Source organism: Lolium rigidum, chromosome 2, assembly GCF_022539505.1.
Source record: "Lolium rigidum isolate FL_2022 chromosome 2, APGP_CSIRO_Lrig_0.1, whole genome shotgun sequence".
Taxonomy (NCBI): Eukaryota; Viridiplantae; Streptophyta; class Magnoliopsida; order Poales; family Poaceae; genus Lolium; species Lolium rigidum.
Window position 1 is genome coordinate 214,166,132 of NC_061509.1, and position 72,089 is coordinate 214,238,220.

Genomic DNA, 72,089 nt, shown 5'->3' on the forward strand with positions numbered 1-72,089 from the left:
TGACGAAGAAGTATCACACCTATCCTTAGTCAGATACTCCGCAAAAACCGTAAAATAACCGCCACTTTGCAATATTAGATCCAGAAAAATGTTGATTCCACAAATTGGGCCGCCATGTAAAACTTTTTTCTGGTAACTGTAAAACAAGGCCTCCAAACATAATATCTGCAGCTTGGAGGTCAAGATATACGGTGAACTGCAAACCAGAAAAAAAAAACTATTGGCGGGACGGAACTCTCAGAAAGGCATCGTCGCTAGACTCACCGGAGTCTGGCCAAACTTCCAGCGGGGATGTCCGATTCATGCGGCAAACTCCACTTCTCGGCGAGGAGGTTTAAACCCCCCATGTCGTTTGTCGATCTCGAACGCGGATCGTGGTTGGAGCTCGCATCACATGCAAGAGCCGGAGCTCGTGCTAAGAAGGCGATGGGGCGGCGCAAGACGGCGTCATGAAGCAGCAATTGCATAGCAAGCAGCGCAGCCTTGACACGCAACTGATGACTCCCAAGTGCAAGACATCAATTGTAGTACTTTTCAACAAGAAAAGTTGTCAAACCCACAAGGAGCTGAAGGTATTGGTTAGCAGATTTTATAAGCAAACACTAATAGAGTTTTGGTTTTCTCAGTGTATAATTTGCAATAAAATAAAATGAAGAAACTAAATAGAAATATCTAAATGCTCTTAATGAGAGAAAGTCCAATTCTATATGCAGCAAGAGGATAAGCTTAAGTATGTGTGAGTTTATATGAGACAAGCGTTCCCGAGGGTGGCATGAATTTACTAGCATTAGAGTTCTACACAACATGGTAAATATTTTTTCAAGTTTCATTTCCTTAGGGGTGGAGTCTAAATTAGGTGCAATCATAGATATGGCAAATACACCCCTTATGATGGGTTCTAGAGTTATTTTCATGTGCAAGTATAGGAATCATTAAGACATAAATGTCCCACCATAACAATAAGATCATTGGTCTCCAACATAAACCCCTCTAATGCAACTCAAAGCATTGGAAAACGGTTTCAGTCATTCCGTCTCTTCCAACACTCATTTATTACATTAAAGTGAAGCCCTATGATCACATATATGTGAAGTAATATGGGGTCGACGTTCACATAAAACCATCATAGAACAACATACAAGATAAAAAAAAACTTAACCAAATACTCATTGCACATCATATAGAATCATAGCAAAATCATCATATGCCCTCAAGAACACGGGGAACTAGTCACAAGTGTCAAATATGATATGGACCAGAGGCATATGATTACAACACAATCTGAATATATAATATCTCCACCAAATAATGACAAAGTCAGTAGACTAGAACGTTTGTATGCACTTGTAAATAGCATTAGTTGACAACCTAGCTATGGTGTCATCATTATCCAAAATATAGGTTAAGGGTAAAACACCCTTACAATTAGAAAGATTGAGGTGATTATGATGGGTTCTTTGTACTTCTGAAAGTGTTGATGCGCGTGAGACACACGTCCGTTGGGAACCCCAAGAGGAAGGTGTGATGCGTACAGCAGCAAGTTTTCCCTCAGTAAGAAACCAAGGTTATCGAACCAGTAGGAGTAAAGGAACACGTGAAGGTTGTTGGTGGTGGAGTGTAGTGCAGCGCAACACCAGGGATTCCGGCGCCAACGTGGAACCTGCACAACATAATCAAAGTACTTTGCCTCAACGTAACAGTGAGGTTGTCAATCTCACCGGCTTGCTGTAAACAAAGGATTAGATGTATAGTGTGGATGATGATGTTTGTTTGCGAAGAACAGTAAAGATGTTGCGGTCAGAAACCCACCGGCGGGCAGCGACGGGCAACACCGTAGAGCCGGGAATCTCCCAGGACTGCGGCTGGCCCTGGTCCCTCCGAGCGACGGCCCGTAAAGCCTTCGGCACGCACGTCCGATGCTGATGCAAGGGCGTGCCACCTGACCTATACCTGGTCAGGAAGGTGTTGGATGATGCCTCGCTTAGTTTCCTGCATGGCATACACGTAAACATTAAATACGAGCCTCGATCGGCTCTCAGGTTATCCTGTGAATCGGCTCAAAGAGCCGATCCACCCATGATGCGTACGAGGTGTACGATCAGATGCTGGTCCTGCTTGATCAAAACAAAGCTAAAACGACCTACTACGATTTAGGGTTTTCACCGTATAATTGGAACATCCTACTCGTGATTGAGCCTGGCGGCCACGCACGGTGATCGTAAACCGACCCTAGACAAGGCCTAAAAACCAACACGAAGTTGATCCTCGGAACATCCTGTCTAGGGCTAGCAAACTACACCCTACGCGCCACTTGGATCCTTCAACCCGTTTGTAAGGCCTAACGATGCAGATATTAAACTAATCCTTGAAGAATCAAGGAGCAATCATAACGGATCGGATCTACTAAATAATGATCAAGCGGGGTGTCGCCCTTACACCCAAGATAGGTGTAAGGGCGGCTAGATGCCTAAGGGTTGCACGACAATAGCATATGATACGAAGAACAATGCTAACCCTAAAACATCTATGATAACTACGTTGCTCGCCATCAAAAAGGCTTCAGTACGAGCAACGCATGAACGATGAATAAACGTGTGCTGCCTAGATCGCAAGATGCGATCTAGGCAGCATGGTGCTTACCCGGAAGAAACCCTCGAGACGGGGGAGTTGGCGATGCGCCTAGATTGGTTTGTGGTGAACGTGATTGTTGTTTATTTCATAAACCCTAGATACATATTTATAGCCCGTAGACTTTCTAATGTGGGAATAATCCCAACCGGGCACGAGCCCAAACTCTATCTAACCGACACGTATCCTATTATGGTACAGATACACGGGCAAGCTAGCCCAAACTTTGTATACAAGGCCGATTCATGTATTTCTTCTATGTATATTCTTCAAGCCCATCTTCAATCGCGGCCCTGATGTCTACGTTCCCCCTCCTTTCCTGTAGACAGTGTTGGGCCTCCAAGAGCAGAGGTTTGTAGAACAGCAGCAAGTTTTCCCTTAAGTGGATACCCAAGGTTTATCGAACTCAGGGAGGAAGAGGTCAAAGATATCCCTCTCATGCAACCCCGCAACCACAAAGCAAGAAGTCTCTTGTGTCCCCAACACACCTAATAGGTGCACTAGTTCGGCGAAGAGATAGTGAAATACAGGTGGTATGAATATATATGAGCAGTAGCAACGGTGCCGAGAAAATAGCTTGTCGGCGTGTAGTTGATGGTGGTAGTATTGCAGCAGTAGTAACGCAAGTAAAACAAGTAAACAAGCGATAGTAACTCAGCAGTATTTAGGAACAAGGCCTAGGGATTATACTTTCACTAGTGGACACTCTCAACATTGATCACTTAACAGAATAGATAAATGCATACTCTACACTCTTGTTGGATGATGAACGCATTGCGTAGGATTACACGAACCCTCAATGCCGGAGTTAACAAGCTCCACAATTTGTTCATATTTAAGTAACCTTTAGTGTAAGATAGATCAACAGACTAAACCAAGTACTAGCATAGCATGCACACCGTAACCTTCATGCATATGTAGGAGGAATAGATCACATCAATACCATCATAATGATAATTAACTCCACAATCTACAAGAGATCATGATCATAGCCTACGACAAGAACCACACGGTGCACACACTAGTCACCTTTACACACGTGCGGGAGGAATAGAACTACTTTAATAACATCACTAGAGTAGCACATAGATGAATTGTGATACAAAACTCATATGAATCTCAATCATGTAAAGCAGCTCATGAGATCATTGTATTGAAGTACATGGAAGAGAGATGAACCACATAGCTACCGGTACAGCCCCGAGCCTCGATGGAGAACTACTCCCTCCTCATGGGAGCAGCAGCGGTGATGAAGATGGCGATGGAGATGGCAGCGGTGTCGATGGAGAAGCCTTCCGGGGCACTTCCCCGTCCCGGCAGGGTGCCGGAACGAGTTCTGTCCCCGAATTGGAGTTTCGCGACGGTGGCGGCGCCCCTGGAGTCTTTCTGGAGTTTCGTCGAACGTGTCGGGGTTTTCTGATCCAGGGGCTTTATATAGGCGGAGAGGCGGCGTCAGAGGGTCGAAGGGCTGGCCAAACCCTAGGGGGGCGCGGGCCCCCCCTAGGCCGCGCCGGGTATGGTGTGGTGGGCTCGTGCCCCCCTCTGGTCCCTCTCGTGTGTTCTGGATGCTTCCGGGGATTCTAAGATCTTTGGCGTTGATTTTGTCCGATTCCGAGAATATTTCGTTACTAGGATTTCTGAAACCAAAAACAGCAGAAAACAGGAACTGGCACTTCGGCATCTTGTTAATAGGTTAGTTCCGGAAAATGCACGAATATGACATAAAGTGTGCATAAAACATGTAGATAACATCAATAATGTGGCATGGAACACAAGAAATTATCGATACGTTGGAGACGTATCGGCATCCCCAAGCTTAGTTACGCTCGTCCCGAGCGGGTAAAACGATAACAAAGATAATTTACGGAGTGACATGCCATCATAATCTTGATCATACTATTTGTAAAGCATATGTAGTGAATGCAGCGATCAAAACAATGTGTATGACATGGGTAAACAAGCTGAATCATAAAGCAAAGACTTTTCATGAATAGCACTTCAAGACAAGCATCAATAAGTCTTGCATAAGAGTTAACTCATAAAGTAATAATTCAAAGTAAAGGTATTGAAGCAACACAAAGGAAGATGAAGTTTCAGCGGTTGCTTTCAACTTATAGCATGTATATCTCATGGATAATTGTCAATGCAAAGCAATATAACAAATGCAATATGCAAATATGTAAGAATCAATGCACAGTTCACACAAGTGTTTGCTTCTTGAGGTGGAGAGAAATAGGTGAACTGACTCAACATTGAAAGTAAAAGAATGGTCCTCATAGAGGAAAAGCATCGATTGCTATATTTGTGCTAGAGCTTTGATTTTGAAAACATGAAACAATTTTGTCAACGGTAGTAATAAAGCATATGCATCATGTAAATTATATCTTATAAGTCGCAAGCCTCATGCATAGTGTACTAATAGTGCCCGCACCTTGTCCTAATTAGCTTGGACTACCTGGATTATCACCGCAATACATATGCTTTAACCAAGTTTCACAAAGGGGTACCTCTATGCCGCCTGTACAAAGGTCTAAGGAGAAAGCTCGCATTTGGATTTCTCGCTTTTGATTATTCTCAACTTAGACATCCATACCGGGACAACATAGACAATAGATAATGGACTCCTCTTTTAATGCTTTAAGCATTTGTCAACAATTAATTCTTTTCTCATTAGAGATTTGAGGATATTTGTCCAAAACTGAAACTTCCACCATGAATCATGGCTTTAGTTAGCGGCCCAATGTTCTTCTCTCACAATATGCATGCTCAAACCATTCAACTCAGTGTAGATCGCCCTTACTTCGGACAAGACGAACATGCATAGCAACTCACATGAAATTCAACAATGAGTTGATGGCGTTCCCCAGTAAACATGGTTATCGCACAACAAGCAACTTAATAAGAGATAAAGTGCATAATTACATATTCAATACCACAATAGTTTTTAAGCTATTTGTCCCATGAGCTATATATTGCAAAGGTGAATGATGGAATTTTAAAGGTAGCACTCAAGCAATTTACTTTGGAATGGCGGGAAAATACCATGTAGTATAGGTAGGTATGGTGGACACAAATGGCATAGTGGTTGGCTCAAGTATTTTGGATGCATGAGAAGTATTCCCTCTCGATACAAGGTTTAGGCTAGCAAGGTTATTTGAAACAAACACAAGGATGAACGGTACAGCAAAACTCACATAAAAGACATATTGAAAACATTATAAGACTCTACACCGTCTTCCTTGTTGTTCAAACTCAATACTAGAAATTATCTAGACCTTAGAGAAACCAATTATGCAAACCAAATTTTAGCATGCTCTATGTATTCTTCACTAATAGGTGCAAAGTATATGATGCAAGAGCTTAAACATGAGCACAAAAATTGCCAAGTATCACATTACCCAAGACATTATAGCAATTACTACATGTATCATTTTCCAATTCCAACCATATGACAATTTAACGAAGAGGAAACTTCGCCATGAATATTATGAGCTAAGAACACATGTGTTCATATGAACCAGCGGAGCGTGTCTCTCTCCCACACGAGCATGATGTAATCCAATTTATTCAAACAAAAACAAAAACAAAAACAAAAGCACACAGACGCTCCAAGTAAAGCACATAAGATGTGACCGAATAAAAATATAGTTTCAGGGGAGGAACCTGATAATGTTGTCGATGAAGAAGGGGATGCCTTGGGCATCCCCAAGCTTAGACGCTTGAGTCTTCTTAGAATATGCAGGGGTGAACCACCGGGTGCATCCCCAAGCTTAGACTTTTCACTCTTCTTGATCGTAGTATATCATCCTCCTCTCTTGACCCTTGAAAACTTCCTCCACACCAAACTCGAAACAACTCATTAGAGGGTTAGTGGACAATAAAAATTCACATGTTCAGAGGTGACACAATCATTCTTAACACTTCTGGACATTGCATAAAGCTACTGGACATTAATGGATCAAAGAAATTCATCCAACATAGCAAAAGAGGCAATGCGAAATAAAAGGCAGAATCTGTCAAAACAGAACAGTCCGTAAAGATGGATTTTATTAGGCCACCAGACTTGCTCAAATGAAAATGCTCAAATTGAATGAAAGTTGCGTACATATCTGAGGATCACTCACGTAAATTGGCATAATTTTCTGAGTTACCTACAGAGAATTAGACCCAGATTCGTGACAGCAAAGAAATCTGTTTCTGCGCAGTAATCCAAATCTAGTACTTACTTTACTATCAAAGACTTTACTTGGCACAACAAAACTCAAAACTAAGATAAGGAGAGGTTGCTACAGTAGTAAACAACTTCCAAGACACAAATATAAAACAATGTACTGTAGCAAAATAACACATGGGTTATCTCCCAAGAAGTTCTTTCTTTATAGCCGTTAAGATGGGCTCAGCAGTTTTAATGATGCACTCGCAAGAAATAGTATTTGAAGCAAAAGAGAGCATCAAGTCTAACATGCTTCCTATGCATAGGAATCTTGTAAATAAACAAGTTCATGAAGAGCAAAGTAACAAGCATAGGAAGATAAAATAAGTGTAGCTTAAAAAATTTCAGCACATAGAGAGGCATTTTAGTAACATGAAAATTTCTACAACCATATTTTCCTCTCTCATAATAACTTTCAGTAGCATCATGAGCAAACTCAACAATGTAACTATCACATAAAGCATTCTTATCATGAGTCTCATGCATAAAATTATTACTCTCCACATAGGCATAGTCAATTTTATTTGTAATAGTGGGAGCAAATTCAACGAAGTAGCTATCATTATTATTCTCATCAAGTGTAGGAGGCATAGTATAATCACAACAAAATTTGCTCTCCGCAGTAAGTGGCACCAAAAGACCACTATCATTATCATCATCAGAAATAGGAGGCAAAGTATCATCAAAGAAAATTTTCTCCTCAATGCTTGGGGGACTAAAAATATCATGCAAACCAGACTTCCCCAAGCTTAGAACTTTCTATATTATTATCAACAATGGTGTTCAAAGCGTTCATACTAATATTACTACCAGCATGCAAATAAGATTCCATAGGTTTTTTAATTTTCGCATCAAACAATCCATGTTTTAAATCAGGAAATAGAATAAGAAGCTCATTGTTGTCCATTATGCCAAACTAGTGTAAACAAGAAACAAAAAGATGCAATTGCAGGATCTAAAGGAAATAGCTTCGAGCACACACACAATGGTGACAGAAAAGTACTTTACCTGGAACCGTAGTATGAGTGCCTTTTACCTTTCCTCCCCGGCAACGGCGCCAGAAAATAGCTTGATGTCTACGTTCCCCCTCCTTTCCTGTAGACAGTGTTGGGCCTCCAAGAGCAGAGGTTTGTAGAACAGCAGCAAGTTTTCCCTTAAGTGGATACCCAAGGTTTATCGAACTCGGGGAGGAAGAGGTCAAAGATATCCCTCTCATGCAACCCTGCAACCACAAAGCAAGAAGTCTCTTGTGTCCCCAACACACCTAATAGGTGCACTAGTTCGGCGAAGAGATAGTGAAATACGGGTGGTATGAATATATATGAGCAAGTAACAACGGTGCCGTGAAAATAGCTTGCTGGCGTGTAGTTGATGGTGGTAGTATTGCAGCAGTAGTAACGCAGTAAAAACAGTAAACAAGCAGTAGTAACTCAGCAGTATTTAGGAACAAGGCCTAGGGATTATACTTTCACTAGTGGACACTCTCAACATTGATCACTTAACAGAATAGATAAATGCATACTCTACACTCTTGTTGGATGATGAACGCATTGCGTAGGATTACACGAACCCTCAATGCCGGAGTTAACAAGCTCCACAATTTGTTCATATTTAAGTAACCTTTAGTGTAAGATAGATCAACAGACTAAACCAAGTACTAGCATAGCATGCACACCGTAACCTTCATGCATATGTAGGAGGAATAGATCACATCAATACCATCATAATGATAATTAACTCCACAATCTACAAGAGATCATGATCATAGCCTACGACAAGAACCACACGGTGCACACACTAGTCACCTTTACACACGTGCGGGAGGAATAGAACTACTTTAATAACATCACTAGAGTAGCACATAGATGAATTGTGATACAAAACTCATATGAATCTCAATCATGTAAAGCAGCTCATGAGATCATTGTATTGAAGTACATGGAAGAGAGATGAACCACATAGCTACCGGTACAGCCCCGAGCCTCGATGGAGAACTACTCCCTCCTCATGGGAGCAGCAGCGGTGATGAAGATGGCGATGGAGATGGCAGCGGTGTCGATGGAGAAGCCTTCCGGGGGCACTTCCCCGTCCCGGCAGGGTGCCGGAACAGAGTTCTGTCCCCCGAATTGGAGTTTCGCGACGGTGGCGGCGCCCCTGGAGTCTTTCTGGAGTTTCGTCGAACGTGTCGGGGTTTTCTGATCCAGGGGCTTTATATAGGCGGAGAGGCGGCGTCAGAGGGTCGAAGGGCTGGCCAAACCCTAGGGGGGCGCGGGCCCCCCCTAGGCCGCGCCAGGGTATGGTGTGGTGGGCCTGTGCCCCCCTCCGGTCCCTCTCGTGTGTTCCGGATGCTTCCGGGGATTCTAAGATCTTTGGCGTTGATTTCGTCCGATTCGAGAATATTTCGTTACTAGGATTTCCGAAACCAAAAACAGCAGAAAACGAGAACTGTCACTTCGGCATCTTGTTAATAGGTTAGTTCCGAGAAAATGCACGAATATGACATAAAGTGTGCATAAAACATGTAGATAACATCAATAATGTGGCATGGAACACAAGAAATTATCGATACGTTGGAGACGTATCGAGCCCACCTCCGATCCGGTCAAATTCTGGTGATAACACATGCCCCCTCGGTTTTGGAAATGACATTTCCAAAATCATTATGCTCTTCTTTCGTCGGGTCATGTCGTGGCGAGTAAACTGCCGCAGAATCTTTCATCATTTCGCCTCGCCTCCTTGGCTTCTCTGCACGAATTGATAGTTTCGGCATCACGTCCTCGAGAACCGTTATGGCATTAAATCTCCACTATCCCCTCTTTATTTATCTGTGCCAAACGGTTCGCCACTTCATCCCCTTGCTCTGTTCTATCCATCAGCGCCCAAAAAATCCTCTTTCCCTGTAGCAATGTCTTCCTCTTCTTCTACCTCCTCAGGCCTCTCCCTCCAATCTTCGCCGAAGGGCAAAAGTGAAGACGACCTCCACTCCGGGGCGAACCCCATCTCCTCCGACAAGGAGGAGAAAGAAGAAGAAGTAGAGAAGAAAGAGGCCTCCTCCTCCGCCAGGTACCCGCCGACGAAGCGCTCCCGCATGTGGGCGGACAGCGAGGACGATGATGATGACGAGGAAGGAGAAGAAGAGGAGGAGGATGATTCCTCCTCTTCCGCTGGGTATCCGCCGGCGAAGCGCTTCGCGCTTGGGCGGACAGCGAGGATGATGATGATGACGAGGAAGAAGAAGCTCCGGCCGAAGGCTGGGGCAGCAGCGACGAGGAATTCTCCGGAAGTAGCACCGACGGCAGATCTGATGCCGACGATGATGCTAGCGAGGATTAGTAATGTAGGATTAGTAGTCCTTGAGCAATCAGCTCTTCTTTTGTTCTTCCTTTCTTGAGCAATCGGCTCTTCATTGTAAAAATCCTCCCTTATTAATGAAGAAGACATTTCTCAGCTGATTCTGTCCCTTTTCACACTTTGCCGATTAAAGCGAGTAGACACATTAAGAGCCGATGGCAGAGCATCGGCCCTTGCCATAAAACGCGAGCAAGGCCAACTCTATCATCTTTCAAATGGTGACCTGCGACCTATCTGAAGGAGCAAAACTCAGATCCCCAAATCACCGTTTGAACAAATCCAGCCCACGGCCATATGAACCCCAGGTGTCGATCGTGCAGGTTTGCAACTGCAGCGATCCCAAGGGCAATATCACCTAATGCCCATGCTATGGTCCCTTCCAGCAACTCCGGTGATCTTCTTCTGCAACAGCCCACCACTTCTGCAGAAGCTTATGATGCAGGGTCAGCCGATGATACTCCAATCAGCTTCCCAAGACAGAGTGCCTACCAAATCAGCTGCCCCCCGAGCCTCAGCCAAGGCGAGAACGGCGGCGAGGACATACAGTTCAGACTAATGGACCCGAACTTGAGCAAATCTGAGCAAACTTGCTACCATCGATCACCTTTTCTCCCGTTGAAAGCCGATATCGAAGGCGAAGCATCAATCGGCTTAACCGACAAAGGGTTGGAAGTCCTTGAAGAGAAGGTTCTGGCACCAAATCGGCTTCATCGTCGCTGAGGAAGCTCTCACTGTTCACTCCCTCCAGGAATCAGAAGGTGATCCGCGTCTTGAACACGCAGCGAGTAGATCCTGTGTAATTGCACTAGAGTCGATGGCCGTGCATCGGCTTTGTTCCTTAGCTCTAAAGTCGATGTCCGTGCATCGGCTGCACATCATGAAACATCATGAAATTTTTTTTACGGGCCGATTTTTCTATCGGCCCCCAATGTTTCACTGCACATGTATCGCACATGTTCATCTGATTAGGTGCCCCCCGAGCCAATTCTGCCAGGTATCTGCTGATATCGGCTCTGTGGTTAGCCAAGGCACTATATGCAAACATCGGCTCGGTTAGGAACAGTGTTGACTTCTTCCAGCTCATCAGCCGATGTACACCCATTGCCCATTAGATCGTCGTTAAACCCAGACAGAATGTATGGTGAGGATAATTTTGGCCGATTGCTGGAATCGGCCTCCATGTTGCTTGCTCGATGAAGGTTTTGCAATGTTCCTCCATAGATCCTTGGGGCCGATCACATGGATCGGCATCGCCACGTTTGTCCATAGATGTTGCTCTTGTTACACGGTCAGGCCGGTGGATAAAACCAGCCTAACCCCGTCCTTTGTCACGTCGATGCGCTCGCGAGTCGTCCAAATTGATGCCCGAGAGTGGCTCTTGGCCCGATGTCTCCCAAACGTTCATGCCGGCCGTTGAAATCTCGGCTGAATCATCTCGCGTGGACGACTTCTACCTCATCTCCATCCCATTGTATTAGGCATTGGTGCATCGTGGATGGAATGCAACGATTGACGTGGATCCAATCTCTCCCTAGTAGGACAGACATAGGTGCTCTTGCTTGTCGACAATAAAGAACGTCGTAGGGACAGTTTTCCTTCCTACGGCCGGATCCACGTTCGGAACACCTTGTGCGTCGGATGCTTGGCCGTTGAAATCGCTCGGTGTCACATTGGTCTTGATCGGATCCGAGCTAGAGCGTCCCAACCGACGTAGCATGGAGTATGGCATAATGTTGATCGCCGCTCCGGTGTCCACCGAGCATTTTGCCGACAGGCTGCCCATTGATGTAACCTCGCAAGTACGGGGCCTTCGGATGCCCGTAGCTTCTTTCTCGTGGCTTCTCAAAGATGACCGGCCGTGGGCCGCAGATCAAGTTGTGCCACAGGTGCTTCGTCTAATCCTCGGAGCACTAAACTCCGTTAGAAGGATGAACACCATGTTTGTGCCAGCCGATGTCTCATCATCGGCTTTCTTTTGTCTCGGGGCGCCACTCTTTCCTTTGTGGCCGACCTTCTTCGTCCAGGGTTCGCTGAATTTTAGCGGCCGGATCAGGCCGCGCCTTCCTCAACGTGTGCGGGTATAACCTTTCGGCTTCCTCCAAACCACGTAGTCGCTGAACCCTTCGCTTTTGGGAACGGCTGAGCCCATCAGGGCACCACCTTGGCCGATGATACTTGTCTTCTTTTTCATCATCGTCCTCTAGTTCCTCGAGATCTTCTACCCGAGCGGACTCAGCGTGCTTGTTCCGAGGCGGGAGAGGCCCTAGACGTTTGAACACGGACACGTTAGCTGCATCCTTCCTCTTTTGTCTGCACTCTGGACAATTGCCGATTGTAGGCAATCGGCTCATTCCTGAATCCCAGCAGTGTCTGAAGAAGGGGCAGTCCCAGTGCCAATCCACGTCGTCTTGCTCTCTCGACTTTTCCTTGGCGTGGCGCTCATATCTCTCCTCGTCGCGATCATGCCGACGGTGCCTCCTAGCGTCCCTAGCCAGGCGATCTCTTTCATCATCGTCGTTGTATCGCCGGCGTTGGTCATATTGACCCACATACTTGTTGAGGAGGTGGTCAGAGAGAGGTCGCTGATATCTTACGTTCCTCACTTCTCCCTCTGTGATGTAGCGCTTTCCATTGTGGCGGAGCCGATCGCGTGGAGCGGCTTCCTCTGTGTCCTTGCTGTGAGAGCAGCTGCTCTCGTCTCTGTCCTTACCAGGGTGGTGCCCGAGCCCTATCATGTTGATGTTGAACGAGAATCTTGGCTGGCACCCTCCAGGGTAAGTGCGCTCCACCATGTTAACGGCGGATGCCGGTGAATTCGGCACTTCTGGTGCCGCCAATGCGAATGGCAGCGGTGGACGGGATTGGAGTGGAATCTCTCCTCGGTGAGTCCCCAGAGCTGGTCCTGACGGAGAATATTGATGGCTCATGATTTCCTGGATCACGCGCAGAGCGACACGCTCCAAAGTGTTCACCAGGCTCTCAGAATGGCGGTGCAGCAAATGAGCCACCATGAAGTTAATCTCCTGACGCAGCCGACTCGGTGCGTTCTTCGACGGGGTGGACAGGTCCACTCCATCGAGCGCGCCTCGGGTGAGAACCCTTTCCACCCGATGCCATGTGAGCGGGTTCGTGAAAAGAGCCGATGAGGTCGGCTTCGAGGACCGCTTTGATCTCGTCATGCTTCTTCTTGAGCTCCTCGGTCGGTCCTCGTACTTGATCGGAGTTCCTTCCGCCATCTCGGATGTAGATGGCGATGCGGTTGATGTCGAAGATTGTCCCACCGGCGTGCCGAATGTGTTGCGGTCGGAAACCCACCGGCGGGCAGCGACGGGCAACACCGTAGAGCTGGGAATCTCCCGGGACCGCGGCTGGCCCCGGTCCCTCCGAGCGACGGCCCGCAAAGCCTTCGGCACGCACGTCCGATGCTGATGCAGGGCGTGCCACCCGACCTATACCCGGTCGGGAAGGTGTTGGATGATGCCTCGCTTAGTTTCCTGCATGGCATACACGTAAACATTAAATACGAGCCTCGATCGGCTCTCGAGTTATCCCGTGAATCGGCTCAAGGAGCCGATCCACCCATGATGCGTACGAGGTGTACGATCGGATGGTGGTCCTGCTTTATCAAAACAAAGCTAAAACGACCTACTACGATTTAGGGTTTTCACCGCATAATCGGAACATCCTACTCGTGATTGAGCCCGGCGGCCACGCACGGTGATCGTAAACCGACCCTAGACAAGGCCTAAAAACCAACACGAAGTTGATCCTCGGAACATCCTATCTAGGGCTAGCAAACTACACCCTACGCGCCACTGGATCCTTCAACCCGTTTGTAAGGCCTAACGATGCAGATATTAAACTAATCCTTGAAGAATCAAGGAGCAATCATAACGGATCGGATCTACTAAATAATGATCAAGCGAGGTGCCGCCCTTACACCCAAGATAGGTGTAAGGGCGGCTAGATGCCTAAGGGTTGCACGATGATAGCATATGATACGAAGAACAATGCTAACCCTAAAACATCTATGATAACTACGTTGCTCGCCATCAAAAAGGCTTCGATACGAGCAACGCATAAACGACGAATAACGTAGTGCTGCCTAGATCGCAAGATGCGATCTAGGCAGCATGGTGCTTACCCGGAAGAAACCCTCGAGACGGGGAGTTGGCGATGCGCCTAGATTGGTTTGTGGTGAACGTGATTGTTGTTTATTTCATAAACCCTAGATACATATTTATAGTCCGTAGACTTTCTAATGTGGGAATAATCCCAACCGGGCACGAGCCTAAACTCTATCTAACCGACACGTATCCTATTATGGTACAGATACACGGGCAAGCTAGCCCAAATTTTGTATACAAGGCCGATTCATGTATTTCTTCTATGTATATTCTTCAAGCCCATCTTCAATCGCGGCCCACCTCTGATCCGGTCAAATTCTGGTGATAACAAAAGAACAATTGCAGTAGATTGTATTTCAGATGTAAAGAATAGGACCGGGGTCCACAGTTCACTAGTGGTGTCTCTCCCATAAGATAAATAGCATGTTGGGTGAACAAATTACAGTTGAGCAATTGACAAATAAAGAAGGCATAACAATGCAATATATATCATGATGAGTACTATGAGATTTAATCAGGGCGTTACGACAAAGTACATAGACCGCTATCCAGCATGCATCTATGCCTAAAAAGTCAACTTTCAGGTTATCATCCGAACCCCTTCCGGTATTAAGTTGCAAACAACAGACAATTGTATTAAGTATGGTGCGTAATGTAATCAACACAAATATCCTTAGACAAAGCATTGATGTTTTATCCTTAGTGGCAATAGCACATTGATACGTCCCAAACGTATCTATAATTTCTTATGTTCCATGCTACTTTTATGATGATACTCACATGTTTTATACACATTATATGTCATTATTATGCATTTTCCAGGCACTAACCTATTGACGAGATGCCGAAGAGCCAGTTGTTGTTTTCTGCTATTTTTGGTTTCAGAAATCCTAGTAAGGAAATATTCTCGGAATTGGACGAAATCAACGCCCAGGGGCCTATTTTTCCACGAAGCTTCCAGAAGTCCGAAGGAGAGACGAAGTGGGGCCACGAGGCGCCGCCACAACAGGGCGGCGCGGCCTGGACCCTGGCCGCGCGGCCCTGGCGTGTGGGGCCCTCGTGTGGCCCCCTGACCTGCCCTTCCGCCTACTTAAAGCCTCCGTCGCGAAACCCCCGCATCGAGAGCCACGATACGGAAAACCTTCCGGAGACGCCGCCGCCGCCAATCCCATCTCGGGGGATTCAGGAGATCGCCTCCGGCACCCTGCCGGAGAGGAGAATCATCTCCCGGAGGTCTCTTCATCGCCATGATCGCCTCCGGATCGATGTGTGAGTAGTTCACCCCTGGACTATGGGTCCATAGCAGTAGCTAGATGGTTGTCTTCTCCTAATTGTGCTATCATGTTAGATCTTGTGAGCTGCCTATCATGATCAAGATCATCTATTTGTAATCCTTCATGTTGTGTTTGTTGGGATCCGATGAATATTGAATACTATGTCAAGTTGATTATCAATATATCATATATGTTATTTATGTTCTTGCATGCTCTCCGTTGCTAGTAGAGGCTCTGGCCAAGTTGATACTTGTGACTCCAAGAGGGAGTATTTATGCTCGATAGTGGGTTCATGCCTCCATTAAATCTGGGACAGTGACAGAAAGTTCTAAGGTTGTGGATGTGCTTGTTGCTACTAGGGATAAAACATCGATGCTTTGTCTAAGGATATTTGTGTTGATTACATTACGCACCATACTTAATGAAATTGTCCGTTGTTTACAACTTAATACTCGGAGGGGTTCGGATGATAACCTCAAGGTGGACTTTTTAGGCATAGATGCATGCTCGGATAGCGGTCTATGTACTTTGTCGTAATGCCCTGATTAAATCTCATAGTACTCATCATGATATATGTATGTGCATTGTTATGCCTTCTTTATTTGTCAATTGCCCAACTGTAATTTGTTCACCCAACATCTGTTATCTTATGGGAGAGACACCACTAGTGAACTGTGGACCCCGGTCCTATTTTTTACATCTGAAATACAATCTGCTGCAATTGTTCTTTATTGTTCTTCGCAAACAAACATCATCATCCACACTATATATCTAATCCTTTGTTTACAGCAAGCCGGTGAGATTGACAACCTCGCTGTTACGTTGGGGCAAAGTTCTGTGATTGTGTTGTGTAGGTTCCACGTTGGCGCCGGGATCCCTGGTGTTGCGCCGCACTACACTCCGCCACCATCAACCTTCAACGTGCTTCTTGGCTCCTACTGGTTCGATAAACCTTGGTTTCTTTCTGAGGGAAAACTTACTGCTGTGTGCATCACACCTTCCTCTTGGGGTTCCCAACGGACGTGTCATCTACGCGCATCAAGACTGTTTTCTGGCGCCGTTGCTGGGGAGATCAAGACACGCTGCAAGGGGAGTCTCCCACTTCCAATCTCTTTACTTTGTTTTTGTCTTGCTTTGTTTTACTTTATCTACTACTTTGTTTGCTGCACTTTATCAAAAACACACAAAAAATTAGTTGCTAGTTTTACTTTATTTACTGTCTTGTTCTCTATATCAAAAACACAAAAAAATTAGTTACTTGCATTTACTTTATTTAGTTTGCTTTATTTACTACTACTAAAAATGAGTAATCCGGAAGTTGAAGTTCGTTCATTTAAGCAACAAGGGGGGAGAAAGTTTTAAAGATGCTTGGTATAGAATTAGTGACGCTCATCATAGGTGCATTAAGAAACACTCCACTATTATACTACTTAGGAACTTTTATGTTGGTATCTCTAGCTGGAATAGGTATGTTCTTGACACTCTTGCGGGAGGTAATTTCCTAGGCACTCCGGCTTTAGAAGCTAGTTGCATTATTGAGAGTCTAGTTGGAATACCACCTGTTAATGAAGCTAAAATTGAAATCTCTCTTGAAGATGTCATGAAAAAATTGGAAGTCATAGAAAAAGATCTTCCAAGTATCTATACCTAATAATAAAGGGAGAAATGTTTCCGTGGTTTCGTCCGTTTGGTCCGTCCTCCGTCACGGTGCAAGCGGGATGCACCGCAGGACCCTGCGTATACGCCGCACATGACCGCAATGATTGTGCGGTATTCCGCGATGAGCCGCGCGTGAGCCGCGACTTTTTGCGGCGCCGCGCACGCCGCATGTATCTTGGCCACGCGCGCCGTATTCAGCTAGGAAAATGATTAGAAACCTCCGCGGGATCCCGTGGCTGGCAACCTCCGCCTCGGACACGTGTCGGTGGGACCCACGCATGCTGTTCCTGCCTTATCTCTTCCCAAATTCCTTGCAGGGCCGCTGCTTCTCCCGGCCGCGTGACCCTGCCGCCGTCGCCCAGTCGTGCGCCGCGCTCCGCGCTCCGCCGCTGAGTCCGCCTAGTCGTGTGTTGCCGCCGACGTGCCTGCCGCTGCCGCCGCCAAGTCGCGCATCGCCGCCGCCGACGTTGTTGGAGATGGAGGCCACGACGGGCGCTCGCGCCGCCGCGCCTCCCGCAGCTCCCACAACCGCACTCCCCTACAGCCTCCTGGTCCTCCATCCGCGCGTCCACGGCGGCCTTCTTCCCCTTATCCTCCGCCTGCTCACCTGCTCCCCTTATCCATGGCGGCTGGCGGCGCTCCCATGGCGGAGGCGAAGGAGAAGACCCTTCCTATCGTTAGGCTCGCTGCGATATGCGGTTCCACGTGGCAACTGCGGGCCGGCCCGCATACGCGGCTTATTTTTCTGTTGTTCCGTGGATGCTCGCATATGTACCTAAATGGGCCCAAATTCGCGGAGCCGCGGACGGCCCACTCCCGTTTGCACCCTGAGTCCTCCGTCCGTCGTTTCCGTCGTACGTCACAAACGCGTCGTCCCACATGGTTGTTTCCACGTTGGTCACGGCAACGTGATGTTTCCTATATGAAGTGGAACTCGCTACAGCGTTCCTAGCCCTTAATAATATATACACTATATAAAAGCCAGCTGATTTCTTACTCTGTCCGCTGTTTAGGTACTGTTCATGAGGTAATTTCCATCGTTTTCATTCATTCGTTGTGCGCCACGTACGCTATCCATTTGCCTTGCCGTTCAGTATTTGTACCGTTCGATTTGCTTTCTCCTTAATTTTTGGGTGGGTGGGTGACCGGCAACCGGTAGCTGTGGATTTGATGCGTGTGAGATCCCGGTTTCTAGGTGATTGGGCATTATGTAAACACATTACGTGAGGTGTTTCAGTTTTTATTTACTCCAACAGGCCAACTTGATCGTAGCATGTTGCCACGTTAGACTGCTCATAGTGGGAATAACTTAGCTAGTAACATCACTCAATCCAAGGCATTTTAGTGACATGGCATGACAATAAATGAAGAAAAAGAGTGAGGTGGTAACTAGCTATGTTACTATAACATCACATAGCCCAAGACAAGTTGAGTCTACACCATAGTAAATGACACAATGCATGACACCACATATAAGTTACTACCCACTATGGAGATAGTAACTTAGATTAGTAACATATGTCATGTTACTAGTCTAAGTTACTCCCCACTACGACTAGCCTTAGGTTCTCTGGCAGCTTCGGCCAAGGAGGTGTCGTTTCCGGTTTCTCCACGACTGAACGAAGGAGCAGATCCACTTTGCCCCCAACTCCTCCGTCTTCTCTTTTTTGTTGGCTTCATCTTCATTGGCGCTGCCATCATCCTCCCCTAGGCTGGCGCCCGCCTTTCATCTGGCCACCGTTGCCGCCTATTCCTACCACGCCCGATCTGGTTCACCGCGCCGCTGCAGGTTCGTTGGCGTGTCGCCGGCCGGCCGTCGCAACCACTATTGCGGCTGACGCCCCATGCAAGCTTGGATGCCTCTTCCGCGTGTTTCCAGGCCGAGTGGCCGGATTGAAGTGCTGGTCGTGTGGTCGTGCCTAGCCGCCATAGTTCCTACATACTTCAGGCGTTTTCGAGGAGATCGAGCTCCACCCTGATGTTTGGCTCCAGCGCGCGAGAAGTAGTGGTGGGCAGCCCACCGATCGAGGCAAGGTGGCCTCCAGTTCCTCTTCCGTTGCCCCTCCCGGCCAGTCTATCGTGCCTATCCCAACCGTCGTTGTTGGTCGCCGAATGATTTGGGGCTACGGGCTGCGGAGGTTAGGCTGGCCGTTTCTCTTGCTAGAAGCCCTATAAAAGTTGATTCGAATAATTATTCACCCATTTCTTTTTATGATAAATTAAGCTAATCCAAAACTGATGTAGTGTTTCTTCTTTATGTTGTTGCTCCTGCAGGTTCTAAGAGTTATGTTCATGGATCGAGAGTTTCTAATGTGTGGCTTTTCAGCTCTCAGGTAACTACAAACTACAAAGTATGGTGTGATCTCATTTAAAGAATTTGAAGATGTTGGCTCTGACATTTTTTCCTGCTGTTTAAGATGTAGTACATTCAGCTAAGAAGTATGGTAATGGAGAGAGTTTCAAATGGATTTGGTACAAACACTAATTCTGTAGCTGTTTTCAGTCCAGTCATCTACGTTTTTCTTAAAGTGTCTAAATTCTTATGCTTTCCCGTTCAGATGCCAATATTGTTCTTGCTAGCGCTAGCTTGCGTTTGCTATCGGTGGTGCAGCTGCTGCTTCCTGTTGTGGATGTACTTCCTGGACAAAGTTCCACACATGAATTGCAGCGTCCCGGGACGGCAGCCATGCTACCCTCTGCTGCCTCCTCAGCCACGAGTGCCACTTTCCTGCAACGCCTCTGGTCGAGCCTTTTGCTCCATAGTCTCTAGGTTCGTGCAGCTTGAGAACGGCAACGAGTCAAGCCGCCGGCACAGCACGGCCGCCTACGATTGATGGTACATCTGATTTGTGGGTTTTGTACTTTCAATTTTCTATTCGTACTTATTGTGGCCCTCTGTTCATGTGTTGTGTGAATAGAGCTGTTGCAAAACGTCCGACACATGGATTAATGCGTTAACATCTTCCACCGGTGATAGCAGGCCGTGTCTATTGTGTACAACCTGCTGATTTTGTTTGTTTCATTGTTGTGCGTCTTTCAGGCCAACCAATGCATGTTCAGTTGCCTTTGTTTTTGGAGTTCCTGGAGATAGATGGGGATTCCTGGCTGCGGGGTCGCTGGTCCAATAGCTCACTCTGGAGGACGGGTCAGCATTCAGAAAAATGTGCCTTGAAGTTCCGACGAGGGCCATGATGGATTTGTAGGGCTATGCAGCCTGTTTGTTGAATTTTCTGCTCTTCTTTTAATCTGTGCCGTGTGGCAATGTGAAGATATGAACTTCAGTTATAATCTAGCTTACACGGTAATTACTTCTTTTCCTCGCAGTCAACAGATGTATATATATCCTAATATGCCAATTCGTAATAAAAGGTAGTAATATTATGTTATCTAAAGTTAATTTGCAATGTTTGCCATAAACCTAGCCATTTGTTTTGGGCAAGTGATACACATTTTCAAGCCACTTCATTGTTAGTTGAATATTTCCTCTTCAGATTTCTTTTAATTATTTTCCTGATTATAGGTTAGTACACTTCCATATATGAAAACTTAATAATCTTATATTCTGATGTAAAGTTCATTATTCTCATTACCAACTTCCATTCTAATTAGTATGGAGTCTTACCTCAGTTTATCTTGACAGTTTTCTTACTTGGTACAGCCGTACAGGTGAGTATCGCTGATAGTAAACACTGTATGGGCGCTTGGCTTATATAAAAGAAGTCATACATGATTTAACTACTGTTTTGTTGTCTGCAAGACTGCAAGCAGCTTAGATTCTGTTTCCAGGATAGTTGACATGCTGCTAGATCTAGAATGCTTATTAAGTGTGTTCCTTATCACCACCCTTGCTAAAAGAACATGGTTTCTGTAAGTTTTATTTTTCTCTTTCTTTTTCCAGTTTTAGCCTATTCACATGAACACATGGAATAAAACTGAGTATATCAATAATGCTGAAAATGATGCTGACAAAATCATGGTTACTTTCTTCAGTTCAGAAAAGGGAATTTAGTGCTAATTCATACAATCAGCTGGCACATATAAAGGAAATTTGTATCTACTAGCTGGCATATGTCAAGTTTGTTTCTACTAGCTCAGGGGAGAGGAACATACCAGTTTACAGCAGACCAGCTTTGCGTGCGCTGCTCTTCTTCATCCATGAGCCCATTGACATAACCAGCGACGCCAGAGTGCTGAATACCAACCACAAGCGATTCCTTACCACCATATGCCAGCAAAACCAAGATCTTGCCAACGCTCACCACATCTTCGTCCACGAACTATGGCGACGTCAAGATGTTCAATCTCGACCAGCGGGAGCGCCGTGCATGCTCACAAATCAGGGCTATTGCCCATTTGCCCTTCTACTCTGGACTCTGGAGCTAGCCTACCCTCTGTGCTTCAAGGCATTGGATCTGGATTGGCACAAGATTCCGTCACTGGCTCACCGCGCACCCCGATAGAGCAGAGCTTCTAACCCTTCTTCTCTGCAGTCTACTATCTCCCCTTCACATATCGTTTTTGCCAGGCATAGTCTCAAAAAAAAAAAAAGTGGAGACCTACAGAATTTGCAAGTCATATCATACCAGAGCAGCTAATACGGCCCAACCTACCAACGACTCAGTCAGTCAACTAGATTTTTTTTTAGGGAAGTCAGTGAACTCGATGTTAGAAGGAACCGGTGTGATCATTGTTGAGCCGACTTATGGAATAAAGGCTTCGATTACTCTCTTCCTACCTCCTCTCTTATATGTCCGCCTTATCTTACATATAACTACTGAAGTCGATGCAACATTCAAACTGGCATTACACACAACAAATACATCACCACGGGCGCGGCGTGCCGCCGCGCCTTTGCTTCCTAGTAAATATAACAGGCAAGGCCAGATTCAATCGATAGATCGACCTTCAACCAAAGAGACGAAAGCCTGCGACGACGCTACGATACACGGGTAGTCAATCGAATAGGACAACTGTGAGGAATCGAACTCGGAGGCAGACTTGCTCCAGTGGAAGATGCATGCGGGGAAGCAACGCCGACTAACGACTATCGCCAAGGCTGCTGGCGGCAGCCAGCACCACAAGGCCATGCTATAGCATCCCTAGCGATGATGTCAGCACCGGAACGGAGATACGGTGCCGCTCGCTTGGGTAGAGTCTGACGGTCCCTGCTCATGTGCTGCCGGCCACGGCCAGGTCAGCAAAGGGAGCCATTGCCCTGGTTCTCACGAAGTAGGACGTGGCCGTATAAGACATGTATTTATACGTCACGGTGACCGGCGCCACGACGAACTCCGGCCGCGTGCAGGTCATGATCGCCGGCCCCACCATCCACCAACCGTACGTCCAAACGGCTTGTACCCTACGTTTCAGTGATTTGGGCCACTTCCATGAGGAGATCGACATGGCTTGCAAGCTTTTGCTAGATCGAACTGTAGCAACATGTAAACTGGTAATTGGAAGGCTACCGAAGCGGACTACATGCAGTACCAAAACAAGCAAATAGGAGAGAGGTGTAGCTTGATATATTTATCCAGAAAGCAGTTCCTTTCGGTAAGAAAGATGCAGGACTGTTTCACACGACATGCTTGACTCCAAATCTTGCGGCAGATTTGTTAGGCTACAGGCTGCACACTTATGATCTCAAATTCTCAATCCAAGGATCAATACAATATGGTAACGTTCCTATGTGTAATTTACTTGATGCCCATCAAGCTTTCGCTGCACTGAAAATTACATTATACATTCACCTAAAAGGAAATAAAGAGACAAGAGATAGAATCTCAATAATCAACCGGAAAAAAGAGTTATATGTGTATATGGTTGGATCCTGGGTCTCACAATTATTTTAGAGGAATACATAAATTCATGTAAATATGCGATGTTAGTGACAAATTGATCTATGCATTTTCTTGATATTTAGAAGAAATCTGGAGCTTCGACAAGTATCAAATTATTTACAAAAATAAATCAACTTATCAATTTGAAATTTGCAGCAATGCTTTCTTAGACTATTATTCTCTCGTTAGTTGTAGTTCTTTGCATGATTCAATTATATGTGAAACTAGGTTGGTTATGATTTTTTAAACCTCTTTAAAGGACAACATGTACATGTTTATGGTAGCACTACCTTTGTCCCAGTGAAGAACACTCGTCAACTGTAGCAATCGCTCGAAGGTATTTAAAATTTTCAATTTTTAGAAGAATTGGAGGCGTAGTTTTCATTTCTGGTGCTGCATTTTATGTTACTCTCCCGGTGCAACGCACAGGTATTTTTCCTAGTTGAGACTAAATTGGGAATATTACTTAATAGCACTGATAAACTTGATAAATCTCTAGGTGGAATTAATGAGAGAATTGCTGTTTTAGAAACTTGTGCTACTCATGATAATCGAACCCATAGGATTAGTGAACTTGAAGAAGCTATGAGAACCTTGGGTTCAACTTTTTCTTCTCTTAAGTTTAAGGAGAAAGCTTATGTGGGTAAGGAGCAAAAGTTTATGTATGTCTCTAAAGTGCCTAAGCCAAAAAACTATTATAGGCCTAAAATTGACAAAGCCCTTAGCACCACTACGGATGGGGGAGCATCTAAGATACCTATTGATGTTGATGCTTCATCTCTTGATAATACTTGATACACACTTTCTGCGCCTAGCTGAAAGGCGTTAAAGAAAAGCGCTTATGGGAGACAACCCATTATTTTACTTCTGCACTTTTGTTTTATATTTGTCAATTGCCCAACTGTAATTTGTTCACCCAACATCTGTTATCTTATGGGAGAGACACCACTAGTGAACTGTGGACCCCGGTCCTATTCTTTACATCTGAAATACAATCTACTGCAATTGTTCTTTAATGTTCTTCGCAAACAAACATCATCATCCACACTATACATCTAATCCTTTGTTTACAGCAAGCCGGTGAGATTGACAACCTCGCTGTTACGTTGGGGAAAAGTTCTGTGATTGTGTTGTGCAGGTTCCACGTTGGCGCCGGAATCCCTGGTGTTGCGCCGCACTACACTCCGCCACCATCAACCTTCAACGTGCTTCTTGGCTCCTACTGGTTCGATAAACCTTGTTTTCTTTCTGAGGGAAAACTTACTGCTGTGCGCATCACACCTTCCTCTTGGGGTTCCCAACGGACGTGTCATCTACGCGCATCACACATCCACAACCTTAGAACTTTCTGTCACTGTCCCAGATTCAATGGAGGCATGAACCCACTATCGAGCATAAATACTCCCTCTTGGAGTCACAAGTATCAACTTGGCCAGAGCCTCTACTAGCAACGGAGAGCACGCAAGAACATAAACATCATATATGATAGATTGATAATCAACTTGACATAGTATTCAATATTCATCGGATCCCAACAAACACAACATGTAGCATTACAAATAGGTGATCTTGATCATGATAGGCAGCTCACAAGATCTAACATGATAGCACAATGAGGAGAAGACAACCATCTAGCTACTGCTATGGACCCATAGTCCAGGGGTGGACTACTCACACATCGATCCGGAGGCGATCATGGCGATGAAGAGACCTCCGGGAGATGATTCCCCTCTCCGGCAGGGTGCCGGAGGCGATCTCCTGAATCCCCCGAGATGGGATTGGCGGCGGCGGCATCTCTGGAAGGTTTTCCGTATCGTGGCTCTAGGTACTGGGGTATTCGCGACGATGGCTTTAAGTAGGCGGAAGGGCGGAGTCGGAGGAGTCACGGGGGCCCCACACGCTAGGGCCGCGCGAGCCCCCCTAGGCCGCGCCGCTCTAGTGTGGCGGCGCCCCGTGGCCCCACTTCGTATCTCCCTCGGTCTTCTGGAAGCTTCGTGGAAAAATAAGCCCCTGGACGTTGCTTTCGTCCAATTCCGAGAATATTTCCTTACTAGGATTTCTGAAACCAAAAACAGCAGAAAACAGCAACTGGCTCTTCGGCATCTCGTCAATAGGTTAGTGCCGGAAAATGCATAAATATGACATATAATGTATATAAAACATGTGAGTATCATCATAAAAGTAGCATGGAACATAAGAAATTATAGATACGTTTGAGACGTATCAAGCATCCCCAAGCTTAGTTCCTACTCGCCCTCGAGTAGGTAAACGATAACAAGGATAATTTCTGAAGTGACATGCTATCATAATCTTGATCAATACTATTGTAAAGCATATGAGATGAATGCAGCGATTCGAAGCAATGATGAAGATAATGAGTAAACAAATGAATCATATAGCAAAGACTTTTCATGAATAATACTTTCAAGACAAGCATCAATAAGACTTGCATAAGAGTTACTCATAAATCAATAAATTCTTAGTAGAAAGCTTTGAAGCAACACAAAGAAAGATATAAGTTTCAGCAATTGCTTTCAACTTCAACATGTATATCTCATGGATAATTGTCAACACAAAGTAATATAACAAGTGCAATAAGTAAACATGTAAGAATCAATGCACACAGTTGATACAAGTGTTTGCTTCTGGGATAGAAATAATAGGTAAACTGACTCAACAATAAAGTAGAAGAATGGCCCTTCGCAGAGGGAAGCATGGATTACTATATTTGTGCTAGAGCTTTTCATTTTGAAATAAAGAAACAATTTTGTCAACGGTAGTAATAAAGCATATGTGTTATGTATAAGACATCTTATAAGTTGAAAGCCTCATGCATAGTATACCAATAGTGCTCGCACCTTGTCCTAATTAGCTTGGATTAACATGGATTATCATTGCATAGCATATGTTTCAACCAAGTGTCACAAAGGGGTACCTCTATGCCGCCTGTACAAAGGTCTAAGGAGAAAGCTCGCATTGGATTTCTCGCTTTTGATTATTCTCAACTTAGACATCCATACCGAGACAACATAGACAACAGATAATGGACTCCTCTTTAATGCATAAGCATTCAACAACAGTTAAAATTCTCATAAGAGATTGATGATTAATTGTCCAAACTGAAACTTCCACCATGAATCATGGCTTTAGTTAGCGGTCCAATGTTCTTCTCTAACAATATGCATACTCAAACCATTTGATCATGAAAATCGCCCTTACTTCAGACAAAACGAACATGCATAGCAACTCACATGATATTCAACAAAGGTAAAAGTTGATGGCGTCCCCAGAAACATGGTTACCGCTCAACAAGCAACTTATTAAAAAGTAAAACACATAAGTACATATTCTTCACCACAATAGTTTTTAAGGCTATTTTTCCCATGAGCTATATATTGCAGAGACAAATAATAGAATTTTAAAGGTAGCACTCAAGTAACGTACTTTGGAATGGCAGAGAAATACCATGTGGTAGGTATGGTGGACACAAATGGCATAGTTATTGGCTCAAGGATTTGGATGCACGAGAAGAATTCCTCTCAATACAAGGCTAGGCTAGCAAGGTTGTTTGAACCAAACTCAAGTATAAAAGGTGCAGCAAAGCTCACATATGTTGTAAGTATTATAAGACTTTACATTGTCTCCTTGTTGTTCAAACACCTTAACCAGAAAATATCTAGACTCTAGAGAAACTAATCATGCAAACCAAATTTTAACAAGCTCTATGTAGTTCTTCATTAATGGGTGCAAAGTACATGATGCAAGAGCTTAAACATGATATATATGAGCACAACAATTGCCAAGTATCACATTATTCAAGACATTATACCATTTACCACATGCAGCATTTTCTGTTTCCAACCATATAACAATGAATGAAGTAGTTCAACCTTCGTAATGAACATTAAAGATAAAGCTAAGAACACATGTGTTCATACGAAACAGCGGAGCGTGTCTCTCTCCCACATAAAGAACGCTAGGATCCGATTTTATTCAAACAAAAACAAAAACAAAAACAAACATACGCTCCAAGTAAAGGACATAAGATGTGACAGAATAAAAATATAGTTTCACTAGAGGTGACCTGATAAATTGTCGATGAAGAAGGGATGCCTTGGGCATCCCCAAGCTTAGACGCTTGGGTCTTCTTAAAATATGCAGGGATGAACCACGGGGGCATCCCCAAGCTTAGACTTTTCACTCTTCTTGATCATAATGTATCATCCTCCTCTCTTGACCCTTGAAAACTTCCTCCACACCAAACTCAAAACAATCTCATTAGAGGGTTAGTGTATAATTGAAAATTCATATATTCAGAGGTGACATAATCATTCTTAACACTTCTGGACATTGCACAAAGCTAATGAAAGTTAATGGAACAAAGAAATCCATCAAACATAGCAAAACAAGCAATGCGAAATAAAAGGCAGAATCTGTCAAAACAGAACAATCCGTAAAGACGAATTTTTTTTGAGGCACCAGACTTGCTCAGATGAAAATGCCCAAATTGAATGAAAGTTGCGTACGTATCTGAGGATCACATACGTAAATTGGCAGATTTTTCTAAATTTTCTACAGACGGGACGGCTCAATTTCGTGACAGCAAGAAATCTATTCCTGCGCAGTAATCCAAATCTAGTATTGACTTTACTATCAAAGACTTTACTTGGCACAATAATGCAATAAAATAAAGATTAGGAGAGGTTGCTACAGTAGTAACAAATTCCAAGACTCAAATATAAAACAAAAGTGCAGAAGTAAAATAATGGGTTGTCTCCCATAAGCGCTTTTCTTTAACGCCTTTCAGCTAGGCGCAGAAAGTGTGAATCAAGTATTATCAAGAGGCGAAGCATCAACATCAATAGGTATCTTAGATGTTCCATCATCCGTAGTGGTGCTAAGGGCTTTGTCAATTTTAAGCCTATAATAGTTTTTTGGCTTAGGCACTTTAGAGACATACATGAACTTTTGCTCCTTACCCACATAGGCTTTCTCCTTAAACTTAAGAGAAGAAAAAGTTGAACCCAAGGTTTCCATAGCTTCTTCAAGTTCACTAATCCTATGGGTTCGATTATCATGAGTAGCACAAGTTTCTAAAACAGTAATTCTCTCATTGATTCCACTTAGAGTTTTATCAAGTTTATCAGTGTTATTAAGTAATATTCCCAATTTAGTCTCAACACTTGGAAGATTTTTCTCTATGACCTCCAACTTTTTCATGACATTTTCAAGAGAGACTTCAATTTTAACTTCATTAATAGGTGGTATTGCAACTAGACTCTCAATAATGCAACTAGCTTCTAAAGCAGGAGTGCCTAGGAAATTACCTCCTGCCAGAGTATCAAGAACATACCTATTCCAACTAGAGATACCAACATAAAAGTTCCTAAGTAGTATAATAGTGGAGTCAGCGGCGGAGCGCGGAGCGCGGCGCACGACTGGGCGACGGCGGCAGGGTCACGCGGCCGGGAGAAGCAGCGGCCCTGCAAGGAATTTGGGAAGAGATAAGGCAGGAACAGCATGCGTGGGTCCCACCGACACGTGTCCGAGGCGGAGGTTGCCAGCCACGGGATCCCGCGGAGGTTTCTAATCATTTTCCTAGCTGAATACGGCGCGCGTGGCCAAGATACATGCGGCGTGCGCGGCGCCGCAAAAAGTCGCGGCTCACGCGCGGCTCATCGCGGAATACCGCACAATCATTGCGGTCATGTGCGGCGTATACGCAGGGTCCTGCGGTGCATCCCGCTTGCACCGTGACGGAGGACGGACCAAACGGACGAAACCACGGAAACATTTCTCCCTTTATTATTAGGTATAGATACTTGGAAGATCTTTTTCTATGACTTCCAATTTTTTCATGACATCTTCAAGAGAGATTTCAATTTTAGCTTCATTAACAGGTGGTATTCCAACTAGACTCTCAATAATGCAACTAGCTTCTAAAGCCGGAGTGCCTAGGAAATTACCTCCCGCAAGAGTGTCAAGAACATACCTATTCCAACTAGAGATACCAACATAAAAGTTCCTAAGTAGTATAATAGTGGAGTGTTTCTTAATGCACCTTGATGAGCATCGCTAATTCTATACCAAGCATCTTTAAAACTTTCTCCCCCTTGTTGCTTAAAGGAACGAACTTCAACTTCCGGATTACTCATTTTTAGCAGTAGTAAATAAAGCAAACTAAATAAAGTAAATGCAAGTAACTAACTTTTTTGTGTTTTTGATATGAGAACAAGACAGTAAATAAAGTAAAACAAGCAACTAATTTTTTTGTATTTTTGATATAGAGAGCAAACAAAGCAGTAAATAAAGTAAAGTAAAGCAAGACAAAAACAAAGTAAAGAGATTGGATGTGGGAGACTCCCCTTGCAGCGTGTCTTGATCTCCCCGGCAACGGCGCCAGAAAATATGCTTGATGCGCGTGAGACACACGTCCGTTGGGAACCCCAAGAGGAAGGTGTGATGCGTACAGCAGCAAATTTTCCCTCAGTAAGAAACCAAGGTTATCGAACCAGTAGGAGTCAAGGAACACGTGAAGGTTGTTGGTGGCGGAGTGTAGTGCGGTGCAACACCAGGGATTCCGGCGCCAACGTGGAACCTGCACAACACAATCAAAGTACTTTGACCCAACGTAACAGTGAGGTTGTCAATCTCACCGGCTTGCTGTAAACAAAGGATTAGATGTATAGTGTGTATGATGATGTTTGTTTGCGAAGAACAGTAAAGAACAATTGCAGTGTATTTCAGATGTAAAGAATGGACCGGGGTCCACAGTTCACTAGTGGTGTCTCTCCGATAAGATAAATAGCATGTTGGGTGAACAAATTACAGTTGGGCAATTGACAAATAAAGAAGGCATAACAATGCACATACATATATCATGATGAGTACTATCAGATTTAATCAGGGCATTACGACAAAGTACATAGACCGCTATCCAGCATGCATCTATGCCTAAAAAGTCAACTTTCAGGTTATCATCCGAACCCCTTCCGGTATTAAGTTGCAAACAACAGACAATTGCATTAAGTATGGTGCGTAATGTAATCAACACAAATATCCTTAGACAAAGCATTGATGTTTTATCCCTAGTGGCAACATCACATCCACAACCTTAGAACTTTACGTCACTCGTCCCGGATTCAATGGAGGCATGAACCCACTATCGAGCATAAATACTCCCTCTTGGAGTCACAAGTATCAACTTGGCCAGAGCCTCTACTAGCAACGGAGAGCATGCAAAAACATAAACAACATATATGATAGATTGATAATCAACTTGACATAGTATTCAATATTCATCGGATCCCAACAAACACAACATGTAGCATTACAAATAGATGATCTTGATCATGATAGGCAGCTCACAAGATCTAACATGATAGCACAATGAGGAGAAGGCAACCATCTAGCTACTGCTATGGACCCATAATCCAGGGGTGGACTACTCACACATCGATCCGGAGGCGATCATGGCGATGAAGAGACCTCCGGGAGATGATTCCCCTCTCCGGCAGGGTGCCGGAGGCGATCTCCTGAATCCCCCGAGATGGGATTGGCGGCGGCGTCTCTGGAAGGTTTTCCGTATCGTGGCTCTCGATACTGGGGTATTCGCGACGAAGGCTTTAAGTAGGCGGAAGGGCGGAGTCGGAGGAGTCACGGGGGCCCCACACGCTAGGGCCCCGCGGGCCCCCCTAGGCCGCGCCGCCCTAGTGTGGCGGCGCCCCGTGGCCCCACTTCGTATCTCCCTCGGTCTTCTGGAAGCTTCGTGGAGAAATAAGCCCCTGGGCGTTGATTTCGTCCAATTCCGAGAATATTTCCTTACTAGGATTTCTGAAACCAAAAACAACAGAAAACAACAACTGGCTCTTCGGCATCTCATCAATAGGTTAGTGCCGGAAAATGCATAAATATGACATATAATGTATATAAAACATGTGAGTATCATCATAAAAGTAGCATGAAACATAAGATATTATAGATACGTTTGAGACGTATCATGTAAGCAGTCAAATCACCATAGTAATCCAAATAATGGATTATGAATATGGAGTCAATGAAATCTTGGATATATCAAAAGCTCTATTTTAGAGGTAATTAGAAAATTTGTGTAACTCGTCACATTAATTTTATGTTATTACTGATCGGGAGAAAATTTAAATCAGGCAAAGCTAAATTTATTAGTAGTGCATCTAACTAGAAGAAATTATGTGCGATGCTGTGAAGTGATGTCTACAACATAGGTGTAATCTCTTATTGTTTTGCAAACTTATATGAAAGCTTTGGATTAATACCTCAAGGCCAAATATGGCCCGTAGTAATCCAGCTTCCGCGATATACGACGATTCACTCGCTATCTGAGGCTAAATCCAACTCGAGATCTCTTCCTATTCTTGGTCATAAATTATGTTCTGTGATGAACTAGGTGCTATATAACATCTTGTTTCACCAGACCAAACATTTTTCTTTTGTTTTTGGTTTTATCAATGGATGAAAATAGGCTAGGGCTAACATTTCATCTGCAGATGTGAAAATACGGTTATGATATTATAAACATAATAATAATAAGCACACATGTGTGTGATAAAAAAAATACACAACCTAAAGGGATGGTGTGTCCAAAGGACACCACAGGCTGCGTATAGCACGCACCATGGATCTACTATCCTACCCTTGCCCCGATCATCGATGAACAACAATGATAATTAAGTAAATGTAAAATAGCCTCAAGATGAGTGATGTCATCATTACACTCTAGATAGCAAGTACACATTCAACCATGTGCAACTCTCACCACACTGTCACCGAAGCATGCGAATCACCACCTACCATTACCTTCATACCATTATTACCCCCCAAGACTTAAGTACCCGACAAGCCCGGAGATTGTGATATAAAGACAACCGCTAGTACATGGATCCATATAACATAATAAATAATATCCCAATGATAATATAAAGGTGCACTTGTTGATGAGAGACTAGGCCTCAGCCCCTCACCTCAACCCGTGAGGACTACTCATAAATGATTGGATCAACAATCGTAAACATTGTATTAAAGATCTTGAATAGATAAAATAGTACCGGTCTTTCAATGCCACCAATTGCGATGTAATCAAGATTACAATTTAGAGAGGAGTGGGATGGTGATGGAGATGATCGCGGTGGCGATAGAGGTTCGACATTGATGGAGATCAGACTTGTGGCGTCAGAATAGATTTTCGGTGGTGCTCTATATGTCTCTAATGACCTAGGTGCCTTCACACTGAATACTTGGTTTGATGAGGTGAAGCCACCGATAGGTGGTACAGGCGGGGGTGATAGTACCGCTGATTGTTAAACCTTCTGTGATACGTCTTCATGGCCTTGTTGATTTGGTGAAATTTCTAGCTTGTAATTCTTCTTTAATTGTCACTGATTTCCTTTCTAAAATGCCCATTTATGCATATAAGTAAATATAAACAAGGATTTTCACATCTATGCAATAATTAATGATTAGCATCGGGTCCATAGAGATATTATCATCATTTAAATGAATATTATAAGATTTAGACCGTGATAAAGGTAAGTGTATTACCACTCATAGAAAACTACTAGATGTACATGTCTCTTGAGAACAATTTGAGTGTCATACATCGAAAACGAACTAAGTTATGCTCTTTTTATTGAACACTGCGTAAAAACAATTTCAAATGAAAAAACAAGCACTAGGCCTAGTCTAGTCGGAAACCAACTCTTTCTGTTTGCAATATCTAATTCTCAATTTGGGAAAATCAGACTCTAAGAAATGTCATAAGTGGATTACTGAAGGAGGACTTGAGGGTATTTTTTTGCCAACTTACGGGGTGTAGTCAAAACCAACTCTACATATGAATGTATTATGTTTATGGTTCTAGTTTGTGTTTGTATATTTACTGATCTAAAAATATAATTCTATTAGTTCATTAAATGAATATGGTTAAGGATGTGAGAACATGTTTACTCAACTGGAGATGGCCCATCTGGGCCAGGAAAACCACATCCCTAAGCCCCCCCCCCCGAAGGGCTGCCCCTAGTCAGCCCAAGAAGCGGGTGGATAGGATTCGGTGAGGGCCTTAGCCAACCACTTTGGAGGTGGGAGCTGCACGAGGAGGAGGCTCGCGACGACCAGGGGGAGGTGGCGGCAAACCCTCACCCCTCTGCCAAGATGGTCCCTTTCCCTGGCCTCCTATATAAATCCATCCCTCACCTCTCTCAAAGACACACCAATTGCCCATGCGGCTTCTCCCTCCCTCTTTCATGTGCAAGGTTTCTTCACGACCATACGCCAAAAGGCTGATCCACTCTCACCAACACCGTTGCGCCCTAGATGGCATAGCTCTATTGCTTTGCCAAGTTGTACACCCTGAGCAAGGAGCATATTAAGTCCACGCGCCTAGGAGGATTAATCCTAGGTGTGGAGATCGCCGTGTTCAGAGTCTTCATCGAGCTCTGTGCATTCATTTAGTGAGTTAATTAACCTAGATCCTCTCTTGTAGATTGCATCCTATAGAACAATTTTTGTTTTCCATGCATGAACCCTACTAAAGTCTTCTAGGGCAGAAGTGTTCTTTATGTAGGTCCAATTGATATTGGCTTCAACCTCCGAACAAGAACATGGAGTTCTGATCAACAGGAAGTCTGGACCAAGTTCAACACGATGCCAGTGACTACTGAATTCTGGGCCCCTATCCGGAGTTTCGGGCCAACTTCAGGATCGACTTCAATTCCAAGTGAAGTCGGTAGGCCGACTTCCGAATCATTCTTTGGACATGGTTCTTGGCGAATTTAGTAGCCAACAACTTCGTCCAAAAACTCACACGGATGGGTCAACATTGAAGGCGGATGGGTCAACATTGAAGGCGTGTGACTTTTTTCTTGGTAAAAAGCGGATTTTTGAGGTTGCTCTCAAATGGAATATCTATTGATAGTCCTAAGGTGGTAGAAAATAATATTTGGTTTCCAAAGCACGTCCTCTCTTAATAGTGCGTCATTTTCCACAGCTCAAATAATATATGACATTTCATGAATTAAAATTTGTTTCCATCTTTCCTCTTTTTCCCTTGAGGGGTCTCCGCCCATCATTTCTTCCATTTCAAAGGGACAAAAACCTATTGATACAATTAATAAACATGGTTGGTCCGTTTGTCGTCAACATCAAAATCCAATTTGAGAGTGAAGATGTCCGTCCAGTACTCACTCTAGGCGTGGAGGAGCTTGGAGCACGGGCGTTCATGGTTTTGCTACATGCATGTGAGTTCATGGCAGCGTCTTCCGGTCATAGCAGTCCTTTAACTATCATGTTGAGAAAGTTCTCATTGTAGACGGTCGTGGTGACGTGGGTGGCAAAATTTGAGCCCTACTTCGACGAATCATATGGTGGCTGGAGCTCTCCAAACTCCATCCAGATCCACAAACATTTTGCAGAGCCTCTGTGGACTAACCAATAGAAGTTGCAGTCACACTCTATCATAATTGAAATCTGGTAGCGGATTATCATATGTATATATCCTCGTGGGTATAAGCCGGTTTTGGACGCGAGCGATTACACATTATGCCACCACAGATAATTATTGAACGCCGCAAGTGATGAATGGTCTAGAGAAATATGATAATTTCTTTTTCCTGTCGGGAAGGACGTGCTGGCGGCGGGACTTCGCGCGGCGGCGGCGTTTTCTGCGGGCGCGGATGCGCGGCGGAGCTCCGGCGCAGGCGTGGCGGCCATCTCCTGCTCGCGTGGCGGAGCTGCGAGTTCAGCGAGGCCTCGGGGGCGCGATGGCTTGTTGGGCGCGGATCTTGGGTCCTCCATGCCCAGATCCCCGCCGGTGCGCCGCGGTCGGCCGGGGCAGCGGCTGCTGGCCATGGAGGAGCGGCGCGTGCAGCGGCTGCTGGCAGCGGTTTGTCGGGGCGGCGGCCCCGGGCGGATCTGCAGGTGGTGGCTAGCGTCTTCGGCCACATGGGTGGCGAGGCTGCTGGCTTGGCCCAGGGAGCCTCATGCGAGATGGATCTTCTCGATCCTCGCGTCTAGCCGGGCTGGCGGTGCGGCGGTGGCGGCATCTCTGGCAGGAGAGGTGGTGGCTTGGGGGGATGTGCTGTCGTCCCGATCTGTCGGGGCTCGGCAGCGGCGAGGTGGTGGTGCGGGTGCTGTCTTGGCGGAGGTAGCTCGGTTGCAGGTCGTTGCCGGTGGACTTGGCGGTTGGAGGCGGAGGATCCTAGGAGAAATCCTTGTCCTGGTGTTGGCCGAGGACTGGCGACGGCGACGCCCGCGGGTGCCGCTAACTTTCTTGGAAGCGTCGCCAAGGGATCCTCTCCTTATCCCCTGGTCTTGCCTCCGGAGGGAAACCTCAGATCCTTGGATCGGACGATGAAGGCGTCTCAACGTCTTTCTCCTCGTTGGGGGCATCGTCTCGGAGTTGGCTTCGACTTGGGCTCGGTGGATGGTTGGTTGATGAGTCGGCTCGCTTGGGGGTGCTGCGGGCAGTTTGGCAACGATGAAGCGTCGAGCGGAGCTTGGGTCGCGGCTCGGGCTCTGTTAGCTGGTCACCGGCGTGTTCGATGGGTTCTCTTGTGCTTCACTGTGTCGCTGTGAAGTCGGAGCTGCGGCGGAGGGTCCCTGCGGCAACGATGACCGGCAACTGGTGGGCTGTGGAGCTCTCAGTCGACGCAAGTCCAGCATAGTTCTCTTGTGAAGCTCCTCGTCTGAGTCGGAGCTGTCTCCCGTTGGCGTGTGTGGCCAACTGTTGGCTTTTGGCCAGGTTGGTCGGTGGTTGTGCCCATTGTCGTCGTGTTCCACGATGACATTGGTGCACTTGTATCGGTTTTTGGTCCGTTACCCGTTAATTAACCGGCCATCTTCTTCTTTATCAATGAAATGGCAAGTCTTGCCTAGTTTCAACAAAAAAACAAATATGAAGATAAGTTGAGAGAGAGAGAGAGAGAGACTATGCATCATCATCAGAAACTATGATCTGAACCAGAACAGGTAATTTCGGCATGAAAGTTAAAAACAAGAGGATAACCTCAGCCTGCAATACAGTTCATGCACCTGAACTACTCCCTCCGATTTCTTTTAATTAACTCGAATTTAGTACAACTTTGTACTGAATTTAAGTTAATTAAAAAAGATCGGAGGGAGTAGCAAATACTCGACCATCAATAATAGTGCAATACTCGGCGCTTTTGTTGGTCATGAGCCTAGATTGTCCGTCACAACCATATCACAATATACAAGCGATAATTTTACATTCTACGGTCAAAAGGAGGAGATTAATATACAATTCTTTGTCGAAGCTAACCTTTCAAGAATCTACACTCAGATGTACCAAAATCTGTGTTTTCCTCAATCACTACAAATCACATTCGGTGTCATAAATTCGTTGTAGCATTAGCTTGTACCTCTGTGACAATACGTGCAGCCACCAAACGATTAAACATCCAGCAAAAGGAATGTTCCTACTCCTTGTTCCTTTCGAGTTGGTTGTGCGGATTAATTTTCCTACGGAGAATAATGTGCACCCCAGTTGGTCCTGCTGATTAGTTTTTCTAGTCTACGTACATTAATGTGCACGCTTTCATGCTGAATAGCGACCAAGAAACGTACATGCTCTGTTTCATACTGAATGACAACTAAGAAACGTAGTCTTTTAGACGATGAAGCAACCCTGTATGGCCAATAACGAAGTTAATCTGAAACATATCTTTATTGGACCTTCTTTCTGCAAGAGCTGGTTAGAGAGCGACATAATGCAGGAAATTTAGCTTTCTGAAGTGAAAGATGCTTAGCTATGTTTGGGTTTATTTTCGAGAAAGATGCTAAGCTATTCAATAGCTTCCAGGAAATTAATGTATAGCACGAGTATTCCAAATTTTGAAGAACCGCTGCTCTTTGACACAACACAGAAATACAGGTTGAAAACCAAGAGATAAATAGTTCAGGAATATCTGATTTGAGGACAACAAAAAAAACAGCGGCACTGCTTAAGCTGCAGAACACTGAGGCGCAGACAAGGGATAGCAAGCTCAATAATGTGGATGGACAAATAGATCACAGTTACGAGTAACAAGCATATAAGATTCAGTTACACAAGAACGAGTACCAAGCAGATTCACACCTTGAACACTAGTACCAACTGTTATCACCAGAATTTGACCGGATCAGAGGTGGGCCGCGATTGAAGATGGGCTTGAAGAATATATATAGAAGGAATACATGAATCGGCCTTGTATACAAAGTTTGGGCTAGCTTGCCCGTGTATCTGTACCATAGTAGGATACATGTCGGTTAGTTAGAGTTTGGGCTCGTGCCCGGTTATTCCCACGTTAGAAAGTCTACGGACTATAAATATGTATCTAGGGTTTATGAAATAAACAACAATCACGTTCACCACAAACCAATCTAGGCGCATCGCCAACTCCCCCGTCTCGAGGGTTTCTTCCGGGTAAGCATCATGCTGCCTAGATCGCATCTTGCGATCTAGGCAGCACACGTTTATTCGTCGCTCATGCGTTGCTCGTGCTGAAGCCTTTTTGATGGCGAGCAACGTAGTTATCATAGATGTTTTAGGGTTAGCATTGTTCATCGTATCATATGCTATCGTCGTGCGACCCTTAGGCATCTAGCCGCCCTTATACCTATCTTGGGTGTAAGGGCGGCACCCCGCTTGATCGTTATTTAGTAGATCCGATCCGTTATGATTGCTCCTTGTTCTTCAAAGATTAGTTTAATATCTGCATTGTTAGGCCTTACAAACGGGTTGAAGGATCCAGTGGCGCGTAGGGTGTAGTTTGCTAGCCCTAGACAGGATGTTCCGAGGATCAACTTCGTGTTGGTTTTTAGGCCTTGTCTAAGGTCGGTTTACGATCACCGTGCGTGGCCGCCAGGCTCAATCACGAGTAGGATGTTCCGATTATGCGGTGAAAACCCCAAATCGTAGTAGGTCGTTTTAGGTTTATCTTGATCAAGCAGGACCACCATCTGATCGTACACCTCGTACGCATCATGGGTGGATCGGCTCTTTGAGCCGTTCACAGGACAACCTGAGAGCCGATCGAGGCTCGTATTTAACGTTTACGTGTATGCCATGCAGGAAACTAAGCGAGGCATCATCCAACACCTTCCTGACCAGGTATAGGTCGGGTGGCACGCCCTTGCATCAGCATCGGACGTGCGTGCCGAAGGCTTTGCGGGCCGTCGCTCGGAGGGACCAGGGCCAGCCGCAGTCCTGGGAGATTCCCGGCTCTACGGTGTTGCCCGTCGCTGCCCGCCGGTGGGTTTCTGACCTCAACACATTCTGGCACGCCCGGTAGGACAATCTTCGACACCAACCGCATCGCCATCTACATCTGAGATGGCGGAAGGCACTCCAGTCAAGTACGAGGACCTGACCGAGGAGCTGAAGAAGAAGCATGACGAGATCAAAGCAGTCCTCGAAGCCGACCTCATCGGCTCTTTTCACAGAACCCGCTCACATGGCATCAGGTGGAAAGGGTTCTCATCTGAAGGCGCGCTCGATGGAGTGGACCTGTCCACCCCGTCAGAAGAACGCACCAGGTCTCTGCGTCAGGAGATTAACTTCATGGTGGCTCATTCGCTGCACCGACATTCTGAGAGCCTGGTGAACACTTTGGAGCGTGTCGCTCTGCGCGTGATCCAGGAAATCATGAGCCATCAATACTCTCCGTCAGGACCAGCTCTGGGGACTCACCAAGGAGAGATGCCACTCCAGTCCCGTCCACCGCTGTCGTTCGTGTTGGCAGCACCAGAAGTGCCGAGTTCATCGGCATACGTCGTCTACAAGATCGGTGGTGACCCTAGTGACTACCAATTCTTGCATGAGGCGCCTAAGGAGATCCCGCACGGATACACGTGCGCATACGTGCCGGACTGCAGTAACTGGGCGCTCTCGAACCAGGCTGCAACAGCAGGGACTTCTGGAACAGCAGGAGGAACGTCGGGAACAGATCTTGAGAAGCAGACGTGGCTAGCTAAGTATGCCACTCCGACAAACCTCCAGAGCTCAGCTCCTGCAGTTGGCTCAGAGCTGGAAAAGCAAGCATGGCTGGCAAAGTATGCCACCCCGGCGAATCTTCAGAGTTCGACGCCTGCAGCCATCACCGCGGATCAGATCTGTACGATCTCGACAGACCGGTTCGGCATGATGCCGAAAAGGAGGACAATCGGCTATTCCAAGCCGTACCCCAACGAGTACGAGTTGATCCCGCTACCACCCAAATATCGGCTCCCCGATTTCACCAAGTTTAATGGATCAGATGGTTCCAGCTCCATCGAGCATGTGAGCCGATATTTGGCGCAGCTGGGCACGATCTCAGCATCAGACGAGCTGCGCGTGAGGTTCTTCGCACAGTCCCTCACAGGATCGGCTTTTGGGTGGTATACATCGCTGCCACCAAACTCAATCCGGACTTGGAAGCAGTTGGAAGAGCAGTTCCACGTTCAGTATCACTCAGAGGCTTCTAAGGCTGGCATCGCCGATCTAGCACAAGTACGTCAGAAGCGCGGGGAAACAGTGTCAGAATACGTCCAGCGCTTCAGGACCGTTAGGAACCGATGCTATTCGGTTCATGTGAGTGAAAAAGAAGCAGTCGAGTTGGCGGTGGTGGGTCTCTCATCATCGATCAAGGACGTGGCCTCCCAAGCGGACTACCCTTCACCGGCGCACATGGTGCGAAGGCTGTCGGCATATGAACATCGCCACCCGGATGTTTACCGGGATAAATTCAAGCGTGCGGTGGTCCTGGTTGAGGCAGATGAAGATGAAGGTGCTGCGGGAGATCAAGAGGTAGCAGTGGCTGAATGGACTCGGGGGGCAAGCCCTGTGTCCTGTAAATGGGTTAAGCCACAAGGTCCTCCAAAAGGGTTTGACTTCGATGTGACCAAAGCTGAGCAGATTTTCGACCTCTTACTCAAGGAGAAGCAGCTAAAGTTACCCGAAGGCCACAAGATCCCCACGGTGCAGGAGCTGAACGGAAGCCATACTGCAAGTGGCATAACACGTTCACCCACGCCACCAACGACTGCAGGGTGTGGCGTCAGCAGGTCCAAATGGCGATAGAACAAGGGTGGCTAATTTTCAGCCAGTACGCCATGAAGGTCGACACGCACCCCTTCCCCGCCGTTAACATGGTGGAGTGCACTTACCATGGAGGGTGCCAGCCAGGATTCTCGTGCGATATCAACATGGTAGGACCTGGGCACCACTCTGGTAAGGACGGAGATGAGGGCAGCTGTTCTCATAGCAAGGACACAGAGGAAGCCGCTCCACGCGATCGGCTCCGTCACGATGGCAAGCGCTACATCACAGAGGGAGAAGTGAGGAACGTAAGATATCAGCGACCTCTCTCTGATCACCTCCTCAACAAGTATGTAGGTCAATATGACCAACGCCGGCGATACAACGACGATGATGGAAGAGATCGTCTGGCTAGGGACGCCAGGAGGCACCGTCGGCATGATCGCGACGAGGAGAGATATGAGCGCCACGCCAAGGAAAAGTCGAGAGAGCAAGACGACGTGGATAGGCACTGGGACTGCCCCTTCTTCGGACACTGCTGGGATTCATGAATGAGCCGATTGCCTACAATCGGCAACTGCCCAGAATCTAGACAAAAGAAGAAGGATGCAGCTAACGTGTCCGTGTTCGAACGTCTAGGGCCTCTCCCGCCTCGGAATAAGCACGCTGAGTCCGCTCGGGTAGAAGATCTCGAGGAACTAGATGACGATGATGAAGAAGAAGACAAGTATCATCGGCCAAGGTGGTGCCCTGATGGGCTCAGCCGTTCCCAAAAGCGAAGGGTTCAGCGACTACGTGGTTTGGAGGAAGCTGAAAGGTTATATCTGCACACGTTGAGGAAGGCGCGGCCTGATCTGGCCGCTAAAATTCAGCGAACCCTGGACGAAGAAGGTCGGCCACAAAGGAAAGAGTGGCGCCCCGGACAAAAGAAAGCCGATGATGAGACATCGGCTGGCACAAACATGGTGTTCATCCTTCCAACGGAGTTTAGTGCTCCGAGGATCGGACGAAGCACCCGTGGCACAACTTGATCTGCGGCCCACGGCCGGTCATCTTTGAGAAGCCACGAGAAAGAAGCTACGGGCATCCGAAGGCCCCGTACTTGCGAGGTTACATCAATGGGCAGCCTGTCAACAAGATGCTTGGTGGACACCGGAGCGGCGATCAACATTATGCCATACTCCATGCTACGTCGGTTGGGACGCTCTAGCTCGGATCTGATCAAGACCAATGTGACACTGAGCGATTTCAACGGCCAAGCATCTGACGCACAAGGTGTTCTGAACGTGGATCTGACCGTAGGAAGGAAAACCGTCCCTACGACGTTCTTTATTGTCGACAGCAAGAGCACTTATGTTGTCCTGCTAGGGAGAGATTGGATCCACGCCAACTGTTGCATTCCATCCACGATGCACCAATGCCTAATACAGTGGGATGGAGATGAAGTAGAAGTCGTCCACACAGATGATTCAGCCGAGATTTCAACGGCCGGCATGAACGTTTGGGAGACATCAGGCCAAGAGCCACTCTCGGGCATCAATTTGGACGACTCGCGAGCGCATCGACGTGACAAAGGACGGGGTTAGGCTGGTTTTATCCACCGGCCTGACCGTGTAACAAGAGCAACATCTATGGACAAACGTGGCGATGCCGATCCAAGTGATCGGCCCCAAGGATCTATGGAGGAACATTGCAAAACCTTCATTGAGCAATTCAACATGGAGGCCGATTCCAGCAATCGGCCAAAATTATCCTCACCATGCGCTCTGCCCGGGTTCAACATCGATCTAGTGGGCAATGGTTTTACATCGGCTGATGAGTTGTAAGCAGTCAACACTGGTCTCAACCGAGCCGACGTTCACATATAGTGCCTTGGCTAACCACAGAGCCGATTTCAGCAGATACCTGGCAGAATCGGCTCGGGGGGCACCTAATCAGATGAACATGTGCGATACATGTGCAGTGAAACATTGGGGGCCGATAGAAAAATCGGCCCGTAAAAAAAAAATTCATGATGTTTCATGATGTACAGCCGATGCACGGCCATCGACTCTAGCACAATTACACAGGATCTACTCGCTGCGTGTTCAAGACGCGGATCACCTTCTGATTCCTGGAGGGAGTGAACAGTGAGAGCTTCCTCAGCGACAATGAGCCGATTTGGTGCCAGAACCTTCTCTTCAAGGACTTCCAACCCTTTGTCGGTTAAGCCGATTGATGCTTCGCCTTCGATATCGGCTTTCAACGGAAGAAAAGGTGATCGATGGTGGCACGTTTGCTCGGATTCGCTCAAGTTCAGGTTCATTTGTCTGAACTGTATGTCTTCACCGCCGTTCTCGCCTTGACTGAGGCTCGGGGGGCAGCTGATTTGGTAGGCACTCTGTTTTTGAAAGCCGATTGGAGTGTCATCGGCTGACCCTGCATCGTAAACCTCTTCGGAAGTGGTGGGTTGTTGCAGAAGAAGATCACCAGAGTTGCTGGAAGGAGACCATGGCATGGGCATTGGGCGATGTTACCCTTGGGTCCGCTGCAGTTGCAAACCTGCACGATTGACATCTGAGGTTCATATGGCCGTAGGTTGGATCTGTTCAAGCGGCGATTTGGGGATCTGAGTTTTGCTCTTTCGGACCAGTCGCAGATCACCATTTGAAAAGACGATAGAGTTGGCCTTGCTCGCGTTTATGGCAAGGGCCGATGCGCTTCTATCGGCTTCTAATGTGTTGATTCACTTCAAATCGGCAAAGTTGGAAAAGGGGACAGAATCAGCTGAGCAATATCTTCTTCATTAATAAAATAGGATTTTTACAATGAAGAGCCGATTGCTCAAGAAAGGAAGAACAAAAGGAAGAGCCGATTGCTCAGGGACTACAAATCCTACATTGCTAATCCTCGCTAGCCTCGTCGTCGGCATCGGAGTTGTCGCCGCCGCTACTTCCGGAGAAATCCTCGTCGCTGCTGCCCCAGACCTCGGCCGGAGCCTCTTCTTCCTCGTCATCATCATCATCCTCGCTGTCCGCCCAAGCGCGGAAGCGCTTCGCCGGCGGATACCCAGCGGAAGAGGAGGAATCATCCTCCTCCTCTTCCTCTCCTTCCTCGTCGTCGTCATCGTTCTCGCTGTCCACCCACGCGCGGGAGCGCTTCGCCGGCGGATACCCGGCGGAGGAGGAGGAATCACCCTCCTCCTCTTTCTCCTCTACTTCTTGTTCTTCCTCCTTCTTGTCGGAGGAGGTGGGGTTCGCCCAGGAGTGGAGGTCGTCTTCGCTCTCGCTCATCAGCTTCCCTTCGATGAGGAACTCGAGGTTGTCCTCCCCATCGGTCAGAGGTAAGTCACCTTCTGACCCGACGAGTGATTGGAGGGAGAGGCCTGAGGAGATGGAGGAAGAGGAAGACATTGCTACAGGGAAAGAGGGTTTTTTGGGCACTGATGGACAGAACAGAGCAAGAGGATGAAGTGGCGAACCGTTCGGCACAGATAAATAAAGAGGGGATAGTGGAGATTTAATGCCATAACGGTTCTCGAGGACGTGATGCCGAAACTATCAATTCGTGCAGAGAAGCCAAGGAGGCGAGGCGAAATGATGAAAGATTCTGCGGCAGTTTTACTCTGCCACGACATGACCCGACGAAAGAAGAGCATAATGATTTTGGAAATGTCATTTCCAAAACCAGGGAGGCATGTGTTATCACCAGAATTTGACCGGATCAGAGGTGGGCCGCGATTGAAGATGGGCTTGAAGAATATATATAGAAGGAATACATGAATCGGCCTTGTATACAAAGTTTGGGCTAGCTTGCCCGTGTATCTGTACCATAGTAGGATACGTGTCGGTTAGTTAGAGTTTGGGCTCGTGCCCGGTTATTCCCACGTTAGAAAGTCTACGGACTATAAATATGTATCTAGGGTTTATGAAATAAACAACAATCACGTTCACCACAAACCAATCTAGGCGCATCGCCAACTCCCCCGTCTCGAGGGTTTCTTCCGGGTAAGCATCATGCTGCCTAGATCGCATCTTGCGATCTAGGCAGCACACGTTTATTCGTCGCTCATGCGTTGCTCGTGCTTGAAACCTTTTTGATGGCGAGCAACGTAGTTATCATAGATGTTTTAGGGTTAGCATTGTTCATCGTATCATATGCTATCGTCGTGCGACCCTTAGGCATCTAGCCGCCCTTATACCTATCTTGGGTGTAAGGGCGGCACCCCGCTTGATCGTTATTTAGTAGATCCGATCCGTTATGATTGCTCCTTGTTCTTCAAAGATTAGTTTAATATCTGCATTGTTAGGCCTTACAAACGGGTTGAAGGATCCAGTGGCGCGTAGGGTGTAGTTTGCTAGCCCTAGACAGGATGTTCCGAGGATCAACTTCGTGTTGGTTTTTAGGCCTTGTCTAGGGTCGGTTTACGATCACCGTGCGTGGCCGCGAGGCTCAATCACGTAGGATGTTCCGATTATGCGGTGAAAACCCCAAATCGTAGTAGGTCGTTTTAGCTTTATCTTGATCAAGCAGGACCACCATCTGATCGTACACCTCGTACGCATCATGGGTGGATCGGCTCTTTGAGCCGATTCACGGGACAACCCGAGAGCCGATCGAGGCTCGTATTTAACGTTTACGTGTATGCCATGCAGGAAACTAAGCGAGGCATCATCCAACACCTTCCCGACCGGGTATAGGTCAGGTGGCACGCCCTTGCATCAGCATCGGACGTGCGTGCCGAAGGCTTTGCGGGCCGTCGCTCGGAGGGACCAGGGCCAGCCGCAGTCCTGGGAGATTCCCGACTCTACGGTGTTGCCCGTCGCTGCCCGCCGGTGGGTTTCTGACCGCAACACCAACATAAACTACAGAATGACTAAACGAAAAGCTCAGGTGCAAAAGGAAGAGCACCACCACAATCTGGAAAGAGAAACCATGCTATTTGGAAAGACATCAAACTGCCAAAGTACCACCACCACGGAGACGCAGCACAAGATGAAGAGTGGACTCCTTTTGGATGTTATAATCCGCCAAGGTACGCCCATCCTCCAGCTGCTTCCCAGCAAATATAAGCCTCTGCTGATCTAGAGGAATACCCTCCTTGTCCTGGATCTTGGCCTTCACATTATCGATGGTGTCAGAGCTCTCCACCTCAAGCGTGATGGTCTTTCCAGTTAGTGTCTTGACAAAGATTTGCATCCCTCCTCGGAGGCGCAGGACAAGATGAAGGGTGGATTCCTTTTGAATGTTGTAATCAGCCAGCGTACGCCCATCTTCCAACTGCTTCCCAGCAAAGATGAGTCGCTGCTGATCAGGCGGGATGCCCTCCTTGTCCTGGATCTTGGCTTTGACATTGTCTATGGTATCAGAGCTCTCCACTTCAAGTGTGATGGTCTTTCCAGTTAGCGTCTTCACAAAAATCTGCATGCCACCACGGAGGCGGAGGACCAAGTGAAGAGTAGACTCCTTCTGAATGTTATAATCAGCCAATGTGCGCCCATCCTCAAGCTGCTTTCCGGCAAAGATAAGCCTCTGCTGGTCAGGAGGGATACCCTCCTTATCCTGGATTTTGGCCTTCACATTATCAATGGTGTCAGAGCTCTCAACCTCCAGGGTTATGGTCTTCCCAGTAAGGGTCTTCACAAAAATCTGCATCCCACCCCTCAATCGAAGAACAAGGTGTAGGGTGGACTCCTTCTGTATGTTGTAATCAGCTAAGGTCCGACCATCTTCAAGCTGTTTCCCAGCAAAGATAAGTCTCTGCTGGTCTGGTGGGATGCCCTCCTTGTCCTGGATCTTTGCTTTGACGTTATCAATGGTGTCAGAGCTCTCAACCTCCAGAGTTATGGTCTTCCCAGTAAGAGTCTTGACAAAGATCTGCATCCCGCCTCTCGGGCGCAGAACAAGGTGGAGGGTGGACTCCTTTTGGATGTTGTAGTCAGACAATGTCCTGCCATCCTCTAGCTGCTTGCCAGCAAATATGAGCCTCTGCTGGTCCGGAGGAATACCCTCCTTATCCTGAATCTTGGCTTTAACATTGTCTATGGTATCAGAGCTCTCAACCTCAAGGGTTATAGTCTTTCCGGTCAGCGTCTTCACAAATGTCTGCATCTGTTTCATGCAAGCATATGATTATGTCAAATAACTGTAACTAAACATCTCAGTATGACATTTGAATACAGGTAAACAAGCAAAAAAACATACATAGAGATCCACATGAAACAGTAAACATGTGTAGATGCAGTTGGACTCTATGTACTCCCCCTAATGCATAGGAAGTTGTATATACAGGCTTGGAGAACTACATGTTTACTGTTTCGAAGGATTTTCTTAGCTTGATTCCTCAAGCTGTGTAGTTGATGAGACTACTGCTGCACTGCATATCTACAACCAGACTTGTGATCCCTCAACTAAAATTTCATGTGCAAAATTGCTAGAAGATAATGCAAGATTTCGGGAAGACAAATGCTAATGCTCATAGTTCTGGGATTCATTCTAAGAAAAGAATTTGACATGGAAAACTAAATCACAGACCAGCTTTTGCACCATAGAATTCGTCTTAAAATTAGGTTTACATGGATAGGCTGCACTATATGTGATCCAAGCAGGAGTCCAGCTGTCTATCTGGATACTTTTTTACATATATAAAATAAAAACTAGCGAAACAACAAAGTTACTGCCAGTTCAGAGAAAAACTAACTTGGCACAGAACATTGAAAATTAGATTGGATTGCCACAACATAATTATCTAGTACAATCTTACAAAGGATGTACCAAAACTCTAATTTCACAACTGCAGGAAGCATTGATATTGATCAGAACTTGCAATCTGACGGAACCAGACCTAATCAGAACAGCCCGGACATACAGAAACCCTAGATACCCCAGATTTTGGTCCAACCAAACCGCCCGAATCGAATGGATGCGGTATCTGACATTCTGAACCGAACTATCAGAACTTAGTAGGATCGGCGGAGTGGGCGGAATCGGTACCTTCGCGGAGCGACGAGTGCAAACTATCGATGAACCGGAGAAATCAGAAGAGACTCGTAGCGAAGGAACGACGACGAGTGGATTGCGAATCTGCGCCTGGTAGTTCTGGGTTGGGGATTCGGCGGTGCGCTATTTATGAGAGCAGAGCAGAATCCGTGCCTTGGTCGTTGCTGGCTAGCTTCTAGAACAGTCGAGGCGGACCCGGTGCTTTCTGTTTTTTTTTTGTTTGAGGGTGTGGTGGTAGAGACGGGCCTGCGAGCCGTAACCCTACGGCCGTGATATAATCAATTGGGCTGATGGCCCATGGAGTCACTCTGGTTAGCCCACCCAGCCCACTGTTTGGGGAGGGCCTGGCCACCTAGCCCAGAAACGTCTCATAGGAAGAACCCAGCCCGATCCAAATTATTTCCCTTAATAAGTAATTTAGATAGGGCTAAAACAATTTAAATAAAAGTTTGGTTAAACATATTTTCATATGTTATTTATAGAACATCATACTTATTGATAGATTTATCCAAATTTGGTTAAACTTTACTTTGCTTGACTTCAAAAATCTTATACATTGAGATGAAGGGAGTATGTTCCTATGCTATCAAGAGTTGCATTCTAGATCACAATATCGTCAAGTCTGTCTTGCAAGCTGTTCTTGCCTACACCATGAGTTCTTTTATACTCTCTAAGAAGATGTGTAAACAACTTAGCTCAATCTCCTCCAATTTTTGGTGGGGTGATAAGGCGTCCAATGGACTTCCATGATTATGTGCCAAACAGGGATGAAGAATGATCACAGATCCCGAATCTCTTTGTGTGAGGGTTTTGAGGGCAAGATATTTTAAACATGGTGATTTTATGTCAGTCGGATGTTCGAAAACGTGCCTCGTATACTTGGAAGGGAACAATATATGGAAGAGAGCCGCTCAAAGCTGGTCTGATTTGGCGAAACGGTCAGTCAATTAGCGTCAGCAATGACAACTGGATTCCGCGATCTGGAGCTCCACAACCACTGGGACGGACACTCAAAAGTTGCCCGGAGGAAGTTAGTTCTTTCGTTAGGCCTGAGAGGGGGTGTGTGGGATGAAGCAGAGCTAAATGAACATTTCTATGCTTTTGATGTGGCTGACATCCTCCGCACCCTAGTTGGTCGGGCGGGTTCTGAAGATTTCCAAGCCTGGAACCACACCAAATCCAGTGTGTTCTCAGTAAAATCGGCGTACCACCTTGCCGTTCAAAGAAAGAAATCAACCAAGGGGAATATTGAATCCTCAACATGTACATAGCAAAAAAGGATGGTTGGCTTTGTGGGCAGCTAATGTCTCCGGGAAAACTAAGGTCCATGTCGGCGTCTGGTGGAGAATGGTATGGCAGTAGGTACTGAACTAAGTCATAGGAAAATCAAAGACGGCGTTCTCTATCTAGCGTGCGACATAACATAGAGTTTGGTACACCACTTCTGGACATGTCCTCATTCAGCAATGGCATGGTCCTTCCTGAATACGGGCATCGATTGGGAGCCCCCGCCGAAAAGATTGGCATGTCACGCTGAATTAAAAGGGTGGCTACTGGATTGGATCGGCAAGAGCTCAACGTATCAGACTTCATAGTTTCTTACCATGTTGTACAATCTTTGGCAAACAAGAAATATTGATGGTCCATTGCACTGCAGACATGTGTTGTTGTGGAGGAGTGGAAAGGGATTCATGCAAAAGCTCCATCGGCTTCTGATACGTCTCCAACTTATCTATAATTTCTTACGTTCCATGCTAGTTTTATGCCAATAGCTACATGTTTTATATGCACTTTATATCATATTATGACATTTATTAGACTAACCTATTAACAAGATGACACAGTGCCAGTTTCTGTTTATTATGTCTGTTTATTGCAGAAAAGGTCCAAAAACCAAAGTGCTCGAAAAAATCCAGAAAAATTACAGAAATTCTATTTCGCCAGAAGACCCACGGAGCCAGAAGGGCCAGGCCAGAGGAGGCCCACGACCTCCTCCCCATCCACTGGCGCGGATAGGAGGGGGGCGGCGCCGCCCTATGGGGTGGGCCCCTCGAGCACCCCCTCGCGCCGCCCTTTCGCCTATATTAAGCTCCTGCCCTGAAAACCCTAAGGGGATCGACGATTTCTCCAGAAGAGTTCCGTAGCTCCGCCGCCACCAAAAACCCTAATTCGGGGGACAGAAGTCTCTGTTTCGGCACCCTGCCGGGACGGGGAATTGCCCCCGGAGCCATCTCCATCGACTCCATCACCATCTTCATCGTCGTTGCTATCTCCCATGATGAGGAGGGAGTAGTTCTCCCCCGAGGCTGAGGGCTCTACCGGTAGCTATGTGGTTCATCTCTCTCCCATGGTGTGATCTTTATGTGATTATGAGCTTTGTAATCTAGTTGAATATGTAGATGTTACTCTTGTCTATTATGCACCCTGCCGGGACGGGGAATTGCCCCCGGAGCCATCTCCATCGACTCCATCACCATCTTCATCGCTGTTGTTGTCTCCCATGATGAGGAGGGAGTAGTTCTCCCCCGAGGCTGAGGGCTCTACCGGTAGCTATGTGGTTCATCTCTCTCCCATGGTGTGATCTTTATGTGATTATGAGCTTTGTAATCTAGTTGAATATGTAGATGTTACTCTTGTCTATTATGCACTCTAGAGGTTACTTTAATATGAACTCCGGAGTCACTCTCCACGGTGTGATGGTGACAGTGTGCGCATCGTGTGTGATTCCTTTATGACGTTGTGGAGCTTGTTTACTCCGGCTTGATGTGTGCTTTTGCAGCCCTACACAATGAATGGTGTTTGTTATCCAACAAGAGAGTGTTTGAGAGTAGCATTTATTTATTCAATTATGTGATCATTGTTGAGAGTGTCCACTAGTGAAAGTATGATCCCTAGGCCTTGTTTCTAAGCATTGAAACACCGTTTCCAACAAGTTCTGCTACATGTTCGCTTGCTGCCATTTTTATTTCAGATTGCAATTACTACTTATAATCATCCATATTACTTGTATTTAACTATCTCTTCGCCGAACTAGTGCACATATACATCTGACAAGTGTATTAGGTGTGTTGGGGACACAAGAGACTTCTTGTATCTTAATTGCAGGGTTGCTTGAGAGGGATATCTTTGACCTCTACCTCCCTGAGTTCGATAAACCTTGGGTGATTCACTCAAGGGAAACTTGCTGCTGTTCTACGAACCTCTGCTCTTGGAGGACCAACACTGTCTACAGGAATAGAAGCGTGCATAGACATCAGCTTCCTCTAAGGTTCTGGAGCACTCCGTCCAAGTCACCAATGGCACAAGGTAAATATTAATGGTGCATTCTGTCAGTCTAAAGGCAAGGGGGGGGGGGGGTCCTTAGAGATCACCATGGCGACTTTCAAGCGGAGCTAGCCATTTTTTCTCCCATGTTGCTGACGCTGAAGGTGCCGAGCTCCTGGCGTGCCGGCAAGGACTTGTGCTTGCAAAGGATCGTCAGGTTCAGAGGGTTGTGCAACGAATAGTTCTAGGGTTGCAACGAAGATTCTGCGGGAGGGGCTGGACAGGTCCCTCCATGGACCTATCATTGATGAAATAAAGGCACTCCTACAAGGTTTCGATGAAGCTTCGGTTCGTGCGGTACAAAGATCAGCTAATGGTGTTGCACAAGTGTTAGTGAAAGAAGGTTGTGTTAATGAAGTTGATAGGGTTTTGCTTGGTGTTCCACCGGCTAGTATTGAAAACAATCTTGTATTGAATGTTTCTGTTAGTTAATATAAACGCACCGCTTTATTCTAAGAAAAAATATGTTCACAATTTATAAAATTAACACCGCAGTGAATAACATAATCTTTGTATCAATATGTTTCTTACTTAAAGTTCTCTAAGAATAAAAAGGGCTCAAGCCGAGCTAGTTATGTATCACACAAAGAAAAACTATCCTACTTAGATCTAGTTTGGCAACAAAGTTTTTCTAAAACTCAAGTATTACAAAACTAAAGTATTTATGTGCATGGGAAAGAATACTGCAATTTCTTGATACTTTGGTATTTCTCAGTTTTAGAAAAACTGCATAATGTTTGGTAAGTGTTGTTTTACCATCCCTTTAGCCGACATTTGACTGGTAACAGCATGCTCATCCTCACCTGCTCATAGTCTCCCTCACTAACCGACTTTAGGAAGTGAAAGTCAACTCGGGAAAAGCATGCTCGTCCTCACAGACTCTCTTGCCGGCCGGCTGCCACTTTATCAAATCATCGGGAAATAAATAACGGATGAAGGAAGGAACCTTTTATGATCTTCCCCGTTTTAGGAAAAGAGGTCCAGAGCTATGTTTACCACAGTTTAAGGGATACTAAAGTATGAATAGTGCAGTTTTTAGTCACAGCTAAACACATCAAAGTATTTAAAAACTGTGGTATTTTTGAAAAATGTAGTATTATTGCTCAAATACTTGAAAAAAACTTTGTTACAAAACGCAGCCTTAACCCAAAGATAAAACGCAGAACAGGCCGTGTCGACACGGCCCGTCACGTCCCGCCGGCCTAGCACCAGAAAATGGAGGGAAAACGCGAGAAATGGAGGGAAGCTCTGCTCTTCCCCCAACGGGCACAACAGTGGCAAACAGTCGAATCTCCAGACCAACATCGAGCCTCTGAGGAATCCATCCATGGGGAAGGGCGAGGGCTCGTCCCGCTGCTCGGGTGTGGCGGGACCGCATTCCTCCGCCGCCGCCGTGGACCCCGACGCGTCCCTGCCTGCGACCAATCCCGTATGTTCTCTCCTCGCGCCTGCTCATTTGATTCGCCGACTCCCCTGGTTGAAGTTCGTATGTATTTTGAGCTCGCAGAGCGCCACCACCGGCAACAGGAAGCGGAAGGCCCCGGCGGCCGCTCGGAAGACTCGGAAGGCACAGGTCCGTCGCTTCGTTCTGTACCGTATACCTTCCCCTGAATTCAGTTGGATTCCTCTGAGGTGCGACCGTTTGCTGTAGGTTCCTAGAACATATCACATCGAGGTGCGCTACGGGCACGAAAGTAGAGTAAGTCACTTCTTCACGAACAGACGGGAGTTGGACCGGTGCGCCCACATAGTGGCGGAGCTGCCGCAGCCCTGGCCGATGACATTGGCGGATGCGCAACTCTGGATCTTGAAACTGTTCCGGCTCCATCCGGAAACGCAGGATCTCCATTTGGAGGGGCTGTTCAAGGCATTCCCCCCTGACTTCGAGCCAGATGAGAATAGCCCCGAGTTCTACTTGGAATATTTGGACTGGGAGACCCGGATCTTTGACACCGACAGGTCCTGGACTTCCTTTCTCAACAAACTGAAGAGGAAAAATGTGATGCAGCAGCTCATGCTGTATGTGGACTGCTCTGAACTCAAGCACTACGATGTTCTGCTCAAAGCTGTACCTGATGGTTCTTACTCTCAACCGTCACCGGTTCTGCTGCCGAGGAGTTTGGATCCTGTTGACCTGCGCTTTCTGGACGACCGCCTGGAAATAATGACACTGAACGAAATTGCAGCTTGTATTGCTAGCAACTGGGGCCAACAGGGAAGCCCCCCTGAGGTATGTAGGTTAAAACAGAAGGCTTTGGAGTTCAGATTCGGTACATACTATGATTCATACAACTACATCCCAAGGTTGCTTAAGGGCATAGTACGTGCAAACCCCGGTAGTTTTGTCGACATCGAGGACACAAAGGTCGTAGGTTGCGAGGGTTTTCGGTTCCTCCGCCGCATATTCTGGGCGCTTGCACAGGGCATACACGCCTTCCGTTACTGTCGCCCTGTGCTCTGTGTCAAGGGCACACCACTATGCGAGAGGTATCAAGGGGTGTTGTTGACGGCCCTTGCAGTGGATGCTAATGATTATCTGGTTCCGGTAGCATTTGCTGTTGCCGAGAGCGAGACAAAAGAAAGCTGGCTTTGGTTTCTTAGAAACGTGAAGCAATCAGTTGTGAAGAAGCGCTCTCGTGTCTGCATTATACATGACTGCAAAGCGGAGCTGGTGAATGCTGTGGATGATATTCAGAATAACCCTGAAGAACAGCACCCGTGGAAAGATGTACAAAGCCGGTGGTGTATGCAACACCTTGCTGAAAACTTCCTGGAATATTTTGAGGACAAGAAGCTGATGACATTGTTCAAGAAGCTTTGTCAGCAGAAGCAAGGAAGTAAGTTTGCTGACATCTGGAAGGAACTAGATGAGTTGACCCTGAAATGCGCCGCAGAGAAAAAACGTGAAGAGGCAGAGCTTGGGGAGGAAGGGAACCATGGTGTTGACAGCCAAAGAAAGATAATGAACTTTTCTGATTGGATCCATCTGAAACCAAAGGAGAAATGGTCACTGCTGTATGACACAAATAATGCTAGGTATGGCATCATGGGAATTGATATGTCTGATGCATACAAGCATGATCGTGTATTGAAGGGGATACTCTGCCTTCCGCTCAGTGCCATTGTAAAGGTCACGTTCAACCGCATGGTGGAGTACTTCAAGAACACAAGTGCTGCAGCAAACGAAGCAATCAACAATCCAGCAATAAAGTTCCCTCAACGTGTACAGGATGGCATGGATTTGAAGATGCAGAAGGCCCAGATGCATCAGGTGATCTGCATGAACCCCAGGAACAAAAATGTTGTATTGGGGGATGATGTTGCAAAGTATGTGGTTCAGTCAGGGCACAAGCGTGTAGCTGTTCGCCTGTATTCAAAATCTACCGGTACCATGAAAAAGTCTGGAGGATGCACACTGAAAGAAAGGGCCGCATGTTCATGCAACAAGCTGCGGCTTCTTCACAGGCCCTGCTCTCATGTCATGGCCGTCTGCAGTCAAATTGGAGTCAGCACTTCTACATATATGTCTCGGTACTACAGCCTGTCCTATCTAGGAAACACCTGGAGTGCAAAGTTCGTTCTTCCTGACAATTTACACAACTATCACCAACTAATCGATCAGTTCAGCTACATCTATAGCTCCGAGAGTAAGATGCCAACTTGGATCCCAGACAAGAAGTTGGAATGTGGCCTTCCTGTTTTTCTAACGTCAGACTTCACACAAACTGGCATATATGTAGAAGAGGAAGAGTGAATCATCGACGGGGAAGCAATTCCATACAATCAAGGAACCAAAAAAAATCACTGATCCTAGTCAAGCTTGAACTTCTGTTGTCTTCCGTCAACTTAATCATGTTTGTAACCTGAGATTAAATTATCCTATTTGAACTTGAACCTTTCATCTATGGGGCTGCTGTCATGTCCCGGAAACTGAATTTCACGTTATGTTCAGGTAGCTTGGCAAGTACGACCTTGGACGTTCCCCTCCCCGTCTACTGTAGCGGAGGCGATTTCTTGGATCCCACCGAAGAACTCCACCTCGCCGGCGTGATTCGTCGGATCCCTCGGTCTCCGCCGGCCGCCTCGGCGGCGGGAGGCCGGGGGATCCCCGTCTCGTGTCCTGTACATAGTGTAGGAGCTCTGTGGTTGCAGGTCGTCGGCGTCTTGGAGGTGGAGGCGTGGCGGCTGAAGTTTGCGGGCGGTGGATCTCCTCTCCAGCGTCGGCGCTCTGCGGGGAGTCGTCTTCGATCCACCGCCATCGACGCCCTCGCATCTCTGCGGAGGTGCCGTGGGCGTCTTCCCCGTGGCCGCCTCCGAGGGCGGCGGAGCCTCCAAATCGAGTTCATGAAGAAGGTGTTGCAGCGGCGCATCGGATCGTCCGCGACGACGTTCGGCGGTGTAGGTCTTCCGGGACCGGCGCTCGGCGACTTCCCGCTCGCCTGGGGACTGCCTCCGATCCAAGGCTTCGAGGGAGGCAGCGGCGGCGGCGCGCCACCGACGGCATCGACGGTTCGAAGCCGCGGTCAACGTGCAGGAGGGCGGTTCTGTATTTTTGTGTTTCTTGGGGTCCTTTCTGTAATGTTTCCGATGTAATGCTGTTCCTTCTCTCGCAAAAAAAAAAATACGGTTAGTAGACCTGTGCGTGGCTGGACATCTATTATCGACGTGCTTTAACTTCAAGCTTGCACCAACACTGGATCCTTAGTTGGTTATACAATTCTGATAATTTGTATGCTATCTTTGATTTATAATTTGTTAAAACACTGATAAAAAACATTTTGTATTCGGTTAAGCACTTGGCTTTGTTTTACTCCCTGGTTTTACTTTGGTTCTCATAACTTGCAACGTTCCTGGGAGATCTATGTTGACAATATTTGTCCATTCCGAATAGTCTGTCGTTTCCATCATGATAATATGATGAGAATTGATGCCTAAAGGAGAATGAGACGAGGTCAGTATACCTTGATTGCCGGTGACATGACTGGTGGCGCTAGAGTCCATGATCCAATCTTGTCCTGGCTGAGGGAACGCAACGCCATAGCTTGGGGTTGTCTGGTAGAGGGTGGTGTAGTCCCATGACGGCATCGATGCAGGCTGAGGTACGGTCGGTGGAGCGGGTGCGTGCATCAGTGGGTAAGCCTGAGTCGGCATACCAGGACGAGGTTCGAGGACGCCAGAGAAGTTTGGCGGAATCCAGGGAGAACGTGGCGGGAACGGTGTCTCCATAGGGGTAAAGTAGCCTAGCCAAGGCTCTTGCAGTTGGACTCTGCCGCGGCCTCTGTTGTCGGTACGACCACCCGAGTAGTGCTGCTGGCCTCCACCGCGGCCACGTCCGCCACCATGTTGTTGACCTCCACCTCGGCCTCCTTGTTGGCTGTTTCTTGGGGCTGACACTGGGGGGACGCACGGGGCGCTGCTGCCACTAGGGGGGCCATGGCCACCCGTTTGCATGGCGAGTGCTTGGGCACCAACATGGTGGTTTTGAGAGGTGGCGTCGACCTCGGCGTGCTGAAGGCGGGAGCAGGCATCGGCGAAGGAGGGGACCGTTGTCTTGAGAATCTCGGTCTGCAGCTTGTATTGATCACCAAGGCCGTCAATGAATTGAAGGGTGAGATCGTGGTCATCAACAGGGCGGCCGATTGCAGCAATATCATCCGCAATCCGCTGCAGTTTGCTGGCGTAGGTGGAGATGGAGAGATCTCCACTAGGGGTGTTGCGGAAAGCCTTGCTGAGGAAGAGGTAGCTGAAGGAGATATGCCCTAGAGGCAATAATAAAAGTGGTTATTATTTATATCTTTATGTTTATGATAAATGTTTATATATCATGCTAGAATTGTATTAACCGAAACATTAGTACATGTGTGATATGTAGACAAACAAGAAGTCCCTAGTATGCCTCTTAAACTAGCTTGTTGATTAATGGATGATTAGTTTCATAATCATGAACATTGGATGTTATTAATAACAAGGTTACATCATTATAATGAATGATGTAATGGACACACCCAATTAAGCGTAGCATAAGATCTCGTCATTAAGTTATTTGCTATAAGCTTTCGATACATAGTTACCTAATCCTTATGACCATGAGATCATATAAATCACTTATACCGGAAAGGTACTTTGATTACACCAAACACCACTGCGTAAATGGGTGGCTATAAAGGTGGGATTAAGTATCCGGAAAGTATGAGTTGAGGCATATGGATCAACAGTGGGATTTGTCCATCCCGATGACGGATAGATATACTCCGGGCCCTCTCGGTGGAATGTCGTCTAATGTCTTGCAAGCATATGAATGAGTTCATAAGAGACCACATACCACGGTACGAGTAAAGAGTACTTGTCGAGAGACGAGGTTGAACAAGGTATAGAGTGATACCAAAGATCAAACCTCGGACAAGTAAAATATCGCGAGACAAAGGGAATTGGTAATATATGTGAATGGTTCATTCGATCACTAAAGTCATCGTTGAATATGTGGGAGCCATTATGGATCTCCAGATCCCGCTATTGGTTATTGGTCGGAGTGAGTACTCAACCATGTCCGCATAGTTTTCGAACCGTAGGGTGACACACTTAAAGTTGGATGTTGAAATGGTAGTACTTGAATATGGAATGGAGTTGGAATATTTGTTCGGAGTCCCGGATGTGATCCCGGACATCACGAGGAGTTCCGGAATGGTCCGAGAATAAGATTCATATATAGGATGTCATTTTATGTGAATAAAATGTCGCGGAAGGTTCTATGGAAGGTTCTAGAAGGTTCTAGAAAAGTCCGGAAGAAACCACCAAGGAAGGTGGAGTCCACAAGGGACTCCACCTCCATGGCCGGCCAGCCCTAGATGGGGTGGAGTCCCAAGTGGACTCCACCATAGGGGGCCGGCCACCCCCACATGGGAGGTGGGAATCCCACCTTTGGGTGGGAGTCCTAGTTGGGCTAGGTTTGCCCCCTCCTATGGAAGGTTTTGGTTTCGGGTCTTATTCGAAGACTTGGACACCAACACTTGGGATCCACCTATATAATGAGGGGCCAAGGGAGGGGGCCGGCCACCCCAAGACCATAAGCTGGCCGCCCCCCTTGAGTGGTCGGCCACCCCTCCCAAACCCTAGCTTTGCTCCTCCACTCCATATTGCCCGCATAGCTTAGCGAAGCTCCGCCGGACTTCTACACCGCCACCGACACCACGCCGTCGTGCTGTCGGATTCAAGAGGAGCTACTACTTCCGCTGCCCGCTGGAACGGGGAGGTGGACGTCGTCTTCATCAACAACCGAACGTGTGACCGAGTACGGAGGTGCTGCCCGTTCGTGGCGCCGGAACCGATCGTGATCAAGATCTTCTACGCGCTTTTGCAAGCGGCAAGTGAACGTCTACCGCAGCAACAAGAGCCTCATCTTGTAGGCTTTGGAATCTCTTCAAGGGTGAGACTCGATACCCCTCGTTGCTACCGTCTTCTAGATTGCATCTTGGCTTGGATTGCGTGTTCGCGGTAGGAAAATTTTTGTTTTCTATGCAACGTTATCCTACGAGTGGTATCGAGCCGTGTCTATGCATAGATGGTTGCACGAGTAGAACACAATGGTTTGTGGGCGTTGATGCTCTTGTTATCTTTAGTTGAGTACTTTGCATCTTTATGGCATAGTGGGATGAAGCGGCTCGGACTAACTTTACATGACCGCGTTCATGAGACTTGTTCCTCGTTCGACATGCAACTTGTATTGCATAAGAGGCTTTGCGGGTGTCTCGTCTCTCCTACTATAGTAAAGATTCAATTTACTCTTCTATTGACAACATTAGTATCAACGTTGTGGTTCATGTTCGTAGGTAGATTAGATCTATATCGAAAACCCTAAACCACGTAAAATATGCAAACCAAATTAGAGAGCGTCTAACTTGTTTTTGCAGGGTTTGGTGATGTGATATGGCCATAATGTGATGATGAATATGTATGAGATGATCATTATTGTATTGTGGCAACCGGCAGGAGCCTTATGGTTGTCTTTAAATTTCATGTTGAGTAGTATTTCAAAGTAGTTGTAATAGTTGCTACATGGAGGACAATCATGAAGACGGCGCCATTGACCTTGGTGCTTCGCCGACGATGATGGAGATCATGCCCGAAGATGATGGAGATCATGTCCGTGCTTTGGAGATGAAGATCAAAGGCGCAAAAACAAAAGGGCCATATCATATCACATATGAACTGCATGTGATGTTAATCCTTTTATGCATCTTATTTTGCTTAGATCGCGACGGTAGCATTATAAGATGATCCCTCACTAAAATCTCAAGATAATAAAGTGTTCATCCTTAGTAGCACCGTTATCAAGTCTTATCGTTTCGAAGCATCTCGTGATGATCGGGTGTGATAGATTCGATAAGTACTTACAACGGGTGCAAGACAGTTTTTGCACATGCGGATACTAAGGTGGCCTTGACGAGCCTAGCATGTACAGACATGGTCTCGGAACACGTGATACCGAAAGGTAGAGCATGAATCATATGATTGATATGATGAACACTTTGAGTGTTCGCCATTGAAATTACACCTTTTCTCGTGATGATCGATTTAAGGTGCGATGGATTTGGTTCGTGTGATCACTAAGACAATGCGAGGGATATTGTTTTGAGTGGGAGTTCACCTAGATTTTTAATTATGTTGAATTAAAATTTGAACTCAATTTGTCATAAACTTAGTCTAAACTATTGCAAATATATGTTGTAGAGATGGCGTCCTCAATCAATTTTAACCAGTTCCTAGAGAAAGAAAAGCTTAAGAGTAACGGTAGCAACTTCACCGACTGGTTCCGTCATGTGAGGATCTTCCTCTCTGGCGGAAATCTGCAATATGTGCTTGATGCACCGCTAGGTGATCCTCCTGCAGAAACCGAAACCGATGAAGTAAAAGCTGTTTACGAGACTCGGAAAACTCGGTACTCTCAAGTTCGGTGTGCCATCCCGTGCGATCCGGAATCCGATCTTCAAAAACGTTTTGAGCACCATGATCCTCATGAGTTGATGAATGAGCTGAAAGCTATTTTTGAGACTCATGCGGCCGTGGAATGCTATGAAGCATCGAAACATTTCTTCAGCTGTATGATGGAAGAAGGCAGCTCCATTAGTGAGCACATGCTCGCCATGACCGGGCATGCGAAGAAACTCGGTGACTTGGGAATAGTGATTCCTAACAGATCGGGGATTAATCGTGTCCTTCAATCACCGCCACCAAGTTACAAGAACTTTGTGATGAACTACAATATGCGGAACATGAACAAGGAGTTACCCGAACTCTTTGGCATGCTAAAAGCTGCTGAGATTGAGATCAAGAAAGAGCACCAAGTGTTGATGGTCAACAAGACCACCAGCTTCAAGAAACAGGGCAAGTCTAAGGGAAAATTCAAGAAGGGTGGCAAGAAAGCTGCCACGCCTCCTATGAAACCTAAGAACGGCCCTAAGCCCGATGCTCGAGTGCTATTACTGCAAGAAGAAGGGACACCGGAAGCGTAATTGCTCCAAGTATTTGGCGGATCCGAAGAGCGGCCTTGTCAAGAAGAAGAAAGAAGGTATATCCGATATACATGTTATAGATGTTTATCTCACTAGTTCTCGTTCTAGTACCTGGGTATTTGATACTGGTTCGGTTGCTCATATTTGTAACTCGAAACAGGAACTAAAGAATAAACGACAACCGCTGAAAGATGAAGTGACGATGCGCGTTGGAAACGGATCCAAGGTCAATGTGATCGCAGTCGGCACACTTCCTCTACATCTACCTTCGGGATTAGTTTTAAGCCTAAATAATTGTTATTATGTACCTGCGTTGAGCATGAACATTATATCCGGATCTTGTTTAATGCAAGACGGTTATTCATTCAAGTCCGAGAATAATGGTTGTTCTATTTTTATGAATAATATCTTTTATGGTCGAGCACCACAAAAGAATGGCTTATTTCTATTAGATCTCGATAGTAGTGATACGCATATACATAACATTGATGCTAAGCGAATTAAATTGAATGATAATTCTACTTATATGTGGCACTGTCGTCTTGGTCATATTGGAGTGAAACGCATGAAGAAACTCCATACTGATGGATTACTTGAATCACTTGACTTTGAGTCACTTGATAGATGCGAAGCATGTCTAAATGGGAAAAATGACTAAGACTCCATTTTCTGGTATGATGGAGCGAGCTACTGACTTATTGGAAATCATACATACCGATGTGTGCGGACCAATGAGTGTAGCATCGCGCGGGGGATCTGAGTAGATATGGGTATATCTATTTCATGAAACATAAATCCGAAACTTTTGAGAAGTTTAAGGAATTCCAAAGTGAAGTAGAAAATCAACGTAACAAGAAGATTAAATTTCTACGATCTGATCGCGGAGGTGAATATCTGAGTTATGAGTTTGGCATGCATTTAAAGAAATGCGGAATACTTTCACAATTGACACCGCCGGGAACACCACAACGAAACGGTGTGTCCGAACGTCGTAATCGAACTCTCTTAGATATGGTTCGTTCTATGATGTCTCTTACTGATTTGCCGTTATCATTTTGGGGTTATGCATTAGAGACAACCGCATTCACTTTAAATAGAGCACCATCAAAATCCGTAGAAACGACACCGTATGAATTATGGTTTAATAAGAAACCTAAGTCGTCGTTCCTTAAAGTTTGGGGTTGCGAAGCCTATGTAAAAAAGTTACAACCGGACAAGCTAGAACCCAAAGCGGAGAAATGCGTCTTCATAGGATACCCTAAGGAAACTATAGGGTACACTTTCTATCACAGATCCGAAGGCAAAATCTTTGTTGCTAAGAACGGAACCTTTCTTGAGAAAGAATTTCTCACTAAAGAAGTGACTTGGAAGAAAAGTAGAACTCGATGAGATTAATGAATCTATACTCGTTGATCGGAGTAGCGCAATGACGGAAGATGTACCTGTACCGCCTACACCGGCAACGAGAGGAAGCTAATGATAATGATCATGAAACTTCGAACGAGGAAACTACCGAACCTCGCAGATCGACAAGGGAACGTGCCACTCCTGATTGGTATGATCCTTGTCTAAATGTCATGATTGTGGATAACAATGATGAGGACCTCGCGACGTATGAAGAAGCGATGATGAGCCCAGATTCCAACAAATGGCAAGAAGCCATGAAATCCGAAATGGGATCCATGTATGATAACAAAGTATGGACTTTGGTAGACTTACCTGATAGCCGAAAGGCTGTCGAGAATAAATGGATCTTCAAGAGAAAAACAGATGCTGATGGTAATATTACTGTCTATAAAGCTCGACTTGTCGCAAAGGGTTTCCGACAAATTCAAGGAATTGACTACGATGAGACTTTCTCACCCGTAGCGAAGCTAAAATCTGTGAGGATTTTGTTAGCAATAGCTGCATTTTTCGATTATGAGATTTGGCAGATGGATGTCAAAACGGCGTTCCTCAATGGAGACATTGAGGAAGAGTTGTATATGGTACAACCCAAAGGTTTTGTTGATCCTAAAAATGCTGACAAAGTATGCAAACTTCAGCGTTCAATCTATGGACTGAAGCAAGCATCGAGAAGTTGGAACCGACGCTTTGATAAGGTGATCAAAGACTTCGGGTTTATACAGTGTCATGGAGAGGCCTGTATTTACAAGAAAGTGAGTGGGAGCTCCGTAGCATTCCTGATATTATATGTAGATGACATATTATTGATCGGGAATGATATAGAACTATTAAGCAGTGTAAAAGGTTATTTGAATAAAAGTTTTTCAATGAAAGACCTTGGTGAAGCATCGTATATATTAGGCATCAAGATTTATAGAGATAGATCAAGACGCCTAATAGGGCTATCACGAGTACATACTCGGACAAGATTCTAAAGAAGTTTAGAATGGACGAAAGTAAGAAAGGGTTTTTACCTATGTTACCGGGCAAGGTCTTGAGTAAGACTCAAGGACCGGCTACGGCGAAGAAAGAGAAAGGATGAATCAAATCCCCTATGCTTCGGCGAGTAGGCTCTATTATGTATGCCATGCTATGTACAAGACCGGATATAGCGCATGCTGTTAGTTTGACTAGGAGATATCAAAGTGATCCAGGAATGGAACACTGGACAGCGGTCAAGAATATCCTGAAGTACTTGAAAAGAACTAAGGATATGTTTCTTTGTTATGGAGGTGACCAAGAGCTCGTTGTAACAAGTTACACCGATGCAAGTTGGAACACTGATCCCGATGACTCTAAGTCACAATCCGGGTACGTGTTTATATTGAATGGTGCTGCAATGAAGTCGGGCAAGCTCGAAGCGGTGCACGGTGGCGAAGTCTTCAACGGAATCGAGTACATAGCGGCTTCAGAGGCTTCATCAGAAGCGGTATGGATGAAGAGGTTCATTGTAGAGCTCGGTGTGGTTCCTAGTGCATTGGACCCATTAATCATTTACTGTGATAACATGGGTGCCATCGCCAATGCACAAGAGCCAAGGTCACACAAGAGGTTGAAGCATATCAAGCTGCGTTACCACTCGATTCGCGAGTACATCGAAGATGGAGAAGTAAAGATTTGCAAAGTACACACCGATCCGAATGTAGCAGATCCGTTGACTAAAGCTCTCCCTAGGGCAAAGCATGACCAACACCAGAATGCCATGGGTGTTAGGTATATTACAATGTAATCTAGATTATTGACTCTAGTGCAAGTGGGAGACTGAAGGAGATATGCCCTAGAGGCAATAATAAAAGTGGTTATTATTTATATCTTTATGTTTATGATAAATGTTTATATATCATGCTAGAATTGTATTAACCGAAACATTAGTACATGTGTGATATGTAGACAAACAAGAAGTCCCTAGTATGCCTCTTAAACTAGCTTGTTGATTAATGGATGATTAGTTTCATAATCATGAACATTGGATGTTATTAATAACAAGGTTACATCATTATAATGAATGATGTAATGGACACACCCAATTAAGCGTAGCATAAGATCTCGTCATTAAGTTATTTGCTATAAGCTTTCGATACATAGTTACCTAATCCTTATGACCATGAGATCATATAAATCACTTATACCGGAAAGGTACTTTGATTACACCAAACACCACTGCGTAAATGGGTGGCTATAAAGGTGGGATTAAGTATCCGGAAAGTATGAGTTGAGGCATATGGATCAACAATGGGATTTGTCCATCCCGATGACGGATAGATATACTCTGGGCCCTCTCGGTGGAATGTCGTCTAATGTCTTGCAAGCATATGAATGAGTTCATAAGAGACCACATACCACGGTACGAGTAAAGAGTACTTGTCGGAGACGAGGTTGAACAAGGTATAGAGTGATACCAAAGATCAAACCTCGGACAAGTAAAATATCGCGAGACAAAGGGAATTGGTAATATATGTGAATGGTTCATTCGATCACTAAAGTCATCGTTGAATATGTGGGAGCCATTATGGATCTCCAGATCCCGCTATTGGTTATTGGTCGGAGTGAGTACTCAACCATGTCCGCATAGTTCTCGAACCGTAGGGTGACACACTTAAAGTTGGATGTCGAAATGGTAGTACTTGAATATGGAATGGAGTTGGAATATTTGTTCGGAGTCCCGGATGTGATCCCGGACATCACGAGGAGTTCGGAATGGTCCGGAGAATAAGATTCATATATAGGATGTCATTTTATGTGAATAAAATGTCGCGGAAGGTTCTATGAAAGGTTCTAGAAGGTTCTAGAAAAGTCCGGAAGAAACCACCAAGGAAGGTGGAGTCCACAAGGGACTCCACCTCCATGGCCGGCCAGCCCTAGATGGGGTGGAGTCCCAAGTGGACTCCACCATAGGGGGCCGGCCACCCCCACATGGGAGGTGGGAATCCCACCTTTGGGTGGGAGTCCTAGTTGGGCTAGGTTTGCCCCTCCTATGGAAGGTTTTGGTTTCGGGTCTTATTCGAAGACTTGGACACCAACACTTGGGATCCACCTATATAATGAGGGGCCAAGGGAGGGGGCCGGCCACCCCAAGACCATAAGCTGGCCGCCCCCTTGAGTGGCCGGCCACCCCCTCCCAAACCCTAGCTTTGCTCCTCCTCTCCATATTGCCCGCATAGCTTAGCGAAGCTCCGCCGGACTTCTACACCGCCACCGACACCACGCCGTCGTGCCTGTCGGATTCAAGAGGAGCTACTACTTCCGCTGCCCGCCGGAACGGGGAGGTGGACGTCGTCTTCATCAACAACCGAACGTGTGACCGAGTACGGAGGTGCTGCCCGTTCGTGGCGCCGGAACCGATCGTGATCAAGATCTTCTACGCGCTTTTGCAAGCGGCAAGTGAACGTCTACCGCAGCAACAAGAGCCTCATCTTGTAGGCTTTGGAATCTCTTCAAGGGTGAGACTCGATACCCCCTCGTTGCTACCGTCTTCTAGATTGCATCTTGGCTTGGATTGCGTGTTCGCGGTAGGAAAATTTTTGTTTTCTATGCAACGTTATCCTACAGTAGCGTGATGCCTCGTTGTCGAGGAAGAAGCGGGTGATGCGCGTCCATGTCGAGCAGGCTCTACCGTCGGGGCCTGAGACGAGGCGGTAGAGATCATCGCTCAAGGTGCCCATGAACCATAGAGAGAGGTGGATGTCCACTGCTATCCAGAGGTCCTCGGGGGCGACATGGGCCACGCCTTCGGTGATGTGATCCATCGCCTTATACATGGTGAGGTGGAAAATGATGATCTGCCTCCACTTCGAGAAGTTTTCGCCAGCGAAATTGACCTGAAATTTGATGTAGTTGTGGATGTGAACTCCGAGGGTCGGGTGAGAGGTGGGCTGTGGTGGGAGCGGCGTGTAGAGGATGGAAGGAGACGAGGCAGTGGTGGTGACGATCGGAAGACCGGCCATTAGGTTTTGTAGGTTTAGGGCATCAGAAGTTGTAGGGTTTGTGAGATTTTGGGAAGAGGTGGGCAAAGAGACAGCAGTAGGAAGTTTGCCGGAGGCGTTTGGGGTTTGGAGAGGTGGGGATACGTCGATGGTAGCGGCGCTGATGGTCACCATGAGCGGCGGCGCGCCTGGCTCTGATACCAAGAAGACGGAATATATTCTTATTATTATCATATAAATCAAGGATTACAAGTGTTTATATAGGGGAGAAAGGGAGAGGTAAAACCCTAACTGAACCGGTCCATATAGAAGTACAATTCAACACAAAATCCGTTTAAGAGCATCTCCAGCCGCGTCCCCCAAAGCGTCCCCCAAAGGGATTTGGGGCGTGGCGGACAAAAAATGCGTTCCAGCCGCGTCCCCCAAAGCCCATTTTTGTCTGGCGCGCCCCGATACGGTGTCCGGTGCCCCGAGCCCGTCCCCGTTGAAAGGACACAGATGTCGCCTAGAGGGGGGGGGTGAATAGGCGATTTAAAACTTTTACGAGATGGGCTTAACAAATGCGGAATAAAACTAGCGTTTACTTTGCCAAGCCCAAAGCCTATATACTATGGTTCACCTATGTGCACCAACAACTTATGCTAAGCAAAGGTTCACCTATGTGCACCAACAACTTAAGCTAAGCAATACAAGCAAGTATGTGATAGCAAGATATATATAACTTCAAGCACGATGGCTATCACAAGGTAAAGTGCATAAGTAAAGAGCTCGGGTATAGAGATAACCGAGGCACGCGGGAGACGATGATTTATCCCGGAGTTCACACTCTTGCGAGTGCTAATCTCCGGTGGAGAGGTGCGGTTGCTTAGTGCTCCCGAACGCCACAAGAGGCTCACCTTGAGGTGTGGTTGCTCGATGCACACCAACGCCACAAAGGCCTCACCCCAAGATGCGGTACTCACACCACACACCGAACGCCACGAAGGCGCCTCACCTAAATCTCCGGTGACCCTCGCCACAAAGGCCTAGGTCACGGTTCCACTAAGGGATTTCCTTCGAGGCGGAAACCGGGACTTACACAAAGCTTGGGGCACGCATCCACAACTTAATTGGAGGCTCCCAAGAAATCGCCACAAAGGCCTCAAATCCGTCTAGGGTTCCAAGAACCCAAGAGTAACAACTTTCTTGCTTTCACTTCCACGAATCACCGTGGAGAACTCAAACCGATGCACCAAATGCAATGGCAAGAACACCACAAAGATGCTCAAGTACTTCTCTCTCAAATTCCAACAAAGCTACAAAAGCTATTGGGGGAATAAGAGAGGAAGAACAAATAGGAGGAGGAACACCAAATTTCTCCAATATCTAGATCTAGTGGATTCCCCTCACAAAGAGAGGGATTTGATTGGTGAAGATGTAGATCTAGATCTCCTCTATCTTTCTCTCAAATAGATGCAAGATTCATGGGAGGGAGAGGGAGATAGCAAGCTCAAAGAAGGTCAACAATGGGGGCAAAAACGAGCTCAAACGGATGGGGAACTTTGGGGAAGAAGACCCCCTTAAATAGGGCAAGAGAAATCTGCCCGTTATGCACAAAACTCGTGAAAACCGGAACTTCCGGTCATTTGGGGCGGAACTTCCGCCCCCCGGAAGTACCGGCCAACTTCCGGGTGAAGTCGGGCGTCCCCGAAAAGCTTACAGTATACTTTTGCGTGCAGAATCGTCATTTCCGGAAGTTCGCCGGAACTAGGGCGGAAGTTCCGGCCACCGGAACTTCCGGCCAACTTCCGGTCAGAAAACTGCTTCACGGAAACTTGAATAACTATTGCATCCGGACTCCGATTTTGATGATCTTGGGCTCGTTTCGAAGCTAGTAAAAAGCTCTACAAGATCATGCAGGAAACCATCATAGTCCAGTAAGGTAGGATAGAAACAAATGGATAAATTTTTTACCTATCTATAAACAAGCAAACCGGTAAAACCTTCAATATGGAAAATGCAACAACTTGAGTTAGGAAACTCGGATTTAGGTGAAACCAATTTTGTTGTAAAGAAGATGACAAGAGCTACCCCACAAAGAGTGAAAATCTTAAGAACAAGTGGGGTAGGTTTTTCTATGTATTTTAGAGTGAAAACTCTCAATACGAGAAACCGAGAAAATCACCAAACTCGAAAACGCAACAAGTGATCTATGCACAATCCGTTTTCGATGAACTAGAGCTTGTCATGAGAATAAGCACAAGCTCTAAAACATCACATGGATAAGATCCAAATAACAACCAAGAAAGATGATGCAAGGATGCAAAGGTTTGAGCTCTCTCCGAACGATACGATCGAGTTACTCACTCGAGAGCCCTCTTGATAGTACGGCAACTAAACTATAAACCGGTCTCCAACTACACCATGAGACCGGTAAGAAAGAAACTCTATCAAGAGCAAACCTTAACCTTGTGCATTCCACTTGAGCTCGATGATGACGATCTTGACCGCCACAAGATGGAACGCCTTTCTTGCTTGTGCTTGCTTGACGAAGTCTTGTAGATTGCTCCCCCATAAACCACCATGGGAGAGCTTCTTCTTCGACGCAACTTCACATATCCTTGATCACCATATGGATGGCAAGAGTCAATCAAAGGATCTCTTCAAGATGGCTCATCTTGAACTAGCACTTCATTTCTCCATGGCAAGCTTCAAGCTTATGATCTCTTCGAGTTGGCACATCTTGAACTTGCACTTCATTTCTTAATTCTTCATCATGTTGATGTCTTGAAGTAACTTGAGGGCTCACTTCATCTTCATCTTCAAGACATACTTGACACTTGATATCCTTCATCAAATTCTTCTTATTGCAACCTTGAAGCCAACATATGGTTCAAGAATTTCCTATGGACAACTCCTACAAATATAACTCAATGCAAACATTAGTCCATAGGGATTGTCATTAATTACCAAAACCACACATGGGGGCTCCATGCACTTTCAATCTCCCCCATTTTGGTAATTGATGACAATCTCTTTGAGAGGGTTTATATAAGGAATTGAAGTAACAAACAAGTTGAATATATAGAGCAAACTCCCTCATAATATATGCATGTGTGAATGATCTTGACTTTCATTGCATATATTGGCATTCAAAGCCTAGTGGAGTTTCCTCTAAATATTCAACTATGCAAAGCAACAAGATGCAATGCAATAAAGGCACATGCTTAAGCACAAAGCAAAGACATAACCAAATTCCCTTAAACCCTCCAAACTTCTCCCCCATTGGCACCAATTGCCGAAATGGGTGAAAAATTTAGAAAGCCAACATAGTGAGAGTTCATCCATACCATGTGCATTTCTCATAATTTGAGTGGAATCAAATGCACGTATCCAATGACGAATATTCGGAAGGAATCACACTATGGATAGGATCAAAGATTGCAAAAAGATAAGAAAGTCAAGAGGCCTCCACAAATGAAGGAAGCAACCAAATGATAGATAGATATTATGATAAGATCAAGAAGATTGCTCTAAATAATATGAGGAAGCTCCCCAAGGTTTGTGCACAAAACTAGGCAATTTGCAATGGAGTATAAAGTGCACAAACATGGAATCATCACTCCCATAATATCATTCAAAAACAAAAGATACCACGTGAAACAAACTCTAATGATCACCACAAGATAGTGTTCTAAATCAAATGAGGAAGCTCCCCAAGGTACATGCATAAAATAAAATGTTGCATTTGAATACAATATGCGTAACATGGAATCCTCACTCCCTCATTTAAAACACAAACATTTGTAATAGATCATAGATAGAAAAGTAAGCTAAACACTTGCAACAAACAAATAGTTGAGCAACAAGTAAGAGGCACCATAATAAAAAGGCTCAACCAAGAGGATATGGGAAAGGCATGATAAAGCATATTATAAGACTATTACAAGGATGAGCAAAAAACATCATCATAGTATTCAATGAATTATATTGCTTAGCATGACCAATCAACACGCAATAAATAAATAAGATATCAAAAGGAGATGTATCATCTCTTATGTGTATAAGTTTCTCTAAGTGGGCAATATCACAAAATATTTATCCACAAAGAAACATGCACACATAAAATAGACACGCGAGAAATATAGTATGATATCCAAGAATAAGTCATGCAATATACCAATAAGAATTTTTGCTTAATAGCATGGCCAAAGGCTCAATTTTATCTTATTGTACATTCATGAACTACAACCACAAACATCCAAAATACATCACAAATATCAACAAGGGATAGAAGATAGTTGAGATGCATTGAGAAAGGCAACAAGTATCACAAACGAGGATACCAAAAGAAATAACTAAATTTGCACTTTCATCTATATTGCACATGTGAGAGCCTTGAGGAATTGATATTCAATAAAATTGCTAGATAGGCATAGTTGGGATGGATGAATCATGAGCATGATTTAAAATACTTCCCAACAAATGCACTCATCTCAAATTACTCACATTCACAATAAAGAGGTTTCATAAAGACTTTTGCAAGAAGCACAACATTTGCAAATCAAGAGATTCATGCCAAGATGCAACCACATGGTTGGATGCTAGAAAAATATGCATGAGAAGGTACTTGTTACCGAGATAACATTGGTGTGAATGTAGTAGATATGTGTTCGTTGACCAACCTAGCTTGCCTCAAGTTACCATTGAGTCACCACTTATTCCCAAGAGTGAGACAAGCATCCAATGTATATACATTGTACCTAACACACCGGTAAGTACAAAAAGGTCCCCAAACTAATTGGGTCCGAAGTAGTTAGACACACTACAACATATAGGACAAACTCCACAATACTATGTGCATATAGATATGAAATTGAATTTCATGCACATCTTAGCCAAATTAGGATTTGATGGAGTTTACCCTATATATTGGATCAAAGAAAGTAACACATGCCATAAGATAGACATATATTGAAGATGCATGCACAATACTTTCAAGAACCAAAGAAAGATATAATTTGGACAAGACACCAAATAAATCAAGAGACAATGGTTGTCCAAATTATATCAAAGAATCAACTCAACACAAGATTGACTCCAAAGAATTATCTCATTATAAGAAGCTAATTAAACCTAAACACAAAGGAATGAGATAACCAACTCCCAAGAGAGCAAGGTTCTAACAAGCAAACCAAACCCTCAACACTTTTTATGATGGCACAAAGTACCAAAAAGAAAGTTTATGTCTCCCAAAACCAAATTTTTGATAATGATCAAGAGATGTTAAGCATTCTAACAAATATAGGAGAGCTCCCCCAAGATTAGTGCATTATCTAGGATTTTGCATATGAATACTAAATGCACAAAACTAGGATCATCACGCTACCTATATCTACTAAAATGCTAAGAAAGTTTGAATAGACAAATTAGATCCATAAGATGCAAGGAAGACGCATGGGAGTCAAAGCACAACACATTCATGGCAACAAATAAGACAATTTAAACACAAGAGCCAATGTAAATATGATCAATAAATTTCTACCCAATAATAGATTGCCAATTGTTCTAAGACAAGAGGTATTAGGAAATATTTCCCGGTGGTAGTTTGTAAGTATACATAAGATCATATTTACAACGAATAAAGCATATGGTAAAAGATAAGAGTTAACCATCATGCAAAGATAGTTTCTTGATAGCTTCATTTAGTCATACCAACATGCAAGGCAATTAATAGTATTCATACCAACATGCAAAGCAATTAATAGTATTCATACCAACATGCAAAGCAATTAATAGTATGACTTGAAGCACATGGTTTCCCAAAAATGTATTGAGGGACACGTTGTGAAAAACCATGCCAAGAAAAACTTTCACAACTAAGATCCATAAAGATATTTGCAATGAAGCCATTTAAAAAAATTGGAGCTTGTTTGAGCAAACATGCCACATAGGAGAGAGATAATTTACGGTATCAATTCTATGTGACACAACCTCAAATGTTCACATTTTCTAGGTTTGTAATATGCACAAAGCTTATTACTCCCCCATAATGTGATAAGGAATTTATTTTCACAAGAGCCAAATAAGATCCAAGTAGAGATATTAATGGACATTAGAATTTGAATTTCTCATGAAGATGACATACCACATAGCGACTAGATAATCTCGCAATATTAATTCTAAGTGATATTCCTCATGTACACACATTGTTTAGGATCATGAAATTCCCAAAGGAATATCACTCCCCCAAAATGGGATTGTCCATTAATCGCTCATAAGAGCCATATAAGATACAACAAGATGCAAAGAGGCTCCAACACGAACACAAATACATGGTGTGCAACCCAACATGCATAGACTTGATTTCTCAAGCAAAACTATTAGGAAGCACAACATATACAAACACATGTTAGGAACAAAACTAACACATGCAAAGGGGCGAGTAACTTTCAATATAAATGAGTTGAGAACATGTTACCGCAAGGAGGAACATTGAATGTATGATAGAAGCAAGATAACCAAAAGACTTGGCTTGAGATAATATAAATGATGAAGATCCCTTAATTCTTCATGATGTAGCCAAGTCTCCAATGCCCTCCAACAAGCACCTATTGATCAAGTTTTGGATTGTTGGTCCCCAACTAAGTTGGGTCCTAAGAGGTTAGTCACAATAGGCTTGGCAACCCAAATGGTTCTTTTCTTGACTCCACTTTGGGCACCAACAAATTTGGCAAACACATTGCCACCCTCATCCTTACGAAGAGAATAAACATCATCAATGGTGATAGAGT

At 45.6% G+C, this 72,089-nt stretch overlaps 1 long non-coding RNA gene and 1 pseudogene across 1 annotated transcript; one reads left to right on the top strand and one right to left on the bottom strand.

Annotated features, from left to right (window-relative positions):
• Positions 1–19,524: 19,524 nt before the first annotated feature.
• LOC124689107 lies at positions 19,525–19,925 on the top strand. The gene is made up of 3 exons (XR_006998713.1): positions 19,525–19,585; positions 19,670–19,724; positions 19,811–19,925. It is a non-coding gene; the product is annotated as an uncharacterized LOC124689107 (long non-coding RNA).
• Positions 19,926–37,139: 17,214 nt separating this feature from the next.
• Positions 37,140–47,260, bottom strand: LOC124692916 (annotated as a pseudogene).
• Between the last annotated feature and the right edge of the window lie 24,829 nt (positions 47,261–72,089).